The 72089-nt window shown below is 31.6% G+C and overlaps 2 protein-coding genes and 1 long non-coding RNA gene across 8 annotated transcripts; 2 read left to right on the top strand and 1 right to left on the bottom strand.

The window, feature by feature from the left end:
- Positions 1-12503: 12503 nt before the first annotated feature.
- On the bottom strand, positions 12504-13834 carry LOC132622206 (uncharacterized). 2 transcript variants are annotated; one of them, XR_009575841.1, is made up of 3 exons: positions 13583-13834; positions 13251-13309; positions 12504-12852 (listed from the first exon to the last, which is right to left on the bottom strand). XR_009575841.1 is itself a non-coding variant. In XM_060336773.1 (3 exons), exons 1-3 carry the CDS (start codon positions 13812-13814, stop codon positions 12801-12803), a joined length of 324 nt encoding a protein of 107 aa, XP_060192756.1. In that variant the 5' UTR covers positions 13815-13834; the 3' UTR covers positions 12504-12800. The 2 variants fall into 2 exon arrangements, 1 of the variants encoding a protein (XP_060192756.1); XM_060336773.1 differs by having other exon boundaries at positions 13251-13290.
- A 10436-nt stretch (positions 13835-24270) lies between these two features.
- Positions 24271-38784, top strand: LOC132627189 (beta-glucosidase 12-like). The gene is made up of 13 exons (XM_060342383.1): positions 24271-24461; positions 24816-24885; positions 32949-33007; positions 33121-33196; positions 33396-33473; positions 33575-33662; positions 34607-34862; positions 35110-35225; positions 35318-35538; positions 35790-35821; positions 36125-36227; positions 37355-37457; positions 38342-38784. The coding sequence occupies exons 1-13, from the start codon at positions 24285-24287 to the stop codon at positions 38508-38510; spliced, it is 1548 nt and encodes a 515-aa protein (XP_060198366.1). The 5' UTR covers positions 24271-24284; the 3' UTR covers positions 38511-38784.
- Positions 38785-45768: 6984 nt separating this feature from the next.
- LOC132627188 (uncharacterized) lies at positions 45769-56917 on the top strand. 5 transcript variants are annotated; one of them, XR_009577800.1, is made up of 6 exons: positions 45774-46574; positions 51283-51892; positions 54687-54816; positions 55497-55736; positions 56411-56645; positions 56725-56917. It is a non-coding gene; the product is annotated as an uncharacterized LOC132627188 (long non-coding RNA). The 5 variants fall into 5 exon arrangements; XR_009577801.1 differs by having other exon boundaries at positions 45775-46574; positions 56416-56645; XR_009577798.1 differs by having other exon boundaries at positions 45769-46574; positions 55497-56645.
- Positions 56918-72089: the final 15172 nt, after the last annotated feature.

The following is a 72089-nucleotide window of genomic DNA, read 5'->3' as shown; positions in this document are numbered from 1 at the left end:
AACCTAGGCATGCTAATAATCCTTATCAGACTTTAAACAGATCAGATTCAGACTAATTAATCATAGAAAAAGAGCTAAAGCACACAAACACGATTAATAGGTTACCTTATTTGAACTAACATATGATTAACCCAGTGACATACAAGCAAACAAAGGCCCACTTAAAGCACAAGATTAATCTAAACTTGCATATGAATCCAAAACAGTACGAAAACTAAACAAAACGGGATTAAACCTGCTTAACGCAACTAGAATAACTACAACAGGACTGAAATACAACTAAGCAAACGAAGTCACGTAGACAGTTTCAAGCGTTCAAACAAATACCAAAAATAACTTAAAGGAAGGAAATTACCTTCTTCGGGTGCAGCGAAGTGGGGTTTGAGCCTCTTGATCTAACTCGAAACACCACCGAATCCGAATTTGTATACACTCGATTTCGAACAAATGTCAGGGATAAGCAAACAGAAAATTTAGTATTTCACTTGAAACTAGAAATATGTGACTGGAAAAAAACACTAATTTTAAAAGGGATTTTATGCGGCTAAAAACGAACTCTAATTTTTAGGGAACTTCCGGCGGCTAAAAAAAAACCTATGTTTTGTTTAGAGGGGATTTGCAACTGAAAGACTTGCTTAAATTTTTAGGGGAATTTCTGCGACTAAAAAAGGGCTTCTTAATTTTTTAGGGGAATTTTCCAATCCGAAAAACTTTAATTTTTAGGGGGGGGGGGGGGGGGGTTCTGCCACCAAAAAATCTCCCAAAAAAAATCTAGAAACAAATATTTATAGGGAAAAATCTAGGGTTTGAAAATCTGGGCGGGATTTGAAACTTTTAGGCGGGGTTTGTTTGGTCAACAACATACAAATCGAATGTTGAAAGACCTATTCTGTCATCGATCAGAAACAGACGAAATAAAGAGACAAAAATCCATTAAATCTGTACTGCGAAAAGTGAAAAACAACTGGTACAGAAGCGATTCGAAATCAACAAACAGCCAAAACTCATTAAGGATTTCAGATTGAAGCAGAGGGGAAAGAAGAAGAAAACAAAATCCTAACCCTTTTCAACGGTTGAATCCGGATGGGGGGAAGGACGAACCATTAATGTCCTTCCCCAAAATAGCCATGAAAGACCTGATGGAAGTGAAAGATCTCTGCGGACTTGCTATTTCCGTCGACGAATAAAGAGGGGTGAGGAGAGAGAGGAGCGGAGGAAGAGAGAGAGAGAGAGAAGAGCGATGGAGTGGGGCGGCTGAAGAAAGAGAAGAAGGAAACCCTAGTGATTTCCTTATTTCTGAAACGGGCGGGTAGGGTCCGGGTCAAAAGGTTTAATGGACTGGGCCATTTAAATAATTGATGGGTTGATCTGAAAATATTAAGTTGTTGGTTGTAAATGGACTGAATTAATATGGTCTGGCTTGAGAACAATTGTTTGGGCTCGCATTTAGACTAATAATTCGGTTGATGAAAGAAACAATTTGGGCTTCTAAATTTGCATAAAGATCTATTTTAGTTAAATATTATCTATTATATAAAAATATGTAATTATTAGTTCTCAGATAAAAATCATATAACGTCATAATAGCCGTGCAATAATATTTTTTTAAGGTTCAATAGTAAATAATCGCTATTATTAAATTGCACAAAATAAATGCGATGCGTGTGCATAAGTTGTCAAAAAAATGCTGGAATGATGAAAATGCGAATTATAATAATACAGGTAACAAAATAATAATAATAATAATAATAATAATAATAATAATAATAATAATAATAATAATAATAAGGATAATAATGATAATAGTGGTAACAAAAATAATAACAACTAGTGAATGAAAACGTCAGTACTAATAAGAGTTAATAATTATAGTAAAGTACAAATAATTATTTTTTAAATCGCCAAAAATATTAGAAGCGTAAATTGATATTTCGAAGGAAAGGTGGGACAAAATTGGGTGTCAACACTACTTAAAGACGTTGTCGAAACCCCAAGGTAACCTATTCGGCCTAGTTCATTATAATTATTACATCAATTAAATTATCATTGCTAAATGTTGTGTGCAGTATCCCCATCAAAGATTGCATTAGAAACGTTGAGACAGTATATCACAAAACGATAAGTAAGAGAAAGGGATATCTTGGGCGTAGGCGTGCGTTTGAAATGATTTATGGAAATTGGGAGGGCTCTTTCCAGACGTTGCCGAGGTATATTGCAGCTCTACAAAAATTCAATGCTAGTACTGTTGTAGAGTGGAGGCTTCTGCCCGGTAATAGTTTCAACTAAATGTTTTGGACATTCAAACCATGTATTGATGATTTTGCTCACTGTCGGCCAGTCATATCCATAAATGGCATGCTTGTATATGGTGTATACGACATCAAACTATTGATTGTAGTAGGAATAGATGCCAATGGGTTGATATTCCCTCTTGCTTTAGCAATTGCCTCTAACGAGAGCAACGAGACATAGGGGATGTTTTTGACACATTTGAGGCGGTATATTATTAAGGATCATATGGGCATATACGTGCTATCTGATCGACATCAAAGCATATTGCACAGTATGTCTACTTTGGAGGGTTGGCAGCTTCCTTTGCTTACCGTCGCTATTGTTTAAGGCACATTAAGGCAAATTTTCAAACGAAGTTTGGAAACAGCACACTCAACAAATTGATATGGGCGGCTGCGATGAAGCATCAACAAAAAAAATGGCTTGTAAGGATGGACACGATAAAGGCAGTGAGTCCAGAAGCATATACTTGGTTGAAGAAAATCGAAGTTGAAAAATGGACATTACATGCTGATGAAGGCAGGAGATGGGGGATGCTTACAACAAACAATTCCGAGTCATTCAATAGTTTGCTAAAATCTTCTCGGGGACTACCCGTTACTGCAATGGTGAGAATGACTTTTATGCAAGTTGTGGAGTGGTTTGTGACAAGAACAAAGCATGCCAAAAAAACCATATTAGCAGAGGGTGGGAGATGGATGCCAAAACCGAAAAAAATGATGGAGCATCACGGGAAAAAATGTGAGCTGCATACGATGACCGAGTATAACCTGGATGAACGTGTATATGAAGTCAGGACACGTTATTACGAAGGTAGGGGAGGAAACTTACATACCGTTTATGAGGGAACGAGAACGTGTAGTTGTGGTAAGTGGCAAACATACCATATGTCATTTTCCCATGCCATCAAGTGTTTCGAGTCAATGGGAAAAACGGTATCAAGTTGTGTGGTATCGGAACACAACGTCCAAAGTTACCTTAAGCGTATGCCGGCCACTTCTACCCACTTGGTGATCAAGCTTATTGGCCAAACGAACCATTTTCAATGGTTGCTAACAAGAAGTATATCCGTAAAATTCGTGTTAACGCACAGACTCGGATTCACAATCAAATGGATGTCAATGATAGGACATACTCTCGCAGGTGCTCTACGTGTAAGGAGTTTGGCCATGATAAGCGTTTGTGTAGCCTATGAGGCCGTGGTGGTGCAAGTACCTCTCGTAGTGGAAGAGTGTCTCATACTTGATGTATTGTTTTAAATATTTAGTTATTTCAAATACTGATGTATGATTTGGTTATTGCAATGAATTGTTTTGAACCTCTCGCATTGGATAAATTATTTTTTAATATAATATTTATTTTTGTACACAAAATAAAGTAATGTCTTCCCTAAATAATAAAACACTTAAATCAACACCTTATAAAATAAAACACTTAAACCTAAAGATAACAAGATTCAAACAAACAAAACTTACTTGGGGGCACTTTACAATCCCTAAAACGACGATCCAAATATTTAGGTATACTTAATGTAATGAGCCAACATTATTGTCCGTAAAAAAAGATATCAAGTTCTATATAAAATATTGATATTTCGGAGTTTTGAAACATGACTAATCTTTGGTCAAAGTATGAAAAAAAAAACGTGAATTTGAGAACTTTAAGATTGTTCCAAAAAAAGAATAGTCTCTATTGCGCACTAATTTAGTGCGCAATAGGAGTAAACTGTAAAAATGCAATTTAGCCTTATTGCACACTTATTTAGTGCGCAAATGGTAGTTTGGTTACTCTTTTTTTACTGGGTTATTTTGGTACCTGAACCCACTTTTTGGGTCATTTAAGTTGCGGACTCCACTTATTATGGGATAATTTTTTTTAGCTAAGGTGACACTTATTATGGGATGGAGGGAGTAGTACAAAAGTATTATAAAAATAGTTTTAGATAAGGGTATAAAGGTCCTTTGATTTTTAATGGACGTTTTCATAATTTAACTTTAGGCTTAGAACCTTCCCACTTTTAGTAAGATATGATGTGCATTTTGTAATCCAACTTTAGACTTAGAATCTTCCTATTTTTAGTAATATATGATTGTCTGGTGACATGAATATAAGTGGTTGTGTATCGGGTTAAGTTAATAAAAAAAAGTGTGGGTGTCGGTTTTATGAATTCTTGGGATGTACAAATACATGTTTAGTAACATATTGACTCAATTCGTTGTAATTTTTGCATACATGACATCTTTACCAAGCCCGGATATATTATTTGAAGGGTCAAAATTTTGAGATAGCATGACAGATGCATTTTCTTTATATCTAAAATTGTTTTGACAACTTTCAAGTGTAGATATGGTTCTTCTAAGTAAAATATTTCATCTCGTCAGATAACTTGAAAGCTACAAAATCTGTGTGATCTTTAAGCAGCAACTATTTGCCAATTTATGGCTCTTTTTATTTTGATGAAAAAATAAATTATAATAAGCATATAAAAAGATATTATTTCTAAATTTAGTATGCTTTTCAAGATCATCACATAGGAGACATTTACCCTAACGTAATTCAGATTACCCCAAATCACAAAGGTAAAGATAAACAGGCATAAATTAAACAGAGAGAACAATATAAAACCCATTTTTGTTGCATTCTTCTTAATTTTCACTCTAAGTTTGACAGTGGTTTCCCCGTGCAAGAGCATGCTTCTCCAAAATTAATTGTTGCTTCACTCCTTGACAAGGATTGTGACGTTTAATTATGAGAGCTGCTAAATGACCAAACTTATTTGGCCCAAATGTGACCACACTTGTGAAAAGACTACCATAACCTTCTTTAGACTTTGTAATGTTTTCCTCCAAAACACACTAATAAATACAATGAATTATTCCTATTTCCAAAGCATTTGACCAGCTAAAATTGATCCATATTTCCATACAAATGAAGATGAATAGTCTCTACATACTTTTTGTAGTTGATGTATATAGCAAACTATACGGTTTATTTAATTTAAAAAATTATACACTTTACTTATTAAAAAAAAAATTACGATCTACTTAAAAAATACTGCTTTACAACTTGTTTACTAATCTATATTGAGTGTAATTAGTGTCAATGTAGATAAATACAACACGTAGGTTTTTTCAATTTGATATAATCAAATATTATATTTAATTAATATTTATTTAAATTACATGTGAAATTATAAGTAATACTTTGTTTAATATGAATTACTTATACTAGCTAGTTTTGTTACACACGTATATATCAATCATATTAAATCTTTAACATTATAATTTTAATAACATTAAAAAGTGTTATAAAATATCAAATAAAAGTCACAGGAGATACAAGACCCTTTTTCTATATTAATCATATGAATTTTATTCGTAAATACAGTGTACAATTCGATTTATGATAGTGAACAAGTTATTAAGATAATAAAGGAATATTATAATGTAAGACTCGGATCTTGCCTTTTTCCACAAGATATTGCTCTCCTCCCCTTCGATCAATCCAACATTTTTTTCTCACGATAGCGATATTCCTTTGCTACTTCTTGGAAAAAAATGTAGTTATTTTGAAATTTATGTAATGCTTTTCACACATTAATTAGATATATTTTCATTATTTTTTAAAGTTGGAATTTACGACTAGTACTTATTTAATAAGAATTGGACTTACATACCAACCATATTAACATCTTCCTCACCAAAAAAAAAAAAAAAAAAAGAAGAAGAAGAAGATACCAACCATATTAGATTTTAAATTTTTAGTTTAATTTAATAAAATAAAATTATGTAAAACTAATATGACTAATAATGTAAGCAATAGGAATTTTTTGTCTAAAACTTTCTGCGACAAATATTAGCAACAAATTTCATTTTTAATCACAAATTCTTCATTATTTTAATATATTTACAAAAAATTCTTCATTATTTTAAAATTCTTCATTATTTTAATATATTTACAAAAATCCATCATTATGCCATTATTATGTTGTTACGAAATGTCATTAAACTTATTATTATTATTATTAATTTATCAAAACTAAAATCACTAACACCACTGCGATGTTTATCAATATATGAGAACTTATTTAAAATTGAATTCTTAGATATATGAAATTACTTTTGATTACTTATTAAAAATAGTTAAGATACATAATATATGTCCACAAACTTTAAAGTCTTCAATATGAATATCTTCTTTGAAAATGAGTGCTTAATAGAAATTATCTGAAAATAATAAAATACCAAAAATACATAAATATCTTTACAATCATCAATAAATAATTGATTTTACATACAAAAATGTTATATTATTTTTGTTACATACAAAAGTGATAAGTTGCAATAAAATAAATATGAGCTTCATAAGCCTTGAGGTTACAACTTACAAGTACATATACAAATGATGTATTGTTAAAGATTACCTTTTTCATTTATTTCTTTTATTTGAATGTTAATTGATTCTTATGAAAACGTCCAAAAATACCTCTATGCTATTCGAAATAGGTCAAATTTACCCTCAGTTATATTTTTTGGCTAAAAAATGCTCTTACCATTACGTTTTTTGCTCAAAATGCCCGCCAGTTATCCAAATAGCTCAAAGATACCCTTCCTACTAATGGTTGTTCCAAAACAAGAGAAAGCGAACCAATTCCCCCTCCCCCCCCCTCTTTTTTTTTCCCAGAGAGGAGGAAAGTGAGGTTGAATTTGTGAGAAATTTAATAATAACATATGAAATAAGTAGTATAAATACTTCTAGGTTTAACAAATACGTAGTCTAAACCATACTCCTCCGGTCCAAAAAGAGTGTCCACTTAGCCTTTATTTTTTGGTTCAAAAAGAGTATCCACTTATCAAATCAAGAAAGAATTAACCTTATTTTTTCAGATTTGCCCTTATTAAGTGTTAAGTGACCAAATCTCAATACCTATTCAATTAGGGATACTTTAGTCAAATTACCTATTTTTACCTAGAAATTAGTATTTTCTTAAAGGGTGTGTAAATGGCTAAGTAGAGACACTTTTGAACTGGAGGGAGTATTATTCATAATTCACCCATGTCCACCTATTGGGAGGAAAAAATTGTCACTATTCCTCTTCAACTAAAATTACACCTTAGAACTAATAACTGTCTCAAAAGACTGTTGTGGTCGTAAAATATCTAATAATATTATAAAAACTAAAAATATTGACGTACTAATTTATGTTTCATTAGCAAGCAAGGGTGCATCCAATTCACATTTTATTGTCCATATTTCCTCCTAAAAATATATTATTATTTCTTTAGAAAATGCAAGGACATTTAAAAATAAAGAACCACAAATGTTAAGACAAGAAGCTAAGGGTGCGCATACTCTCATAAATATCGAAATCGGAATTTTTGAAACTTTAATTTCAATGTTACGGTATTTGATAGACATTTAAAAAAAATGGTATTCGGTTCTTATAGAAAAATACTAAAATATCAAATATCGTACGGAAATACTCAATTACATAAACAATTTATATATTATATTATTATATAGAAAAAAATTTAAATAATCTAAATATAGCAAATAAAAAACTACATTATTATATTTCTCACATATTCACCTCCACCAACAACACCCCCCCCCCCCCCCCCCCCCCCAAAAAAAAATGAATATAGAAAATATATGAACAAGGGCAAAATTATCCCATTCGAATAGTTCAAGAGCAAAATTGGTTCATTTCTCCTATTTTGGAACAACCGTTAGTAGGAAGGCATTTTTAAGATATTAGATTAATTTAATTATTTTCTACTAATCATTATTCACAAAATTAAAAAAGAAAAGGTGAAAATAAAAGGTGAAAAGAATCACTACATATCTCTAGAATGAGTTCTTCTCTTGAAGAAAGGGCTCAACTAATTTCACGTAATTCTATATAAAAATATTAATAGATAATCTTAAAAAAGGAAAAGCAATTAATAGGTCAAAATGCATTAATGGTGTAAGATAACTTTGGGAGGAAAGGGTAGAAATGTCATTGACTTCGCATAGATGATCTAGATACCCATGTGGATCTACTATCCTAGCCCCATTTGGGCCATTGTGGCCAAAATCAATGTGGTAGATTTGATTTTTCCTTAAAAATGTTTTACTCAGTTCATTGAAATTCCCTGACTTCTTTATTTTTGTGTGGGCTAATTTTTAGAGAATCTTTGGCCTTTCACCATGCAACTTTTCGTTGAAAACTTTCATTAATCTTTCATTTGGGAGTCCGGAACCAAAATGACCCAATAAAAAAAGAATTGAACCAAAATATCCCAAAAAAAGTGACACAAAAGTACTTTAACGTAGTATTTTATCCCTTTAGTGCAGTAAAACACTACACTATAGAAGCTCCACATAAACCATCGGGTTCCACCACCATTGTTCCCCCACTTCCATTAAAAAAAATCCCAATCCGCCATTGAAGGTCAAAAACATAGGGGGGGGGGGGGGGGGGGGCACCTCAAAAAACGTCATTTTCTATTTAAATTTTGTTTGGAAAGTTTATATTCTAAGTATATTCAAGTCAAGGAACAAGATTCTAAGGTCGAATTTTGGAAAAAAGCGGCGAACAATTCAATTAAAACAACCCTACAACAAGTTTCCATCAAGGTATTCTACTATGAACTTTTTTATTATTTTGTTAAATACATTATATCCTAAGCATGTTTAAAGTTTAATAGTCGTAAATTTCGAAAAAATCTTTTTTTTTGTGGTTGATCGCTGGCAGTAGCTTTTTGCTACCGTTTTCTGTTTTTTTCAGTTAATTTATTATCTGTTAATTATTTATGAATTGTTAATTTGTTAATTGTTTATTAATTTTTAATTTGTTAATTGTTTATGAATTTTTTTAATATAGTAATCTACTGTTATTTGTAAAATATGCAATTATTAATTTATTAGTTGTTAATTGTTGATTATGAATTGATATTTTGTTAATTGATTATTAATTATCAATTTGCTAATTCATTATTAATTGTTTAATTAGAGGGAAAAAAAAACATCATCAATCCTAATATTTGTTAATTATGGCATGTTAGTTTATTTATTTGTGAAATCATTTATCCCATGCTAATTATTTGTTTATCCCACGTTAATCGTTAAATAAATTAGTTCATTATTTATTTAATTGTAGTTAGGAGAATAATTGTAATTAAATATAATTATTTACAAAATATAATACAACATAATTCACATATTACCTGTAAATGGTTAATGAGTTAATATAATTTCAAGAATAATGAATATTTTAGTTTCCACAGACACGACTCTTTCATGGATCTGAATGTTCACCGGGGGCCTGCTATTCACCGTGGCCCGATGATAGATCAGTACTTTATTTGCAAGACAATTATAGGTCTGAGTTATTATGGACCGGTGCTATAGGGATAGCGACTAGGCTTCGTCCCTGTAGGCTGTAGAGAGCGTGGGCTCTTTTATGTGAGCGCCGCCCCCCATACCCCCGGGTCTTAGAGATATTGTTTCAGGACGGTATCTATCGTTGCGTGTCCGTTGGTCGGTACAACATGATTGGACGCTCATTACGGCCATGGTTGAGCAGTGGAGGCCGGAGACACATACCTTCCATCTACGCACTGGTGAGGCCACGATTACATTTCAGGATGTGGAAGTCTTTTTTGGATTGCGAGTAGATGGAGAGCCATTATATAATCGGTACAAGCCTCCTCCTGGTAGGACATAGGTGTCAGAGTTGACTAGGCTCACCCACTTCGTGCCTGGTGCCATGGCCCAAGTCTTGGGATTGAGTCGAGTGCAGATTAGTGCACTCTGCACTTATTTGCTCGCAGAGCCTCCTATTGAGGACGACACTCCTCAGGACGTTGTTGATCGTCATTCCCGTTTGTATCTGCTTATTATATTCGGGGGCATCTTGTTCCTGAACACATCGGGTGCCTATGTTAGCTTACGATATTTGATCTTTTTGGAGCATCTGGACCTCTTGGGAGACTTCAGCTGGGGCTGTGCTGTTTTGGCGTACCTCTACCGATGCCTATGTCAAGTGTCTATTGGCCGTATCAGCGATGTGTGTGGATTTTTTACTTTTCTCCATGTAATATTTTTAGTGTGTGTTCCTTTAATACAAACAAACCTCTTGAAACGACGACTAAAAAGTCGTATTTTCTTGAGGTCGTTCCCATTCTGGGCAGATAAGGCTGATAACGTCCAAAATACACTCCTCAAAGAAAAAGTGTACACGGTCGTATGCAATATATTTACCCAACTATGAGTCGGGGTCGATCCCACAGGGAACAATATGCTAGGCGATTAAGAAAGTAAGGAACTTTCACCAACTACGCTAAAGCCAAACGATGGATAATATTTTGGGTTTTTGAGAAAATTATGACTAATGCGGAAATGTAAACTAACCTAGAAAGCAAGTAAAACGATCAATGAACACAAGTATGGCTAATAGGAGATTACACTCAAGTAACGATCCAACGTATTTTACGATTTCACAACTAAGAGCGGGTTTATGTTAATAGATAATGGTTTCTACAATCTCATTGAAAGTCTTCCAATCAAATCAATGAATTTCACTCTAAGCTTTTCCAAGCCTTAGAGTGTGATATCAAGCACAACCAATTTAACCTCAAGTAACTATCCTCTTCCGAGCTCAAGTTATTAGATGAGTTTAATGACCCAAATTCTTGTTAATTAATCTTTCCCAACCTAGATTTCCTCTTCCGAGCTCAATCTACGTAAATGGGTGAGTCCTAGGGTTAGCTAATCCCTTTGGAAACATTCAAGAACGAGATTAATTAAATCAACAAAGACCCACTTCAATAGCAATAAGAATCATTCAATACATAAGCATAACAAGAGTTTCAAACCAAACTTTAATCAAGAATACTTTCATAAACGAGATTCAAGTTATGGAAATAAATACTACACACTTAGATATACAATACAAAGCAAGGGATTGAAGAAATGAATTAAAGGTTTAAGAAATACTCAACCAAATCTTCAAATCTTTAACCCCAAAGTGTGGTATAAAAACTAGTCTCCAAACTTGATGAAAAACTGCCAAAGATAATCTATTACAAACCCTAAAAGAGTATTTATATTATTCCAAAAAAACGGGAACAAAATCTGGACCAAAATACCCTCTTGCACAACATGCTGCACCACATGCTATTCGCATGTTCAACATGCTAATCGCATGTGGTGCCAAAACCGTAGCATGTGGTGACATTTTATCTGTCACCACATGCTGCACCACATGCTGCGCCATATGCTGCACTCTGCGAGTAGCATATGGTGCCATTTTCACTGGCAGCAGATGCTGCTAGCATGTTCAACATGCTGCACCACATGCTATTAGCATGTGGTGCCAGAAACGTTGATTTGTTCTATTTTTGCTCTATTTTGGTCTGTTTTGCTCCGTTATGCTCTCCGGGCATCTTTTCCTACAAAACAACATAAAAACACAAAAAGTAACAACAAAAGTGCTTAAGGAGTCACAAAAGCTTAAAGAATTAGCGTCGAATATCGCGTAATTTCACGACTCATCAAAGGCCACTCCCATTCCAGAGGCCATTCCCATTCTAGTCCATCTGCAGCCGTTTTAGGCCAGTGGCAGCTTAGCTTGGCAGTCACCTACGTTTACGCCGGCGCGCCTACTTCACTACAACAAAATGCATATACAGCTACGAAATACATTATAGCTAAATATGAAAATTTCCGTGGCTAAACACTTTAGCGTCAATATTTCTCCGTAGCATCCGTAGCAATATGTAGTATAGCTAAAAGTTAGCTACAGACTTTACATGATCCGTGGCTAGGGACTAATACTTATTGCTACGAATTCTTTTGTGTTGTAGCTGTGACGGTAAAATGTTCTTGCCATGAAAAATATATTTATAGCAAATAATTTTATTCATTTGCCACGACAAATAAAACTTGTAGCAATCTTTATATTGTAGCTACAACGTTTTCTTTGGTAGCAAAAAGTTTAATTTATTTTCCACAAAAATACAAATTTGGTGGCTATTTTTATAGTTCAATCTCGTGGCAACAAAATTACATTTAGCTACGAGTTTAAAAATCTATAGCCATGAATTAAATTATTTGCTACAAATATTTTTGTACATAACTAACAATGGATTCTTTTAGCCATAAAATATATAAAATTATAGCTAAAAGTTTTCTTCGTTTGCTACGAGAAGTGAAATGTGTAACCTTGTTTTTGGCAATTATATATACAATTAGCTATGAATTCTAAAATTTCATCGCTACATATTGAAGAGTATGCCACAAAGCATTGTTAATCAGAATAATTCTTCTATACGAAACAAAATTTTTGGAATCCAAAATAGGTCTCAAGTTACACGTTGTTACATATCTAAATTTCAAGCATTCACAATACACAATTCATCTATGCCACCGATTACAATAGCATTATCTTGCTTGAGACTCGAACCTGCACGATCTTCTGATTTCTTTCCTCCTACACAACTTCTAATTGCGTCTTAATTTGATCAATATCCGCTCCAGTTTGTCATTGCTGCTCTAGTAATTTCATAAATTTGCCTGTTAATTTTGATAAAGCAAAAACATCAGAAATATAACGAATGGCTATATAAATATATCTAACAGTTGATCATATATTATAAGAAATTTATCGATTAAATTCTCATGAAAAATCTTTACATATCTTCATAAAGAAACTCTAAGTAATCTTAAAAGGGATATCAAAACTCCAATATTTCATATACATTTCATTCTTTTACACTAAGAGTTTCTTCTAACAAAACCTCAATTAAGAAAGAAGCATATTTCTACATTATTGTTTCATGAATGATTTATAGATGGATAAAGTGAAACGTAAAAATATTAACATGAGCAACAACATCCCTAAGAAATAGCAAGAGAGTTCATTCAACTCAACAAACTACAAATATTAAATAGGAAAATCAATAACCACCAACCTTAAAAAAAGAGCAAGATTAATTCCATCAAAAGCATCTCCTGAATCACATATCAAAAGCTTCAATCAAAAATGAATAAAATATTATTAATATACCAAAGCTAACAAATGAACATAAAGATTCAAACTTTTTCTCTTTAACTAAGAAGAGGAATAAAAATGCTTCTACTGAGTCCAACATAAGTTACAAATGGAAGTTGAAGTGTACCTTAAAAACAACAAAGAGGAACGAAAAAAAGTAACCAAAAAATATAGTGACAAAGAGTGAAATCCGCAAGAAAAAGAATGAGATTCAAATACAAAAGAAAAAAGTGCTCGAAATTTATAACAGACCAGCTATGAAGATCTTGTTGATGTAGATGTAATACAAGAGGAACCATCCCTTAAAATATATACAACATTTTTGCCCTTCCATTGTGTAATTAAAAAAATCAATTAGCCATCTCCATTGCATGACACCAAAGAATCCCTTATAATCTTTTGATATGGAGTAATAAAGATTTGTGTTTGGTGGAATTGGCAAAAGGAGGAAGGAAATGTATAGGGCTGTGGCGGCTGGAGGCATTAGGACTAGGTTTTGGCATTTTTGACTAGTCAATTCCCGTTCATTACTATATAACTTCTACTTTTTTTTTTACTTCTTTATTATATGCAAACACTATAATGTAAATACATATAAGTAACAACAACGACAATTAAGTACTATTACCTATTAAAAAATAAAAAGAATCATAAATATATAACTTCATTAAATAGGACACCACAAATAAATTGTTTGTATGAAAAAAAAAATTGTCAAGTATCATGTCACCTAATGTACAAAATAGTATTAAGAAATTCTTAAGATAATCAACATTAAATATTAATCTGCTAAATTTATCAATAATATATTTTATTTAAGCTATAATTAAAACTCACATGTACACTCTTTTGTATTGAATTATGATATAAGTCATATGCTCCTATTTTAATTACATCAAATTATTAATTTTAATGTTCAATTAGATTTACGACAATTATTAAATTATTAATACTGTAATAAGATCATAAAGTCAATAATGTATATGCTTATTTAATTTAATATAGTTAGCGATCAATAAATAAATACAAGAACATAATTATTTAAATCTAATATAGTTAAACATCAAAATTAACAAAATATTAGTATTAGATATTTATTTGAATTGTATATGAAAATTACAAGTAATTCTTCGTTTAATACGCGTTATTATTAGCTAAGTTAGTATTGTTATGCACTCTTATATCAATCATATTTTTATTGAAATTTTAAAATATAAATCTTGACAATTTGGGAATTATAAAATGTTCAAATATAGACACGAAAGAGACAAGACCCCCGTTTTGTATACGAATCAAATTAAACTTTTAGTTTTTTGATTTAGTAGATAGTTCTCACATTTAACACTTTTTTTGTATTGAATTATGATATTGTTAGTTCTGTCATATATAACTCATATTATCTTATTTCAATTACATCTGATTATGAATTTTTAATGTTCAATTAGATTTATGATAACCATTAAGTTATTTATATTGCAATACGGTCATAAAATCAATAATGTATATGAAATTATTGAATTTAATACAATTGATCAATGTAGTGCGCAGCCGCACGCACACATATTTATTATATTGAAACTTACAAGTAATACTTTATTAAATATAAAAAAGTATTATATAATAGTTAGTATTGATGTACAACCATTTGTATATCAACCATATGCTTAATTTTATTTAATAATATCAGAATTACTGAAATGTTACAAAGATAATTCAATATTCGCAAGAGAGGTACGACCTGATCTTGTACAAATCATGTTAAGTTCTCAATTGTTAGTTTATGGAAAATGAATTTTATGATAATTAATAGACTATTAAATTAATAGTATACCATTTTTTTTATTTTCCAGATTAAATTAGTAAAGGACTTTTCATTTAATATAGTTGTTTAAATTCTATGTAATTAGTTACTTACATTATTAATTGGATATAAATCATTGTTATTTTCATTATTATTAAAACTAATAGATAATACTTATTTAATAAGGATTATTATATAATCACTTTTTGTTAATGGACTTAAATATCAACCATATTAAATTTTTAATTGTTAGTGTAAATAGATATAAGAAAAACATTATTCTTAAATGTTACATAATTAGAAAAATATAGCCTATAAATAATTATTAAAATAATATTATTAACAATGAGATTTCATTTTAAATATTAGTGCCAAATCAGCGATAGATTTCATAACTAAAGTATATTTTGCTTTAAAACTATTTTCGTCTTAAATAATCTTGTCAATTTGTTATATGTTCCTATGTCAATTATATTAATTGTTAGTGCTTAATTAGATTCCGTATAACTATCAAGTTATTAAAATAGCATTAAACCATTCAATTGATAACTTTTATTTATTTAAATTGGATATAATAGTGATCAATAAATAAATACAAGAACATAGTTATTTAAATTTGGTATATTTAAATATTAATAATTTGGTGAATATTAATTTGGTGATTAATACAAGAAATTTAGGTACCAAAAGAAAATTCATAATTTAATAAATTTTATTAGATATTAATTAAATCTATATATGAAAATTACAAGAAATCTTCGTTTAATACGAATTATGATATATAGTTAGAATTGTTATGCACTTCTATATCAATTATATATATTACTGAAATTTTAAAATACAATTCTTGATAATTTAGGTATTATAATGCCAGATGTAGTAAAAAAAAAGAGACAAGACCCCGAACTGTATACAAATCGTATTAAGTTTTTAGTTTTTGGACTCTGTATATAATTTAATTTATGATAACCAATAAATTATTTAAGACAATATAACACATTTTATTGTCTAAATTAAACAAATACAATATGCTATACAACGCAATTGATACAATATTATAGTTGTTTAAGTTCTATATATTTGGTTATTCACATATTAATTAGATAAGGCTTTTACTTATTATTTTCAACACTGATGTTACCTTAGCTGATGATATTTTTGAAGACATCAAATCAAAACCTCGAACTGATTATTCTAGGTATTAAGCAAGGCATTACTACGACGTTTTAGTACTTGAAGCAAAAATATTTATTAATCTAAAATATTTTATTTTAAATAATTTTTTTGTGACTAAAATGTTACTATTGCTACGATAAGTTTCAAGTTGTGGTAAAAATTAATAATTAGCTACGAATTTTTATTATAACAAAAAGCTTGTGGCTATATCATTTAACTATAGCCGTAACTTTTTATAACTTGAACAAAAAATAAGTATTTATTTAGCTACAACGTTTTGTCTCAAATAATTTATTGTTGCTAAAAGTTTACTATTACTACAGTAAGTTTTAACTCGTGGCAAAACATAATGATTAGCTATGAAATTTTATTATAGCGAAAATTCTGTGGCTATATCATTTAACTATTGCCACAATATTTTTATAACTTGAAGCAGATATATTTATCTAGCTACAATAGTTTGTTACAAATAATTTATTGTGGCTAAAATATTATTATTACTACAGTAAATTTCAACCCGTGACAAAAAATTATAATTAGCTACGACATTTTACTATAACAAAAAATTTGTGGCTGTATCATTTAATTATTGCCACAATGTTTTAGAATTTGTAGGAAAAATATTTATTTGGCTACAATATCTTGTTTCAAATAATTTATTGTGGCTAAATGGTTACTATTGCTACAGTAACTTTATTGTGTGGCAAAAACTTATGATCAGCTATAAAAGTTTGTCGTAGCAATAAAGTTGTAGCTATTTAGGTAATTATTGCCACGATAGTTACCAATTATAGCAAAAATGAGGAATTAACTTTGTCAATTTTATTTTCGTGGCTAAGAAATTTTACGAATTCTTAGATAGCTACGAAATTCAATTTTTTGTGGCTATTACTAGGTAATAGCTACGAATTTTAAATTCATAGCTTAGATTTCGTAGCTATAAATACACTGTGTTGTAGTGCTTGCGGAGATACCCGGGTCTTCATCTCAGCCGAGCCAAAATGCGTACATGGAGGAACGTGATGACATCAATTGGGCAACGTTTCGCGCATCATTAGATGATGAGCGGCCAGTGAGAAATTTAGACGGTCCCAGGATTCTTGACTTCGATGACTTTTTAATCCCGGTTAGTATTTAAAATACTTATTTGTTTATTTAAAGAACTTATTATATATATATATATATATATATATATATATATATATGTTACTTATTATTTCATAATTTTTTTATATTTTAGGATTCGAGGCCAGTGGGTCCACCAAAGCGATCCACTCAGGCATTTTCTTATGGGCCTGCCGAGCCAGAGGTGTCTTCTCATGAGACTGTCGAGCCACAGGTAAGAATTTTATTAAAAATTAATTTTATTCAATATAAGGTGAATATTTAAAATACTTATTTGATTATTTATTAAAGTACTTATTTTAAATATATATGTTACTTATTATTTCGTATTTTTTTATATTTTAGGATTCGACGCCAGTGGGTCCACCAGAACGACCCACTCAAGCATTTTCTCATGGGCCTGCCGAGCCAGAGGTGTCTTCTCATGAGACTATCGAGCCACAGGTAAGATTTTTAGTAAAAATTAATTTTATTCAATATAAGGTGAATATTTATTTAATTTTTTTAACCTTTATTTGGAACTCGAACCGCATTTCGTCTATGAGACAGACACCCGTCGATACTCAGGTTTGATTATTCAACAAACGTTAATGTATTCAATATAAATAAGAAATGGTATTAATTTTTATATATTTTTCAGGTTCATCCTTCGGCGCCTGCGGTAGCATCTCTCGACGAGGATGAGGTCTCGTCTCCAGACCCAGATCAGCCTGAGATTCCGAGCGTACCAACGGGACTAGATCACAAGAAAAAACACGTTATGCAGAAGTGCGCAAGGGCGAGGGATGATCATAGCTTAGAACGCCCTCTTATTGAGAGGAAAAAGGGGGATGGAGACGATGGCGACAGAGGTGGGGATGGTATGAGCCTTAGGCCTAAGGATAGTCTCAGGCATACCACATGTGGGACTCTTCCACAATAGTGTATATACAATTAAGTTGTACAGTTTAAGTACACATTATATATTTTTTGCGTATCTATTTATATTTATAAATATTATCTTAGTCTTTATTATCGTTTATAGTGTCACCTCTTATATTGATAATAAAAAGAATCATGACATATTCGAAATAAAGTGATGCATTAATTTTAAAATAACACGAAACCCTAAAACATAAATAACTTAAGGCTAATGACAACAAATCTTAAAAAAAAAAAGGACTTCGAACACTTTTCAACCTCTAAAATGACAATCCGAAGTTTTGCGTATCCTTGATGTATTGAGCCTACCTTTTTAATCGCACAAAAATAAGTAGGGTTGTATGTAAAATATTGAAGTTCTGGAGTCTCAAAGCATGATTAATATATGACTAAAGTACGTAAAAAAGTGTAAAAATGTAAAAGAAAGAGAGTGTAACCAGAACAAATATGTCATATAGCGCAGTATTTTAATGCGCTAAAGAGGTAGCGCAGTAAAATACTGCGTTAAAGGTACGATTGTGCCACTTTTTTTTTTTTTTTTTTATGAAGTCATCTTGGTTCCAGACTCTCCATTTGTTTCCCCTACTCCACTGTTGAAGACTCAAATTCTTCCAAAATAGTAGTCAAACCTGTGACTTTTGATCTTATTTCCATCTTTTATGTTAACCAATCAATCGTTGATGTTCTCATAATACTAATTTTTTGCGTCCCTAGTATCAAACAATCGATGCATCATTTCACAGTGACTCAATTCTGGGACTGGATAATCTTCTTGCCAAAGGTTTTTTTAGGATTGTTTGGACATGGGTTGCATTGAAAAGAAGCCCCCGCCTGATTATCCGTTTTGAACAGCTACTTCAAAACAATTTGTTTTTGAACAGCTACAATTCAAAAATTGGAAATTGGTCTCGTGCTGCCAAGAATCGGACAAGGCTTCAGGAACTGGATTACAAAGTTTACAGGGAAAGGCACAAATGGCCGCTGGGCCATAAATAATCTCATGCGCTAGCCATCTATTCCCAAACTCAAAAATTAGCCCATAAACTATTCCCATCTGGTAGCCAAATCTGTAGCAAGCCTAAAAGTCGCCACAAAAGATTAAAAAAGTCGCCACTAAAGGCTGGGTGGTCCAACAGCCCCATCGCTTTTTTTTTTTTAAAAAAAAAAAAAGCCAGACAACTTTTAGGGCTGCTACAGAAAAATCAGGCTTTTTAGTGGCAATTTAAAAAGTCGCCACTAAAGGTTAAATATCCCAAAACATAAATAATATGTGTATATTTAATAAGAAATATCTCAAAAAACTCTGAGGCGATTTTTGTATATAATATGTATCGTTTGTGTATAAAAATATGTATCAGTACCTATCTATAATGTATAGAAACGGTATAAAATATGAATCACTAAGGTATGTATCATTTTTGTATATAATATGTATCATTTGTGTATATAATGTATATTATAGAATAGAAAATTGTATCATTTTTTGTATATAATATGTATCGTTTTGGTATAGAAAGTGTATATAATTCTAGCATGTGTATATAAACTATATCAGTCTTGTATAGAAAGTGCATCATACGTATAAAAAATGTATCATAGAAATCGTATCATTGTGGTAGATAATATGTATCACTATTGTATATGTTAAAAATAAATATCATATCATTATTGTATAATATGTGTATAATAAATGTATAATTAACGTATAATTTATGTATAATAAATGTAAGATTAATTCCAGCATATGTATATTAAATGTATAATTCTTGTATATAAAGTGTATATATAATTTCAACATATGTATATATGCTGTAGCAGCCTTTAGTAAGTCGCCACAAAAAGTCCTTTTTTTTTAAAGCGTCTGGGCTATTGGGCCGGTTAGCCTTGGCATTATTTTGGGCCGACCGGTCATTTTTTGGCATTATTTTGGGCCGAACGGATACCTAGTGGAATTAAGCTCAAACAATTATTAAATATGAGATTAGTTTAGCTGAGTGGACACACAGTGTCCTTTTCTCAAGTTTATATATTACATGAGTATGAAATATCATTTTTAATGTCGGATGGTACATAGAATTGCAAAGTTTGAAACCCAAACAGAGAATAGGATCATTAGTTAATTTAACTGAAGGGTATTTAGGTTAATTAAGATAATAAAAAGAATATTTTAGTAATTTAACTTTTAAGTTTTGAAATTTATGCTTTTAATATAATATAGATATAGATAGATAGATAGATACAGATTTACAATTTTCAAAAGTGTGTGGGATAAACCTAAACATCAAAAACGTGTCAACTAAAATAATGGTCTTTTCCCTTTACAAGTAAAGATAAAGATATAGATTTACAATTTTCAAAAGTGTGTGGGATAAACCTAAACATACTAAAATAATGGTCTTTTCCCCTTACAAGTAATAGTAGTACAATTGTGCAAGCATTTATATGGAGCCACTCTTCTTCCAGACTGTCTGTCCATTAAACCATGTACTTGAATAGTATTCATCTCTTACAAGAAAGAAAATTAACTAACAAACAAGCAAAGGAAGATAGAGTAGTATTCACTCAATGTCATTTTATGTGATTTTGTCCTAATTAATCCCAGAAACGATCTTTTTTATGCTTAGGCCTTAGAGTAAGAAGTTTAACTTTAAATTTTTAACTTTACCCTTAATTAGATAATTTATAGTCATACAAATATCTACGGGTTCTTTTAGACTATGAATTTTGAAAATCTTCCTTGTTTTATTTAATCAGTGTTCAATCAAATACAATCAAATAAGATGAGATGGAGGGATATACATATATATATAAGAGGATCTATACATACAAGTACTCACTGGTACTCATCAGTGAGACCTGCTAGAGACAAAAATATTTAAAAAAAAATGAGTGAAGCAGGTGGAAGAGCAGATAATACAAGAGATTCTCAAGTGCAGGGGGGAAATTGGAAGAACGATTTTGGAAGACATAAAGACTTCCCTCTCTACTGTCAAGTCTTCTTCGGCTCAAGGATAAAATTCAACATCATTTTCCATTTTCATCTTGTTGGAGTAACTCCTCTATGTTTGTTGTTCTGCTTGTTTTAATCTTGTACGTAACAATAATAAGAATTGCCTCACAATTTCAAACTCTTGTCTACTTCAACTATGCTTCTTTTAACAATTATTGTAATTTGTGGAACTATGTCAATATTAATGTCTTTCTCGGTAGCTTAAAGTTTAGGCCTCATTTATTTTATTGTTATTGAAATATATGAATGCGCATCTTTATTCTAAGATGTGCATTATATTAAGCCATCTGAATTTAACCAGTATGAATATTAAGTATTGTATTAAGATCTAAATGATAAATAATTAAGATTATTTATTTTATAACATTTGAGCATATAGAATTTGTCTTCATTGAAAATTTAAATAAAATTCAAACAAAAAATGAATTAATTTAATATATACTATATCGCCAAATTTAAAAAAATAAATTTATATGGTGATTGATGGTAGTTGTGGGTGACGGTGATAGTTGGTGGTGGTTGTGCTACTGCTAGTAGTTGAGGATAGTAACATTAAAAATCTCGCATTTATGTGGATGATATTAGCTGACACTTTTTAGTAAAGGTTGCACAGGGATTGTTGGTGGTGGTGAAGTAAACATGTCAATATGTTACGTAGTAAACAAATGGAGTCTATTTATGCAACAAAGTATTTAAAAAATGGGACAATATTTAAAGACCAGCAGCCACAAAGATGGACACTTCGTGTAAAAAAACATGACGAAGTAAATCGAGTTAGACTTGGGAGAGCAATTTACAAGAATGACGTTTAAATTGGGTGGTCTCGAAGTTTTAGCATCGCTTACCTCGTAAGATAACTCAACTTTAACAAAATTTATCCCACATGGACAGAACTTTTGATTTTGAAAATTTATCCATAAAACTAGCGGAGATTAAAAGCTCAAAATCACAATCTTTTTAGATCATTAGTGTAATTTCCTGCTCCACCAGTCCCCTAAATGGGAAGGTATTGTCTAAGGCCGGTTAAAAATGTCAGGTCCTCCACAAACCAATTAATTACATGAAGTCTCAACACAAACTTAGCCCATTAAATTTAGAGGCGGGGTCAGGCCTTAACCGAGTTGGGTCGAGTTGAAGCTGACCTGGCATGAGCCGGCTTGGATGGAGTAATAAGGGATGCACAAGGATTAATGTTAGGCCTTCTATATTTTTATTAAGATTAAAATGCCTAAATCGGAATACATATTTCAATATTACGTTATTGTATGAAAATTAAAATACTAAATAATTAAGGCCCATATACATGTGCTTGTTAAACTTGGTATGTTTTGATGATATGATTCATTTTTTTTTTGTGCGGATTGCCCTTCAAACGCACTGGTCTTTAATTTTTACCCTTCGCTTAAAAAAGTGATTGAAAATATTTCGAGATTGTGAGTTTAAACCACCACTCAGTCAAAAGAAAAATTGTCTAGGGAAGGCTTTTGCGAAACCTCTGCTTTAAGGCCTACCACTTGCTCAAAATTAGGCTTATTCGGGCAAAAGTTAGGCTTTAAGGAAGAAGTTTGCCTTAATGCCTAATTTTGGGCAAAAGTTTGCCTTAAGGCCTAACTTAAGGCAAACTTTTTCCCGAATAGATCTAATTTTCCTACGAAATTCTGCCTTGCGATTTTTTTTTTTTTAACTGAGCTAGGATTCGAATCCAAAATCTCGGGTTATTAGGCGAATGACTAAAATTAAAGATCGACCAACAATTTGAGGGGCAAAAATTAAAGACCACCGCTGAATAAGGGCAATCGTGCAAATTGTCCGATATGATTTGAGCCAAATAAGTGGGTTGGATCAAATACATGAAACATGGAACAAGTAGACTATAACAAATGAAGGGAAAATATCGAAGAGTAAAAAAAGGACTACTCGATATAACCTATGTTATTTTATACATTTTACTGTTGTCATAATTTAAATTGGTATTTTGGGACATGACTAAGTTTTATATGAAATTTATGTCATTCTTTGGAGTGGGACTACATGTATGTATATATATACACCCACACACACAGAGATTGTTTTCTTCTTCTACTAATTAAGCGATGTAAGTCTTAAAAAATAAATCATCGTCATAAGCATGTGGGAAAATTAAAATTGCATTGAAAATATTAAAATAATAAGATTTCATGCTGCACAAATAAGAAATGCTTTATTTAAATCAGTAGTAGTTAGTGAGAATTCAAAGCTAAAAAAGAAGCTAATTGTTTAGCAACAATTGAATTTGCAACATAGTAGTCATCCAGATATTGATGGTTTGAACTTATTTTTCGAATTAAAAGTGTTAAGGGAAAGAGTATAAGTAGAAGATAACACTTTAATTGATATACTCAATCAAATAAAATGATTTTATTCATTTTCAATTGCTTATAGAATAAGTTTAATAGTTTCTATAACAATTGTCGATGTGGAAAAAAGTTGCTACATATTAAAATTGGGAAAATCTTACCTAAATTAACAATGCCTATAGAAAAATTAAATTGATTAATTATATTATCAATTGAAATATAAATATCAGAAGAAATCGATTATAAAGAATTATTAATAACTTTGCATATCAAAGGAAATAGGCTTCAAAAAATATTTGTTTACAATTCTTTTTAAAGATATTTTTAAGGCCTCTTATGCTTTACCCCACAAAAATTGTTGAGCCACCCTTAATGCAACTTGGGACACGTAAGTTGATGCTTGAAGGATTGACATAACTCATTTAATTTGTGCTGGGCTATAGTAGATAATCTACTACCCGTTGCAATATTGAAAAATTGAAAAATAAAGAAATATCTGTTATATTATTGACCTCCAAATTACTCTATATAAGGAGGTACAAAGAAGGGCAAAAAACACAGCCAAAGCTCAGATAGTAACTAATTATGGCTTTTCAAGGTCCATTTTTGGTAATTAGCCTCTTGATCTTCTTTGCCAATTTCCTGGCTAGGAAAGAGTTTTCTGTGGCAGCGAAAGTACCAAGCCATACTATTTCTGCTCCATTTAATCGTACCATATTTCCATCTGATTTTCTTTTTGGAGTTTCCACTTCTGCCTATCAGGTAATTACTAATAATGTTAATTTCCATTCTAAGTAGTATTCCCTCCTTCCTAATTCAAGTGTCTTAGTTTGACTAGAGAGATTTTTTAATCTTGCGGTTATATATTAAAGATGTATATAATTTACTAAAATGTTTTTTGAATCCTGTGGTTATAAATTTGCCATGTATGATGTTTGAATTGTCAATTTATTGAATATAGAAAGAGACACTTTTTTTGGCACAGACCAAAAAGAAAAGTAAGACACTTAAATTGGGATGGAGGGATAGAGTAATATATTTTCTCTTGGTATTTTTGCTTGCATTTGCATTTTCGAAAGAGTTGATTGTTTATTTAGTTTTTTGTTAATTTTGTAGTATGAAGGTGCATGGAATGAAGATGGCAAAGGGCCAAGTATTTGGGATACTTTCACCCACACTTATCCTGGTCTAAATCTCCTTTTCCATGCTTTCTATCTCTCTCTCAACACATAAATTTTAATGCATTTTCACTCCCATTTTTACTTAGTACTCCCTCTTCCCAAAAAGATTGTCCTCCTTTTCTTTTTAGTCTGTCCCAAAAAGATTGTTCTCTTTCTATATTTAAAAACAATTTAACTTTATGAGATGATTTACAGTCACACAAATATCTACAACTTATTTTGGACAATACATTTCAAAATACTTCATTTATTTCTTAAACTTTGTGTCAAGTCAAAAGAGAACAATCCTTTTGGGACGGAGGGAGTAATTAGTAATTCTTAGTCATTGAATTTTTATCTTGCATTTAGTTTTGTGCACTAACCACGGAGTTGACTTTAATCAACTTCCAAGCATGAAGCAACACCTAATTAAACCATATATAGATCTAGGAGGTCAAATCTGGAAAATGGCCTTGTGTTCTTGAAAAATCACTCAAATCCTTTCCATGCACTACTACTGTAGTGATTAGTTCTTTTAGAGGGACCATTTTTAGACAGTCAGGTAACCAATCATCTCATGGTCGATCTATATTCTATATTCGTTCGGCAGATAGTTAGTGTACATAGTTAACTTTTATAGGCTTGCAAAGTTGCAAATTAGTGTGCAGTTCAGGAATTAAAATTTGTGAGTTCATATATAAACTTCGAATTAATATATATAATAATAACTGGGTTTACAATGAAATATTTATAGATGTTTAGGGAATTTCTAAACATATATAGAAAAAAAAAATGACTGAGCTCATGTGAACTCGTAGCCGAACTGTCTCCGATATGTATATGTCATAAAAAAAGAGTAAATGGAAGAAGACATATACCTTTGCCTCCAAAACAAAATATGGAATGGTAGAAACCATTATGCAACAGTTTTGAATAAGAATATATTTTTGTTGGGATCGAAATAATCAGGGCGTCATGCGTAAGCTTATAATTGCAAACCTCAAACGACGATAAATCAGACGACAAGGAAAAAACTATAAAAAAGACTTTGTTATATGATATGAGTTTGGTCATTTGACCTACACATGATAACACTAATATAAAAAAATATTCCAAAACTATTGAAAGAATAAATATTCCCTTAAGCAAAACTCTCTAAAGGATTACATGGTGGATGTTTTTATGTATTGTGTTGTATGAGAGAGATTCTTCAATTTATAGAGGTCCAAAAAGTTTTTCCTCCAAGAAAGAGGTTAACCAAATATGCAATATTAAAATTTTCCTTTTGGGAAAAGTAAAATCAAATATGGTAAACTCTTTGCCTCCCTTCGAAAAAGGTAAATCCAAATATGATAAGAAAATCAGGGCAAAATCCTAACAAATCTCTCCTTTTGGCTTGGATTTTTTTTACAAAAGTTGATCCATCTTTTTCACATAATCTTCATCACTGCTGCTTGTTATGGTTAAAAGTAGGAATGGGTTAAAAATTTGAGCCTTGTGCGTCAAAAGTGAGCACATGTTAAAAGTGGAGCCCATGCATGCGTTAAAAGTGAACATGGGTTGAAATTGGCCCAAGCGTCTAAAGTAAGCAAGGGTTGAAAACTTGAGCTCATACGTTAAAAGTAGGCGTGAGTTGAAAATTGGAGCTCATGCGTTAAAGTAAGCATGAGTTAAAAATAATTTTTGTTTTAAAAATATGCAGAAGTAGGATTGTTGAAAATATGGTTGAAAATTCATCTCCAAATGTAGTACTCCAAATATCTTTTTTTTTTTTGGACAGAAATCTTCATTATCATCGAATTGGTTGCGACTTGAATTGATCCACCTTGAACCTGTATTTAACCTCGTTGAACCGTTGGCGCTGATACCACTTGTTAGGATCGAAATAATCAGGGCATCATGCGGAAGCTTATAATTGCAAACTTCAAATGACGATAAATCAGACGACATGGAAAACTATAAAAAGGACTTTGTTAGATGATATGAGTTTGGTCAATTGACCTAACACATGATAATACTAATATAAAAAAAAATATACTAAAACTATAGAGAGAATAAATCTCCCCTTAAGCAAAACTCTCTAAAGGATTACATTGTGGATGTTTTTATGTCTTGTGTTGTATGAGAGAGATTCTTCAATTTATAGAGGTTCAAAAACCTTTTCCTCCAAGAAAGAGGTTACCTAAATACGGAATATTAAAATTTTCCTTTTGGGAAAAATAAAACCAAATATGATAAACTCTTTGGCTCCCTTTAAAAGAAGGTAAATTCAAATATGATAAGAAAATCAGACAAAACCCTAACAATTTGTAACTTAGATTATACTTGCGCAAACTCCACAAATAATTTTACCTTTTGCGGAACAAATTAGCCTCAAAATTTTGGTGATGCATTGTAGCAATCTCATAAAAGATTATTGCGAACTCTTTTTGATAAGACGTCTCCCTAGTTTTCCTTATGATTGGTCAACACGTGTGAAAATATGTGACGATTTAATATAAAATTTTAAAATTGTTGGAAAGTTTTACGAATAAGAGCAATAGTTACATAGTTAATTAGTTACACAAGTGACATAACTACTCTCTCTGTCCCAAAATATTGTCCTCCTTTTTTTTTTAGTATGTTCTAAAAAAATTGTCTCCTTTCTATATTTAGAAACAATTTAATTTTATGAGATGATTTACAACCACACAAATATCTAAGGCTTATTTTGGACCACACATTTCAAAAGTCTTTCTTTATTTCTTAAACTTTGTGCCAAGTCAAAAGAGGACAATTTTTTTGGGACGGAAGGAGTATTATCTTTTCATAATAGCAAAATTTATATCATTTTTAACATATACATTTATTTATCTTGAAAAGCCCACTTAATAGGGATAGATTGCGAAGGGAGAGTGAAGATTTTGGAAGACCATATAGTTCAATAGCTCGAAGGTCATGGAAGCAAGGCCAGCCAAATTATTGGTATTTCAAAATAGCATATGGTTCCTCTTCCTCCAAATAGACCAAAGCATAATTTGTAGGGCACATAAATACTAGTAAATGAGTAAATTATTGCATAATCTACAACCAATTTCATTATTACATTTAGTACAACAAAATAAGTATACATGGTATACAAAAAAAGAGCCCATTCTCTCTCCCGAAATCAAGAAGTTCACATTATAATAAAATTCCTACATTTAAGCTAATCAATTAATTATATCTTTATTAGTTACTATGATAAGAACCATTCCTAAGTTAGAAAAGCACCCCACCATCAGATTTTTAAAACGTAGGCATTTATTAGGTGATATATGAAGATTCTTTTACCCAAAAATAGAATAAAGGTATTGTTTTCATATATGAATAATGTTTTTCATTAATTTTTTTGTTTTTTTGTTTTTTTTGGTGTTGACACAAAGTAGATATTATAATGACCACCAATAAAAATCTTCTGCAAAATCATATTTGATAGTCTTTTTAAGAATGATATATTAATGGTATAGTCTTGATATAATATATAATATATACAATTAATACATAATTTGCACTTAGAATAATATATCGTATATATATAGTTTATACATATAGCAGTATACTTAATATAAATATGAAATTAATTTTCACTTTTAAATTTACACTAATATATTAGATATGTTGTTTTATGTGTATATTATATTATATAATGTATACTTATACCGTATAGTATCCATATATGCTCGTATAATATATATTAATATACTAGTGTCAAGAAGCCCGTGCTGAGCCCGGGCCCAAGATCAAGGTAATAAAATAATTACTAAGTTTTAATTTATGTGTCACAGTTTAAATTTCGAGAGTCAAATAGTTTAATTTTGATAGTGAATTTGGGCATAAATTTTTTAAGTCTTTGAAATTTTATATATTTAAAAACTATGTAAAAAGTACTATAAACCTCAATACTTGGCTATTCAAAACATTTAAAAGATATATGAAAAAAATAATGATTTTTCTTAATTAAAAGTTTTCTTTTCCTTTCAAGAAATGCATGTGAGGAAACGATATTTCTTTTCTTTTTTTTCTTTATCTAATATATTTTCTAAATTTGTGTTATAATAATATTATAACTATGATATAGCCCCAAATACATTAGCATTGGATAAATTTAAATAATCAAATCATGTCTCGGTGCAACGACGTATATATCTAATAATTTTGTTCCTTCTCATTTTTATTTTCTCTAAGGATCGATTTTAAAATTTATTTTCTATTGTATAAATATTGTTACATCATTGAACATTTATATATTCAAAATATTTTTTTTAAAATAAAATTTAGATCAAGAGAAGTTTAATGGCATTTTAGAATTACTAAGAAAATATGGCTGACGCTCCGCCATGAGTTCTCCAAAATTATTATTATTACCATTTTAGAATATCTTTGTGCAAAGTTATTTCTATCAGATGATATGACCACCATGCACAATTTTTCAAGTATTTTTGAAGGGCTCAAATTATATGCACCATAGTGGATGTGGCAACCCAAGTAAAAAAGAAATAATGTAGGGGCAAAAATAAGACATAGAAAAAAAAAATCATGGTAATACCTCACCTCCAAAAAGTTAGTCTAAGGAGTGATGTATTACCAAAAAGAGTTTGAAAATATCTTGATTTGTTGAAAATATTTTGGTATATGAAGTAATAAATAACAAATATAAGGGCAAATATTTGAAAGAGCAAATCCTTTTTAATTGGCAATCTAACTAAATAGTTACAATGTAACTAAGTACTACAAAACTCTTTAGATTGTCTCTTATATATAATTGTAATATATATTCCCCATATAATTAGTAAAGAGAGTAATTGGTAAAATTTAAGCAAAAAACATATTTAAAACATACATATATAATTAATATCACTATTGCTTTATATACCAAATAGTATATGTGCATAGTATATTATATATATATATATTTTAGTATGAAGTATACTTATACCATATATCATCCACATATGCTCGTAATATATAATTTACACTTAGAATAATATATTATATATATTAGGTATATTGTAATATTATATACTATATATATATAGTTTATACATATAGCAGCATACTTAATATAAATATGTAATTAATTTTCACTTTTACATTTACACTAATATATTAGATATGTTGTTTTATGTGTATATTATATTATATAATGTATACTTATACCGTATAGTATCCATATATGCTCGTATAATATATATATTTCCCATATAATTAGTAAAGAGAGTAATTGGTAAAATTTAAGCAAAAAACATATTTAAAACATACATATATAATTAATATCACTATTGCTTTATATACCAAGTAGTATATGTGCATAGTATATTATATATACATTTTTTAGTATGAAGTATACTTATACCATATATCATCCACATATGCTCGTAATATATAATTTACACTTAGAATAATATTATATATATATTAGGTATATTGTAATATTATATACTATATACACAAAAGGTATTACTAGATGATATATTATATATTGAACAATATATATATATATATACACAAAAGGTATTACTATATGATATATTATATATTGTAATATTATATACTATATACACAGAAGGTATTACTATATTATATTCTATATAATATACAAACTTAAATATACTAATTTCAATATTATATCTACAAAAATTTCGTTATCATATTTTCAATTTTAATTTACAAATTGGAATATACCATGTTCTTTTCTAGGTATATTTTCTTGTACTTTTCTTTATACCATATCCATGTGCCATATACCACTTTCAAGTACTTTTCTTAATATTAATAGTTAAGTAATTTCTTTAGTCATAACAAAATAATTGCATCAGTCATCAAGTGAAAATAAAAAAAGAAGAATAAAGAGGAGGAAACGAAAATTCTTTTTTAAACAGTAGATGGGATTTGAAGTTAATTTATTTGTTTATTTGAATAATTGCATTCTCTCTTATGCCCTTTTCATAATTTTTTTTGATTGGGTTGTGTATGTGTGTGTGTGTGGGGGGGGGGGGGGGGGGGGGGTAATAATTTGAAGAGAAAGTAAAAAAGTGAATATGCATTAATTGAAGCAACTCCTAAAATTAAGTATTATTGATATTTGTGGAATGTAAAAAGTTGTATTTTTGTAATTGAAAAGTTAAAATTTTGAATAAATAGTATTTATGTAATTTTTTAAAAGTAGTTATAATCTTTTTAATTACTATTTTAAAAAGTTGTATTTATGTGACTTTTCCTAATGTGGGCCACTAAAGTAGTGACCCACATTCTACTAGATTTCTTTTAGCAAATTAAGCCTATATTATCTTTTGGATTTTTTTTCTTGGGGATTGGCACACTGTGCTAAGTGTTAGGCTTAATTGACATATATTAGCCAATCTTTAATAAGTTGGCACAAAAAGGCTAATATGCATGTTTTGGGTCAACTAGTTTAGCACACAATGACCCATAATTTGTTGAGAAAAAATAGTTCCACCTTCTCATTCTCTCTCCACATTTATTTTCTTTATATGATAATTTATGTCATTTCTTTTTTTCAGTTTCTCATTCTCTCTCCATTTCAACTCTCATCACTTTCTTCTCCTAAAATCAATCAATTAGAACTCCCACTACAAGAATCTCTCACAATAAACTCTCATAACAATAGTAAATTTTCAAAAAAATTACTGGGTTTAGCAGAGTTCAAAATAGGGATACACCTTCGGATCAATTTTGGAGTCTTTTGTTGATTTATACTACAAATATACGGGGAAGAAAAGTTCTTCAAAGAACTTTAGCAAGAATTGGGCTTCTGTTTCTAATTTTGAACATTCCAATTTCAAAAATTCTGATATGGATAATTCTGAATCTGGAGATTCTGATTTCGAAGATTTTGATATGGATAATTCTAATTCTGAATCTGTTTGATCGAATTCGTGCATTGGATGATGAATGCAGTTTTGAGTTGTATACACCTAATGTATACATATGTTTGAGTTCTTGTTTTTTTATCGATGTTGTATTTTGTATACATATATTGTATACACCTTCTGGGTTTTTTTTCCAGGTTGTTATAGTCACCTAATGTATACATGTGTTTGGTTATTGTTTTTTATTGAATCTGTACAAAACATATATTGTATACACCATTTCGCATATAAACGAAATGTATACACATGCTGGGTTTTATTGCATATGTTTTGTATACATCTATTGTATACACGTGCTTGTTTGTTGAATACATTTGGTTTATTGTATGATTTTAGTTGGGTTTGCATGGACATATTGTATAAACCTTCTGATTTGGATACATATAGCTGTGCACATAACAATTGAACTCGTTTTTCTAAATAATAAAAAACTACATCAATTAAATGTATACATTAAGTATTCTCTTCCGACGACTACATGTATACATAAACTATTCTTGAAAAAGGAATTTTTTTTTTTTTTTTTTATACATCAAATGTATACATAAACTATTCTCTGTAATCAAATACATGTTACTTCACAGTATACATTAATATGTATACATGGTACTTCATAATATACATATCAGAATGTATACGTGGTACTTCATAATATATACATATCAGAATGTATACATGCTACTCTATTACTGCACTTCATAAGATATCATGATGCATTTTCGATTTTGATAGGAAAAATTTAAGATGGAAGAAAAGAGAGTGAAAAAATGAATGAGATATACACAGTAATAATGGAGAGATGGAAGAAATAAGAGAGAGAAACATTGAAGAGATTTCTTTACTGGAATTTTCTATTTGTTGGGTTCCCGGATCCCTAATTTTAGGGATATCACGTAACAAAATAAAGGGAAAAAAATTGTATCCCTAATTTTAAGGATACAATTAGGAGAAAGAAAGATATGCTCCCTTATTTTTGCTCAGGCAAACTGCAAATTCGACTACATAGTACCAATTATTTTAGGCCTAATTTTTGCTATAGACTTTTGGGTTAAAAAAATGTCAATCTTATCTAGAACTTGTATTTATATGTCAATTTCCCTTTTTTCTTTTTTCTAGCAATAATAGAGAAAAATAATAATTTAAGCATTAGATTATAAACTATTGCGAACTCTTTGCAGAAAAAATATCGGACCGTAGTAATGGAGACGTAGCTCTGGACTTTTATCATCGTTACAAGGTACTATTAATTATTGATTTGGTTAAAAGGAAATAAGATGAAGAAATAATTTATCTTAATAAAACAATAAAAACAAAAACTAGTGCACAAATATTACTGCCCGTCGTATGCAGGAGGATGTCAAACTAGCAAAATTCGAAGGACTGGACTCTTTCAGATTTTCTATTGCATGGACAAGAATTTTACCACGTAAGATGATTCTGTATTATCTACCCTTTTGCTAATTAAGTTGACCTGTCTAAGATGTAAAATCAGTACCCTGATTAACCTTAATTGGTTGATTATTTTCCATCCAGCAAAAAAGGAAAAAACTCTTATTTAAGTGATATATATATCCAGAATGTTTTCCTGATGTTATATATGCATCTTGAACGTTGTGTATTTCCAGAGGGGAAGTTAAGTAAAGGAGTAAATCAAGCTGGTATTGACTACTACAACAATCTCATCAATGAGATAATAACACTTGGTACTAATTAATTCTCTCTCTGTCTCACCCATATGCAGAAACACACACACATTGCACAAGTAAGTACTTTGATCAAAACTAACTTTAAAATTGAAATTTAGGGATGAAACCTCTAGTTACACTTTTTCATTGGGATCTCCCTCAAGCCCTTGAAGATGAATACCTTGGCTTTCTAAGCCCTAAGATCTTGTAAGTGTACTACTCCAAAATCTAATTTCTGTACCTATATATGTCTCAAGATGAAGTCCCATTTTGTATGACTATATACTTTGAGAAATTAAATTGTTTCCTCACTTGCATGACATAGCTAAATTATTTGAAAATGTTTTCCTCTTAAAAACATTCCACAGCATGGACGAAGATATATACATATTACCAGTATGATAAAGTATATGTGTCCTCTGTATTTAAAAAATAAATACCAGGCACTATGCGGAGGAGTACTTCACTATTGTTCCATATTACTTGTATGAGTGGCTAGCCAGATTTCTATAGAGGCTGTTAAAAAAAATAAAGAAGTAAACATAGGAAGAAGTTAAGGGGATTCAGCATCTATTATATATACATACAAAAATTAATTTTAACTTTTTATATACATTGTAATTTTTTGCCGAATGGGGTTCAGATGAACCACCTTGGTCCAACCTAGCTCCGCCGCCGCTTGTATCGACATGTTAGACACGTTAGTCTTAGTTAGTACTCATGAATATCATCACTAAACACCATCAATGCACCACTTCCCATCTTTCACTGCCATCATATCTCTACCAAATTTGTAGCAAAATGACAAAAAAGAATTAAGACGTGCTCCTTTACAAAACATATTTATCATCACAAGAACTTTAATTTATGTCATACAAGAAAACGCCTAAGAGAAAAAATTAGCCTTTTTCTTATTGTTTGTTTCCAAAACATGATTAGCTTGCCGAACCTAATATTTTCAACACGGATATATATATATATATATATATAGACACACACACAAAAATTACTAAAATTTTGACAAATTATAATATGCTCTGATCCCATATAATTTCGAAAGTATGTACTATTAAGAATTCTAACGACTTAATCTATTAAATTCAAATTTTGAATTAGCCTCTGATTACTAGTCGTGCATCTGATTTTGACAGGGATGATTACCTAGATTTTGCGGAGATTTGTTTCAAACATTTTGGAGACAGAGTCAAGCTCTGGACAACCATAAACGAACCATTTATATTTGCATCAATAGGTTATGATGCCGGTTCTATTGCGCCTGGCCGGTGTTCTGCCTGGAGGAACAACAACTGCTCCACTGGAAACTCTGCAACTGAGCCTTATATAGTCGGACACAATATGCTTCTTGCTCATGGAGCTGCTGCCAAACTATACACACAAAAATACAAGGTTCAGTTAAATTTTAGTAGTAATAATAAGTTACTAGTGATAATTGTAAAGAAATAGATCTTGGGTCTAACTTAACTTTAAAAATTAGCTCATGAGGGGAGGTTGCCCGAGTCCATATAAGGAGACCACCAAATCGCTTAAAGGGCCGATGTAGGACTCTTAACAATAATGCATTTTGACTTTGTGAAAATAAAAAGCGAATTAACTTTGTTTTTGTTGAATTTGGTGGTTACATTCCCAAGTGCAGCCAATTCAAAAGGGTGAAATAGGAATTGTATTGGAGTCACCTTGGTTCGAACCTTTCTCCAACAAATCAGAGGATAAAAGAGCATCTAAAAGAGCTCTTGATTTTATGCTAGGATGGTAAGAACAGAACTAGCTAGTAATGATATTTTTATTTAAAGTACTTTACATTTTTATAATTTATAAAAATGTGAAATATAATACGGTGACAGGTTTTTGCACCCATTGACTTATGGAGATTATCCAAGAACTATGAGGAATCTCGTCGGCAAGCGACTACCAAAGTTTACCCCAAATGAATCTAAATTGGTGAAAGAGTCCTTTGATTTCATAGGAATGAATTATTACACCTCATATTTTGCAGCTCATCTCTCTACCCCACCAAATACTATAAATATCAGTTCCACAACTGATAATCAAGTCAATCAAACGGGTAAGCGTTTGGAACTATGCACTCAATACCCAAAATCATACGCTCTCCTTTTCTTTTCTTTTTCTCTGAAGAGGGGACAGTGAGAACTGAATTCATACTTATCGTGTGGGAGACTCTCACCGGCATCACGAAAGTATAAACCATTTTGATCGTACTCATACTTGCATCATTTGGTGTAATGCAGAGTTGATCTCATTATCTTTTCTGAATTATTTTTAATTTAATTTTTAAATTATTTTATGTTTTTGTAGCTTCGCGAAACGGAAAGTTGATTGGCGATCCAGTACGTATATCTCTCTCAATTGACATTTCAGCTTAATTATACCATCTCATTATCTTTTCTTTGTTTTCTTTTTTATTTGACCTCTTTAATCTCAACTAATGGTGCATTTTCAAATTTTGTTAGAAATAATACTTGACATGTTGGAAATTAGAAATTTTAATTTTGGGCTCATCTTAGCAAATTATGACATTAATTTGAACTACAAAGTAATTAAGAAAAAATAAAAAGGTTGACTTTGTTTAAGAAAATGAAATTCTTTAGAGTTTTCTCTTTTACTATTTTGATAAATTTTAATATTTGCAGACTAGTGTCAGTAATACCTATGTTACTCCATGGGGACTTTATAAGCTTCTTGTTTACACAAAGAAATATTACAAGAATCCAACTGTTTACGTCATAGAGTGCGGTAAGCAAATTATTCATTGAGCTTAAAATGATATATATTTAGATTAATTACTTTTCAAGTAGTATTTGTTGAATATACTAATTAATGCCTCTGAATTAAACCTTACTTCCAAAGAAGCCGGTTGGACATGATTTGAAATTATTATATGAAATCATGATGATTTGAAGTTGATGTATTATTTGAACATGAAATTTGGATTTCTTAAGTTATATTTTTTTATAGACATAAAAACCTCACAAGTTGTGAAAACCACCAAAACTTTCCCAATTCTCATACAATCTTACCCGATGAGTAATTCATAGTTCATAACAAAATTAATTCGCTACTAGAAAACCTTTCTGAAGAAATATAACATCAATTGAATAACCTTTAGTTCAATAAAAAGGAAAATTGAACATGAGTTGCAGTGTAACTACTCTTTAATATAATCCTCTCATATGGTTTGAAAAATCCACATTGAGCATGCATTTCCGTGAATATCATTAGCAACCGTATCGTCATGTTCGTATTCCGTGAATATTTCATCACTCCTTTGGTATTCCTGCAAAAAAATTTGTAACATTACACATTTTGAAAAATAATTAATCTTTTGCATCTGACGCTTACAATTGCTCAAACTGGAGAACAAAAATGTCATCTAATTCACCGAGCATTCCACCAATAATTGACACTTTTAGGAAACGGAAAGTGCAAGCCTAGTTTATTGCCATGTTTATATGATTATGGTTCCCAAAGCAAAAAGTCTAGTATGAGTTTATAAACAAGAAAGTCACCTATCATAGCACCAAAACATACCTAAAACAGAGGAGTGCTCCAAAAGAAACATGTTTTCTTCAGAATATATGGTAGCTGTATGGCAAAATTATTTTCTAAATATATCTACCAACTTATGAATCATTTTTTTTATACAAAATAACGTATGAGTCAAGTTTTACATTTTTTTTTTTGAAATCATGATTTGGAATCACAAATCACACCTTCTTTAAGAATTTGGAATTTGAAATCATGATATGAAGTCGAAATTGAATTTTTTTGCAAATTGCATAAATAAATGCTGATTTGAAATCAAAATATGAAATCATGGCAAAATGACTACTAAATTGAAATTCGTTTGGGATTGTTATCAGGACTGGGTGAGTCCAATATTGATGATGTCGCAAAAGGTATCAATGATGCTCAAAGGGTTGATTTCTACAAAAGCCATATTAAGGCTCTTTATAGGTCTTTTAGGTGAGTACTCCTTTATTTTGTTTATAGCTAGCCAGATATATTTCCTAATATATATATATATATATATATATATATATATATAGACACACACATACTCTTCCTCTATCTTAATTTATGTGATACTTTTTGCTTTTCGAGATTCAAACTGCATGAATTTGACCAACATTTTAAGATGTATTTTTTCACCAAATGGATATGAAAAAAATTTACAACTTATAGTACTTTTCATGTAGTTTTCAAAATTTAATTTTAATTTTAAAATAGTGATTTAATTTAATCCAATTTAGCTTCAAAATTTAGTTAAACTGACTCTCGAAAAACAAAAGTATCACATAAATTAGAATAAAGAGAGTGTGTGTGTAGATTAGCAATGTACCAAATTTTTGTTTTTCTTATCCAGTTACAGTGCCCCTTCTTCCTCATCATTTGGAAACTCTCTAATGTTTCCTTTTCTTTTTCCATTTCCTGAGTATTCATATTGAAAACTCTACTGGAAATCATAATTTTTGTAGAGGGAAAGAGCAAATAGAGATGAATGGGTTTGAATTATATTTATCTGCAAAGAGATACACAAGTGAAAAATAGATGTGGGTGGAGAAATGAATTAGAAATGATTAGTACTTAATAATAAGGGAGAATAGGTATAAAATGGTAAATTATCTACTGGTTTTTCAAATTAGATACATAAAAGTGGACATCTATTTTTAGTATAGTGAACAAGTAAAAGTGGACGGAGGAAATATGATATATTCGAATTAGTTGAGGCAACAGGCTTCGGATACGCTCGCTGAAAGAAAGAAAAAATGAATCTAAACCAATCAGTTTTTTGTTGTTTCAGATTTGAAAAAAGGGTATAAATAAGTATTTGTTTTTTTTTTCCTCAGGGACGGAGTAAATGTTAAGGGCTTTTTTGCATGGTCATTTTTCGACGACTTTGAATGGGCATCAGGATTCACGCACAGATTCGGCATCAATTTCATAGATTACAAGAATAATTTAAAAAGATATACCAAACGTTCGGCTCGTTGGATAAAGAGATTCCTTCTCAAATAAAGTTATCATGCATTATCGTATTTTTTTTTTTTAGTATAAAATCTTGAAGAACTTAAGTACTGCTATTGGCCATATATTCATTATCTGTTTTGTTATTTATGAAAAGGGTGTTCTAATAAAAGGAGAAGAAATTAAGTTGTAACAATATGATGCCTATTGGCTATCGCTGTTAACTTATGGGAAGGAAAGAGAATTTATAGCTTCCGCTCTTTGAAGGGGTTGTCATAAAACTTTCAAAGTTTAAATTAAATGAAGGAACACAATATTTGTTTTTGGTCCGGTGTGGTATGGTATTAATTTTTTTATTTTCAGTTTTAACATATGATACTATTACTATACTAAATTAATTTGGTATCATTTAGTATTTTTGAGTTCGGTTTCAATAAAATACGGTACATAAGTCGGTTATAATATATAGTTTGTTCATCATGGACTTACATATAATGTAGAATTATGACTTAAACTTTTCAAGAAATGACTCAATTATATCATATAAACGCTTTACATATACAAAAATATTAAATTAAAGGAAAGTAAGAGAAATTCCGTTCGTTAATCAATTATCACATAAATGACATGTCAATCAAAACATGCAATTACATACTATAAATATATATTATATTAAAAGTATGGTTAATCAAGTTTGATATTAAGCCAAACAGTATATTAAGAACAAGCCACTTGATATTTTTAAGATAAAATCTAAAAATAGGATATATTTATTATAATAAGGATCTACCATATTATTACATGTGGAGAATACTTAAAGTTAGAAACCTAACAATGGTTTTGAATTAGAAACAGCAACAACTTCTCGATAACTTTTTTCTTCCCACAGATTTTGAATTTTTAATAAATTTTAATTCAATAAAAATTAATTATATCTGCCAATTTTTTTGTAACTGATACCAGGGGCGAACCCACCTTGTTGCAAGAGGGTTCAGCTGAATCCACTTGTCCGGGAAAAAAAAAATACTATTTGGCTGATAAAACAAAACATCCCAAATATCTAAAATAAATGAACCCACCATAACTAGTGCGCAACGAGTTCAAACTCCTTCTGAGGCACTGGTTGCGTGTTCGATTCCTTGGAGAAGCTTGCTTTTTTATATAAGTTTTTTGCATGGAGTTTTTTTTTTTTTTTTTAAATTAATCGACTCAATCTCTGTTTGCGACATTACTTTTTTGATATACTTGTTTTCCATTACTTTACTTATGGTTTGTTATTATAATAATAAGATTAGTAACTCATATTTTATTTGTGAATCTAATAAGCTGAGAATCTTTTATTTATTTATTGTGTTTCGTTAGCCTCATAGGCTTGCTTTTTTACATAAGTTTTTTAGATGGAGTTTTTTTTTTTTTTTTAATTAATCGACTCAATCTCTGTTTGCGACATTACTTTTTTGATATACTTGTTTTCCATTACTTTACTTATGGTTTGTTATTATAATAATAAGATTAGTAACTCATATTTTATTTGTGAATCTAATAAGTTGAGAATCTTTTATTTATTTATTTATTTATTGTATTTCGTTAGCCTCATAGGCTGTTTTTTTTTTTTTTTTTAAAAAGGTTAGGTTACTTCTTGTTTCAAAACTGATTATTCGTTATCATAATTTTAATTTTGTGCTTTAAGTTATTAAATTTTATGACTAATTAAATATAATATTAAATTATAAATCTCATAATTGAATGCTTAAAGTAAAATATAAAATTGAAGATGCACAATGATTGAAACTTAAATGTATTTTTAAACATGTTAGAATTTAATGAGAAGTTTCCTAAAGGGTATTATATACATGGTTTATTAAATTATTATGTATTTAGAGAATATATGCATTGTAAAACTATTTAAACTAATAATTCGGTTTAAAAAGTTTATAACATGTAACATGCATTTTTCTTTTTTTGAAAAATGGTGTCATATTTTTGTCGCTTTGTTGTCCGTTAATAATATAGGCATAACCTCAAAGCTATATTAGTGTTAGACCACATTGTAAACGAGTATGATGACCAGAATGAAAATTAGAAGTACAATTAGTGTCTTAACGATGCTTATTTATCGTGTCTAAGATCGCTGTTAGTATCCACTATTGCTACAGTTTTTTCGCTGATTGAACCCCCTTGTTCAAATTTCTAGGTCCGCCACTATTGATACATATGTAGTAACTTATCCCCCCCCCCCCCCCCCCCCCCAAAAAAAAAAAAGGCTATCTTTTTAATGAATTATTAATATAATTAACTATCAAAATTAATTATATCTCTTCAAATTTGGATAATTGATACATATGCGGTAACGTATATTTTCCGTAGACTTTGGCTATCTTTTAATGGAGTTTTAATATAATAAAAATTAAATTAATTGTATCTCCAAGAAAAAAGAGACTTTGGTAATAATTTTTTTGTAATGCGCACGTCATAATTTATTATTCTTTGTCAAATTATTATGCTGGTTTTTGGATCTTTAGAAGCAATCGATATACATCGGACTACAGTAAGATAGAAAGCATTAGATTCTTTTTGTCTAATAATTATGCTTCGGTTAGAATTGAAAGTTCCACAACAAGTGGCCGGTGCAGATTTCTTATATTTAATGAGGTAATTTGTTTGTATATGAACGAAGAGCTTTTATCTATATATCTTTGGTGTTATAGATAAAGATAACACCAAAGATATATAAGAATTGATGTTATAGATCTCTTGAGAAAATTTTATAAAATTATTAAGTAACTAGTTGATATGCCCAAGCTTCGGGCGGTCATAAAAGACATCTTTAATTTATGAAATATATAATTTTAGTTAACATAATCGAGATAGAATTGATAAAGTTTTTAAGCACAAAGACAGAAAAAAAAAAAGAAGAGAAATTTTGACATTAAGAATTAAGTTACTATGATACCATGAATCAATTGACGAACTACACGCTAAAGCATCATGTCTAGCCATAAAAGAAATTTCAGTACTTCAGATGGTAATGCATTGGGGTGTTCATGGTTCGGTTTGGGTCGATTTTTGGTCAAAATCAAAATAAAAATAATTTAGTCAGTTTTTTAATTATTAAAACCAAATCAAACCAAATATAGTATACAACCATCAGTTTGGTTGTTGTCGGTTTTGGTTCGGTTTGTCGATTTTTAAGAAACCTAATGGTATTTTTTTTTCCATGATTAGGAAAGATTTTTCCATCCTTTTTCAACTTATAACTGGTTATTACCCTTTTATTGTGGGAGATAGCTTTTCTTTGTTTATGCAGAAAATGTCCTAAGGTCTATAAGCTTTTAATCAAGTGAACAAAGTTTATAAGAAATACAACTTTTTTTTAGGTAAATCTCATAGTTTTATCTTTGAATAAATGAGTTTGGATTCATGAATTTCTTTTAAGAAATACGCTCAAGGTGTAAAATTCATTAGTCTAATAGAGATAAAGAAAATTTTAATTAAAAAGTAAACAAAGTATTCAAAATTATTTTAAAAAATTAATATAAAGTATATATATAATTGTAAAATTGTGTATATTATTTTATTGGTTCGGTTTTTCTTCGGTTTATTTTTAATAAAATCAAACCAAACCAAACATTATCGATTTTGTAAAATTTAAAACCAAACCCAACCCAAATGACTATCGGTTTGGTTCGGTTTGCGGTTGCAACAGAAACAATTGTCAAATGCAAGCTGACCCGATGAGAGAAATCATAAAAATTGGAATGGAATATTGCATTCTGTTGTTGGTATCCGTCTGTAAACAGAACTTTTTCAGTTTGAATGCCGACTCCATACAACGAATAGATCTCCATGTTAGGAGCATTTGGTAACCTACAGAACATATCAAATCAAAACAAAATGCAATTAAGAACAAAGCCTACTCATGGACTTTCAAATTTGATTTTTTTTTCTATAAGAATGTAGGTCTACCAATAAGCTCACAAAAGAGGAAAAGGGGCGAATTCTCAAAATAAAAATAAAAATCCCTTGCCTATATAGTTAAGGAACATCAAAATGGTAAAACCTTAAAATTTTGTCGATCCAAAGTGACTTTATTTTTTTGGCGCTTCCTACGGAAGGAGGGAAGTTGTGATCTATCCATATTAACCTCTCCTTTAGCTTTACTTGGCATCTGTTGAAAAATTATTGAACCATTATGGAATTACATTTCAGTCCATGGTTAGCTAGCACATCCATTGCCCTATTGCATTCTCTGAAGCAATGTTTCACTGTGAAGTCCTCAAAACAGTTCAGTTGAATTTTAATATCTCTCACAATGTCTTAGAGTTTCCAAGGCATGTGGCATCGATTTGTAATCCATTTCACCAGCATCATTGAATCACTTTCCACTTCCAATCTTTTTATGTTATTGTAACACCATTTCAGTCCAATCTTCATAGCACATGCCTCAGGATAATTATTTGTCTCATCACCAAAGTAAGTAGCATAAGCATTAATCGGCTTTCCTTTGTCATCTCGAATAATGCCTCCTCCTCCACATGGTCCAGGGTTGCCTTCAGAGCATCCGTCAGAGTTCAGCTTGGACCAATCTTTCTTTGGAAAAAGCCACAGGACAGCAGTGACCTTAACTTCTTATTATGCCTTCTGTATAATCTTTTTGAGATGCATCCATTTCATAAGAAGGAACACAAGGAAATTGTTTGTGGATGATAACATTTAGCTGTTGTGTGATATTGAGGATGATTCTATGATGTGACATTCTAATGTCTTCAAATCTGCTCTTGCATCTCTCCTTCCAAATTTGCCAAGCAATGATGATAGGTAGTATTTGTAAAGAAAGATCTTGTATAACATTTTTTCCCTTCTTCATCCACCATGTAATGATTCTTTGTCCAATATTATGTTGGTCCATGCTAATACCAAAGCTTTGACTGAAAAATAGCCAAACTTTCTTGCTTATTTGGCTGGCCATAAATAGGTGTTCCTCATTTTCTTGGACGAGGTCAACAGTACAACAAGAACATTTAGATGCTTAGTGAATGTTAAACCTACCAATGTTAGTATCAACAGAAATTTTATGTCTAAGAACTCTCCAAAAGAAGAAACATACCTTAAAAGGACATTTTGGATGCCACAACATTCTATTGATACGAGAAGTATTGAGCTTCCTTTTGATAATCCTCCAAGCCGAGTTACAAGTAAATTTGCCATCTGTTGTAGCAATCCAAAGAGGCTGATCCTTGAGATTGGTGAAGTTAAACTTAACTCTTTGGATTTTGTTGATGATCTCGTTAGTCATCTGTAGTTGCTTCAGTTTATGAAGATTCCAACGACCATTGTCAATAAATCTTGAAACCTGAATCTTAACAGATGTAGATGAATTTCCAAACTGAGATAACTTCCAAGGCCTGACCAATTGTCCCACCAAAAGCTAGCATCCCCACCATTGATTTTCCATTGTATCAAGTGATCAACTTTATCTCTTATTTTCATTAATCTTTTCCAAGTATGTGATTGAGTGTAATTCCACTTCCTGGCCATAGGATGAATTCTTTGAGAGTATTTTGCCTTCATGAATCTTGTCCAGAGAGTACTTTTTATTCTGAATTGCCACCATAATTTGATAGAGAAAGAATCAGAGATTTCCTGTAGAGGTCTCATACCTATTCCACCCTCCTCAGTAGTTAAACATAGGCTCTCCCATTTTGCCCAGTGATATTTGTTTTTTTCTTCCAGATTTCCCCAAAAGAAATTTGCAAAAACTTTTTCAATTTGTTCAAATATGTTCTGTGGGGGTTGGGAAACAAACATCAGCTGTAATGGCATAGCCGTCAATACATGTTTAATAAAGGTCTTCTTTCCACCAGGTGATAGTAGATTGTTGTACCATGAGCCAACCCTTTGAATAATCTTGGTAGCCATGTCCGTAAAGAACTCTATCTTCTTCATTTCATAGAAAAGAGGGCAACCCAAGTATTTGATAGGGAATTCACATTCTTGAAAGCCCAGTTTCCTAGCAACAATATATCTTCTTTTGGTAGATATCTTCTTGTCCATTAAAAAACAACTTTTCTCCTTGTTTATCAACTAGCCAGTGTTCTGTCCATACTTTCTGAGACTGTCCATGATAAGTTGCAAAGTATCTGACTTACCCGCACAAAAGATAATAATATCATCAGCATATGATAAATGGTTGATCCTAGGTCCATTGGGTTGCATTGAGAACCCTTTAAACCTAGGATTATTATATGAGTTATTGAGCATTAAACTAAGTACTTCAGCAGCAATAATAAAGAGAGAGAAGGATAAAGGATGTCCCTGTTTTACTCCTCTGTGAGATTTGAAGAATCCATGTCTTTTGCCATTTACAACCCCTGTATACCACATATTTAATAGCAAATTCCAAATAATATGGATCCATTGGTCTGCAAATCCCATCTTCTTCATTACTTTGCTTAGGAAAGCCCAAGCCAATCTTTCATATGCTTTAAATTTATTCATATCAAGTTTAATCAGGACATTTGTTGTCTTTTCTCATATCATGTATAATCTCTTGTGCAAGTAGAATATTCTCCCCAGTAGCCCTTCCTTTAATGAAACCACTCTGGTTCAGAGATATAATATTAGGGAGAAGATTTGAGAGTCTATCATTCATGACCTTAGACACAATCTTTTGAGAGACGTTGCTAAGGCTGACTAGCCTAAATGCTGAGAAAGATTGAGGTAGATCCACTTTTGGTAAGAGTATCAGGCAAGTATTAGTATAGAATTTTGTCATTTGATTTCCTTGGAAGACAACTTTCACCAACTGGACCATATCATTCCCAACAATGTCCCACGTTTTTTGAAAGAATAGACTACTGAATCCATCAGCACTTGCACTACTGTTGGGGTTAATATCAAAAACAACATTCTTCACTTCTTCATGAGTTGGTTCTGCTATGAGCATATCATTATCTTCTGGATTAATTAGCTTAGGAACGTAGTTCAGCATGGTCATGTCAATATTTTCAATTCCACCGCTAAACAAGTTCTGATAGAAATCAGCAATAGTATTTCCAGTGTTATCATCTCCTTCAATCCATTGATTTTCAACCTTGATCTTGTTGATATGGAGTACCTTCCTTCCGTTTCTTGTAGACACGTGATTTTTGACCCTCCCTGGAGTGTTTCACCTTCTAGTATCTAAATTTTTCTTTAAATATGGCCTGGACATTTTATTTTGTTTAGTAGGTTTTATTTGAATATTCAAAAATCACAAAAATAGAGTCACAATTTAGGATATATGTTTAATTTCGTTTTATTTTTATTAGTACAAAAAGAAAAAATGTCCGAAAATGTGTTATCTATTTTTAGTTTAATTTCCAAGTTAAAAGTTTTAATAAATAAATATAGAGTAAGTACATATTTTAATCTTGCTATTTTAATTTAGTAGTAGTATATTTTATATTCTCACTTATTAATTATATATCATTTCACCACTCAATTTTAATACTGCATCTACACACGCATATCACATGCACCATTTTATGTATTTTTTTCTTTAAACAACAACAAAACAATAAAAAAAAAATGCCTTTTTACATTAATAAAAATAAAAAAGAAAAAAAGAAAACCAATCTGCATCCACTTTTTAACACTCATTACCCAAAGCCTTTTTCATGTACCTATGCATAATATATATAAATCCTATGCCCTAAACTTAACGACACCCTACACCATAACGCTAGCCGCAATAGACCTAATAATCCATACACCAATGCAACACTATGTGAAACCATAACAACTTCGTCACCTCCATTGAAGCTCACCATCTCCAACCAAAGAAAACAGAGCACCTGAGACCATGTAAATCGTCCACCTACTCTCTGTTATTCCTCCACAAAAATTGAGTCCACAGTTTCACCATTATTTTTACTGTCAAGTGTTTTGAAAGTCGTGGTGGGTATATCTCGAGTGTTCTGGTAGGCGTTTTCCGTTTTGGTTTGAGGCCCGTTCAAAGTTTGCGGCTATTTTCTGTTTTGCTTGGCTTTCTGAACAGTTGCCAACTTCTCAGTATTCATCTGCTGGTCAAGAGGTTCTTGACAATCAAAGTTCTAAGAAATTTTCTTCGTAAAGGTCCAATCTTTCCACTTCAATAGTGTTACTTCATCAAATATTTGCTTGTTTCCTCTTCCTGTTAGTATTTTTGTTTTGTTTGATTTATGTCGTCACATGTTTAGTTTGTTGTGAACATTTATGATTTGTTTAAATATTAAGGTTTCAGCTTAGAAGTTAACTGACCTTGTTTCAATTAATTTTGGGCAAATATAGTGGTTTGATCATTCCTATTTACTACATTTGGCTTCATGTCTATTTTGACGTTTGCAGTGAAATGTTTTTGATATAATTTTTACATTTTTAATGTACAAGGTAGTTTCTTTTCATGACCAAAAGGTCCAAAAAGAAAAAAAATTCATCTTGCAGTTAGTAGTCTTTAGCTTAAAATGGTAGAAATTTTAGAATAGTAATATTTTTTATCTTGTTTTAAGTTCAATGTATTTTATTACTTTGATATTATGCTTAGAGGTTGTCATTGATTTGTCTGTATTTCCTTTTGCAATATTGAATGTCGTACGCAGAGAGGTTATGAATGGGGTTTTCATGTAATTAGGCCTTTCAACTAGTCCGTAATAAAAGTTAAAGGCCCAATTAACAGCATAATTAATTAATCAATGAATTATCTAATGTGAGTTGAGCGAGATGGGGTGCAGATTTATCTCAAACCCCGCTGTCAAGTATAAAAGAAAAGAGCGGAAAAATCAATTGTGAGGGAGCGAGATGGGTTGCAAATTTATTCAAAACCCGTTGTCAAAAGAGTGAAAAAAACCAAATAATAATAAGTCTCGGATTTTAGAGACAAATAAATGCTTTCAGCGCTAGACGAGCTTTAGGCATGATTTAAAATGTTTGTCTCGATTAAGAATGCAGTTATGCATTTTATTTTGGGACGCTTTAAACAACTCAAGGATGCGGTTACGCACCTTAGCCAATCTCATTTTAATAATTAATTTTGTTTCGATTGAGAATGCGGTTACACATCTTATTTTGAGACAGTTAAAAGGTCCGGAATGCGGTTACGCATCTGGGTTAAGATTAATAAAAGTTCAACAATAAAAGTACGAGCAAATCAAGGCTCGGAGCGCATAATATATCCAAAATTATTTAAGCTAAGTATAAGTCGATAAAGCGACCGTGCTAGAACCACGGGACTCAGGGAATGCCTAACACCTTCTCCCCGATCAACAAAATTCCTTACCCGGTCTTTTGTTTTCGCGGACCAATAATAAAAGAGTCATTTCCTTTTGATTAGGGATTCATAAGGTGACTTGGAACACCAAAACTCAATTCCAAGTGGCGACTCTGTAAAATAATTATTCCCTATTCAAAACCGTCACTTCAATTGGAAAAACCCTTAACAACAAAACCTTGTGCGTTCATTCGCATGGGCCCAAAAAAAGGGGGTGTGACACTTCTCACCTTGATATGGAAGAATTTAGTATTCTCATCTCGTTCAAGTTGCCATTTAAGATTGACTTTTTGTCTCCAATAAGTGTCAACCATTTCATAATGGATCATAAGTTCAACTTTAGCCTTGTTGAGAATTATCTTGTCATCCTGACTCAAAGAGTTCATATAGTTAGATACACACAATTTTACCTTGTCTTCCAGAGCCCATGTATGAATAAAGATGTCTCCAATGCTATTCCTGGACCATGACTTGATGCCCTGCTGGTCTTTTTTAGTTTCTGATGTACAGTCCAAAATATGTTACCCTCTATTTCACAATTCCACTAGCTTTCAACTATGCTTTTGAAGTCCTTCTGTACAACCCAAAATTTAAGAAATTCGAAATATCGTATAAAGTTTCCTTCATCCTTATCGCTAGTGATAAGAATAGGGCAGTGGTCTGAGCCAGATCTTGTGAGGTGTTGCACAAAGGTCTTAGGAAAAACTCTGTTCCAGTCATCATTAGCAATCATTCTATCAAGTCTCTTCCATATGAATTCTTCCCCTCTTCTTTCATTACACTAAGTAAAAAGTTGTCCTGAATATCCCATATCCATCAATCCACTGTCATTTATGCATTCTATGAAAGGAAGACTTTTAGATAGTCTATGAGGCGTCCCTCCCAATTTCTCACCTGCATTCATAATACTATTAAAATCTCCTACTAATATCAAAGGGATGGATACAGTAATGGAGAAGTCTTTCATATGTTGCCAAAGTTCCTCTCTACTCGCTGATCTTGACTTAGCATAGACAAGAAGGATAAAAGCTTCTTGATCAGTAATGATAGGATGGACCTTGCAAGTTAGCATCTGCTGGTGGTTGTAAAAAATATTGCAATTTAAAGTATCCCTCCAGAAGAGCCATAATTTATTGCTACAGTTAGAAAAACAATTCTGCATTTCCAACATATTTTTGTAAAAGTGTTGTAGTTTCCTGCATGAAAGGTTCATGTAAAGCCACTATAGAAATCATATGAAATTTAATCATGAATTTAAGTTTTTCACTAGCTGCTTGGGATTTCATACCCCTTATGTTCCAATTAAGCAACTTAAACATGATCAATAGTAGTGGAAGTTGTTTGTAGACTTTTCTTTTGGCTCCTCGTAATAGGAGATTCTCTGATTCTTGCAGTCTTCTTGGTAGTGTTTTTTTATATCTGATGTTATATCTTTCTTCCTGTCAACTTCATCAGCAAGGTTCAAAATTGTTTCCTTATCAGTGTCCTTCCCTTAAAAGTCTTGGTACTTTCTGTCATTTTCTTCGTCTGTAGTCTCTTCTTCAGATGTGTTTTGAGAAGATTCATCATCATCTTCTTCTTCTTCTTTTGTGCTTTCAACATCAACCCATTCATCAGGTGGTTCTTTACTGTTTTGATTATCATCTACATTGTTTACCCCCTTATCAGTATTTTTCACATTTCCTTCTCTGTCCTCTATATGATCTTTCCCTCCAAGGACTTCAAAGTTGTTTTGAATGATAGCATTTTGTTTAGTGTTGCTGCTTTGAGTTTGTATCATCCTTTGAGAAGTAGACCTTTTCAACTTTTGTGTTACCATTGTCTTTACTTTTCTTTTTGCTTTTCTTCATCTGAGAATAGGATAATTTGGAGCGCTTTAGGATCTTCTATAGTAATCACTTCTCTTTTTTTCTTGCTAACCACTTGATTGGCCTGCTCCTTTTGTATCATATTTTTGGTACTGGTAGATCCAAGTTCGGCGTGTTTCTTCTTCTCCCTTGCAACTCCTTGTTAAGTATTTCGAACCTCAGAATTTTGTTTCCTTTTTAGTGCTTGGTCTAGCTTCAGGGTGTGGTCTATCAATACCAAAAATTGCGCTAGTGGGCTAGTACATTTGCTTAGGTGGGGCACTTCTACCCCTTGCAACTGTTCTTATGAGGGTTATTCTTTTGTAATTCTCTGCCTCTCTCTCTCTCTGTTCTTGTATTGCTTGAGTAGCCTTATTTTCCTGATTCTGCCTATTTTGTGCCTAACTGTACTTTGATTAGGGATTAGTTTGAGCTTGTTTTTCGATATGGAGAAAAACATTTTTTGAAAAAGAGTTCAGTGAATTTACCATCTTCCTCACTACAACAAATGTGTCATTTAGCTGGCGCAACATGCCCAATGCCTACACAAACTAAACTAGGTCCATCTTCTTAACCAAGAAATTGACTTATGTACTATGCAAACTTTATTAGTCTCACTTCACTAAACTAGACCCTATAACTTTACTACTAGATCCTCTTTATAGAAAGAATATCTCTAGCTATTCCAAGTTTCCTTCTTAAATTGCTAACCCCATTTGTAGATAACTTTTTTTTTTTTTTACTTCTGGAGACAGGTCAGATTCCTAGTACTTTCGCTGGTGAATGCATGAGCTGTGTTGTGATTCATATGTTCAATACAATAAATAGGCGAAACAGACGATATCCAATGTCCTTAAAGTGTCAGAAACTATAATATTAAATTGATCATAACCTTACAGAAAAGATATATAGATATATACACAGACAAACAGAGTAACCGTAGTAGAGGTCCTCATCTAAGTCTCCCATCCTTTCCTGGACCACCTTATAACAAGGATGTTTACATGTGAACATTTTATTAAACTTGAAGAAAAGAAGGCCACATAACTTCGTGCTAAGACTTAGTTTCCACATAAATTAAATCCATTATTATAAAAGCATATCCCTGTGTATTACTATCTCTGCATTTGTTTAGTATCTTGCTATTTTGCTGTATGCTTTTATTTTAAGTCGAAGGTCTATCAGAAACAACCTCTCTGCCTGGTTTACTTACATCTTACCCTCTCCAGACCCCACTTATAGAATTACATTGGGTATGTTGTTGTTGTTGTATAAAAGCATATGTCCATAACTTGCATGATATCAAACTTTCACCATAAAATTACTATAATACATGAAAAGGTAGAAGGTACCTACAGAGGGTTGGATCATTAGAAATAGTATTGGATCTTTGAGAGATAGACAAAGGGTTGGTATGAAGAAGCAAATATTCAACTTCTCCATAATCTCCATTGATCCCTATGTTCTTGCAGCCATAGCCATGGGGATTTGCCGGTCCAGCACGTTGTTTTTCTGAAGCCGGTTTAGAGAAAAAACTATAGCTTTCATCTTCCATTGCTTTGATTACTTGTTGAGAGACACCATGGTTGATGATTTTGAAGAAACCAAAGTTTTCAGAGGCTTTAACAATGAGCTTTATAACAACTTTGTAGCTTTTAGCACCTAACTTTGTCTCATTTTCTTGATGCAGTGTAACAGCCCAGGCCACCGCTGGTAGAATTGTTCGCTTTAGAGCCTTCGCCCCTCACGGTTTTAAAACACGTCTACAAGGAAAAGGTATCCAAGCACTTATAAAACACTCTTCGTTCTCCTCCCCAACTGATGTGGGATTCGCCTAAGGCAAGCCTTACACTCACCCCCCCTTGGGACTCAGCCTCCTCGCTGAGGTTTGCCCCACCACTGGGTTTGCCCTACCACCGGCCCGACACCGGCTCTGATACTAACTGTAACAGCCCAGGCCACCGCTTGTAGAAATTGTCTGCTTTGGAGCCTTCACCCCTCACGGTTTTAAAACGCGTCTACAAGGGAGAGGTATCCAAGCATTTATAAAGCACTCTTCGTTCTCCTCCCCAACCGATGTGAGATTCGCCTAAACCGATGTGGGATTCGCCTAAGGCAAGCCTTACACTACTTTAACAGCCCAGGCCACCGCTTGTAGAAATTGTCCGCTTTGGAGCCTTCGCCCCTGACGCGTTTTAAAACCGTGAGGGGCGAAGGCTCCAAAGCAGACAATTTCTACAAGCGGTGGCCTAGGCTGTTACATGCAGTGATCAGTGAATCCTATCAAGTTATCCATTAAGGTACATTTAATAACTTCATATATTTTTTCAAAATTTTATGTTTCAAAATTCTATTGTTTATTTAACCAATTATACCTGCGACTGGCCATAAATCATCGTAAATAGAATCGAAGTCCTACAAGAGATTTCAACTGTCTTTTGTTGTTTACTCTGTTTTCATGTTAGCTTATGCCTGAACTAGTACTTTTCTGTTCGCTCCGTTTTATCTCTTCTTAATTTGTAAAAGATATTACATTTGTATCTACTTTCAATTACCAATTACCGAAACCGAACTTTGAAAATATTGAACTGAATAAGAATGGACACCCCTAAATTTAGCTTATACTTTTTACAAGAGTTTTAGTTTGTATTTTAGTTTGTTCATCTCATGATATCAAAGTGTATATATGAATTCAAATCTTAGATTTTTCTTTCTTCTTTTACACAGGTTATGGAAGGTAGAAATCAACAATAGTTCCTAGAGAAGTGTTTCTACAATGGTATTTTGAGAAGTAACCTCCATTTTTTTTCTTTGTTTTGTTGATGTTTAGTATGTTTTACAATTAGACTTTCAAATGGGATAACATTGCTTAATATTAGTTTTTAGGAGTATCAGTTTTTCTTTTAGGAGTATGTCATGAGATATCATCTCAATGTCATTTTGGTTGTTCTTAATTACTAGGTGACAGTGTTTAATTTTCTTATTATTTATCTTGCTTCTTTTAGTATGTTGTTATTTTTAGTTAGTATAAAGCTCATTATAGAATAAACTACTCCAGGCTATATATGAAGTTTAAGATATTTATATACTATTTAATAATTGTAATATTTTTTTATAAATTTTCAAATTAATGGAAACCTAGCGAAATACAAATTCTAAATAGTATCATTACAACTAAAATGTCATCATTCTTGTGATTAGTGAAAAATATTTTATCCTTAAAAGCTTAACCTTTAGCGACGACTGCATTGTACTTTTTAAGACGATCACATTTTCGTCATAAAAGTATGACATTTAATGAGGAGAATAATGTTTGTCCCCAAAATTGCCTACTTATTACCTACAAATTAACTTTGTATTTTATGACAATTGTGATCGTCATTAATTATGTCATTTTGTAGTGACAATTTTGTTTTGTCGGTAAAAGAAATAATTTTAGTGACGACATGATCGTTTTCAACTACGAAATTGTAAAAAAGCAAAGTTGTCACTAATATATACATTTAGGGACAAAAAAATAAAAAGACGAACACATTTTCGTCATTAAAGTATGACATTTAGAGACGAGAATAATCTCTGTCCACAAAATCGGCTACTTATTACCTACAAATTAACTTGTATTTTATGACAATTGTGATCGTCGCTATAATGCCATTTTGTAGTGACAATTTTGTTTTGTCGGTAAAAGAAACAATTTTAGTGACGACATGATCGTTTTCAAGTATGAAATTGTGAAAAAGCAAAGTTGTCACTAATTTATACATTCAAAGACAACAAAATAGAATTCGTATGTAAAATGTAGTTTTTAGTGACGAAATAATATTTATTTAGCTACAAAGTACATATAATTTTCGAGACAAATTACGTCGTCACTAATTAAACTAAATAGTTAGTGACGTATCAGTTTCGTCGGCATTACTAACCTCTTTAGTGATGAAAACATTCTATTACCTACAAAATTTATAATTTTCATGACGAACTTGTTCGTCATAAATACTATGCATTTGGGGACGAAAAATATATCTGTGGTTAATACAACTCTATTTAGTGACGAAACACTAAGTTGTCGTTGTATACATTTAGTGATATATGCTTTAGGGACGAATGGTTGACGATTTGTTTTTCGTCACGAAAGGTTTTTTGTGATGAAATTTGAGCTGACAAAGCAATTTGTTGTAGTGCATTTTGAGAGAATTTACTAGTTCAAAGCTACTTCACATCTACCGTGAAGTGAAAAGTTCAAATGGAGAGCCAGTAGATAATGTTCTATTATTTTTTTAATCCACTCCCAGTTCATTTTTTTTAATATACTGTACAAGACTTAAATGGAACAAAATAGGACAATTCCATTATTTAACACATAATTAGTGTTTTAATAATATTATCTTATCGAAGCCAAAAAAAGGTTGAAATCAACCGGAAAATTTTCAAGATCTGGGGGGTCTGTTTGAAATGGCCGTGTCGATCCATGACTAAAACATTTGTACATTCCTAATATATGGCAGAGCCATAAAGCTCCTCAAGGTCGTCATGCCTGCTTGATGATGCAGGGACATTTAGGTCTTGTCACTAATTCTGTGTTTTTGAAATATTAGGTGGAGTTTTTTACAGCCTTAGTTACACGTGCCCTAGAATTTGCTGACTACGTTGGTTGAGATAAAGCCGCACTTGAAGCGGTGGACTTAGACGAGACTTGAACTTCTCATCGTTTTCGTTAAATTTCATATATGTTCTCAATCTCTCCATCGTCTCTTCCATTCTGGACTTTTCAATTTCTCCCCGTAGTTGCTTGATTATAATTACTTTTACAACATACTGTCCATCTTACTATCTTAGTCCCGCTATTACTATGATATTTTGCTCTATGGATTTTTAGTTTTTTTTTTTGTTATAGAATTTGTTACCCATTTCTCTTTCCTTTTCATGTTTTGGGGGTATGGAATTTGAACAACTTCTTTTCATGGACAATTTATTTTAACAGCTTTTCTTTATCTAATTAGATGCTAATCGCTGGTTAACATTCTTTTAACAAAGATATTCGTGCTTCCTACTGATTTATTTTAGCCATATTAGTCATTATTCTTCTGTTTGCAGGTCATTTAATTCTGACAAACTTATTGTTGGAACAGATAAAGTAGACAATAATTGTGGATGTTTCGCTGGACGATCTTCGATTTGCATATTGCGAAGCAATTCAAGCCGACAAAACTAATCACCATGAAAGGTAATCTAAATAGAATTTTGGTGTTGAAGTTTCCGAATGCTTTCCTAATTCTAATCTAAACATGAGTTTGCTCAAACTAATTGGTCGATAACTTCTGTAGCTATCCGGGAAGACTTCTGTAGCTATCCAGGAAGTGCCACAACTACTGACTAATGGCTGCATGCGCGTGTATAATACATTAATATCGATTTACGATGTTATCATACCAAAATGAATACTTGCAATTTATTATAGTTTCTTATTTGACCATTTCTCTTGTTAATTCTGGTGTCCTAGATTCTCTAACAACACCTTGAATTTGATTCATCATATGTTTAGATACATTATTGTCAACGGACACCGACAAAGTTATGGATGTTATACTGTCGTATTTGAGCTTTAATATGAATTATATTAGAATATCTCAAATTTCAGATCACATCATTTGAGTAACTGATCACTTATCTTATTTGGTTTTCCATAATGCTAATAGTTGCTCATCACTACTTTTGATTCTTGGACTAATTAAAAATGACAAGCTTTTCGTGCTCAAAATGGACAATCCAACGCTATCTTTTTCACTTCGTTACATATTCATGAATGCATTTACATAGTCAAAATAGTTTTCACTCATGATTTTGTTTTTTTTTTAACGATCTATGTTGTTTTATTACGTTATCTTTTGCTCTTCGGTCCTACAGCCAACCAAAGGTGGTCAACATACGGCACGTGAATAAGCTCTGTTAAAGGTGTTTTCCAGAGAATAAATCTTACATACTGCTTTTAATTCCGGCTTTGTCTTGGTGATCTTGTATAATTATGATATGTGTCCCTTCCTCGAGAGAAATGCATATATATCTTCGCGTGGACATATGGGTATCATCTTGTATCCTATTGCCAAAAAAAGAACTCCCTGGTCCAACTCAGTAGCAATATAGCAGGTGAGGTCCACCTCTTCCCTATCTTCATATATGTGTGTATTTTATCACTTAACTGTGCTAAATAACATATGTTTTAGTCTAACGTTTAATAGAAATACTTATTCATATTTTCTCTTTCATCACAATGGTACATTGTAAAGTTCCAACACTACCAAAAGTGATGACAATGCATCTGAAAAAAAGGGTGATCACTTGCATCAAGTAGTCCGGCATTTGCTTTTTTAGGACGACTCATATTGATAAATAATTAATTAGCTTATAGTTATGGTTTTAACTGCACTGCAACATAAATCATCACCTCAGTGGCTTCTTGGAAAGATTAGGGAACCTTGCCCAAAGATCGAGCTAATTAAAGTAAGACAACATATTACAGTTTTACTAGGAGGATGATATTAGTTGTCATGATTATTGGTAAGTACTATTTGGCTACAAATCTTTCGCAAAACTTAAGCACCAAGGAGTCCATGCCATTCAAAAAAGGAAGATGCAACGGAAATAACTGCAAATTGACTTCATACTGGAACAATCACAGTCAGACTTTTTCATCATATAGTAGTTGTTGATAGCTTTACCTCTTTTTTTGTATAAGGTAGTTGCTACCTATTTAAATCTTCTTTCTCTTTGCCACATTCTTTCTCCATACTTCCCTAATTATTTTTGCTCTTTAATTGTAGAATAGATACTAGAGCTACCATTTTAAAGCTACTGGTATAGAAAAGAAGAGTTGTTTAATTTGAAAGGACCTGGAACTAGAAAGCTCGAGGAAATGGGAAAGGTTGTATGACTATGCTTATTACCATGATCTTGGAGATACAAAGCTTCACTTTATGTCCGACCAGTTCTTGGAGAATCTGCAAAATATTCTTATTCGCGAAAGGGAAAGAACTAAAAGACCACATTCATACAAAGGTTAGTTTTTCAATAATCGTTAGCATTATTTCATTTTGTGTTACCCTAATTTATTTTGTTTTACAATTTGCTTTTACAGCTCCTAATGGTGAAAGCTGACCGCCAGAAATAGTTTGCAATTTAAGTCCAGAGGATGATAATATTTTGGCCTTAAAAGTTCTCTTATGTCATTAGTAACACGCAAAAAGACATTGCACAACTCTTTGGCGCTTAGCTTGCCTAAGGAAACCTCACTCTATTAATTTCACAAATGTACTGAAGTCTGAAATTAAGTTTACCAAAAAGGAGCTTCAGGTTTTCTGAAGTATCCAACGCCACACGTTATTAGAAGCGATTTGACTCTAACTAGACCCCTTACTATAATTATCAATGGTGTTGCGTTTTTGTACATTGTTGAAACAGAGGATAAGTAAGCGTGCATGTCAGATGAAGAATTTGGAAGAAAAATGTGGGTTAAGCTCCCATTTGGCCATAGATTTTTAGAGCATATTTTGAAAATTTGTTTTTTAAATCTTTGTTTGGCCATAAATTTTTAACGGATTTTGAAAATAAATCTTCAAATTCCCAAATTCTGGCTCAAACCTGTTAGTTTTGGCCTTTACAAAACTTTCAACAAACTACCCAAAACTTTTGTATTTTACAAAAAGAAAATCTATCTATTTATGACCCAACTAATTCTATTTACCATATTCCTTCATTAAAGTGGTATTTACCATGTTTCCACTGTTAAAGTAGTCTATTCTATAAAGTAAAAATTGTTGTACAATGTGGGAAGATTATATTAAAGAATAGTCAGTTACTATCGTAGTTTTTTTTTCTTGAGCGGATGGATCTTTGTATGGTAATTTGAATTGTAGTAGCTAGTAAGTGTGTTATTGGTATTGTTGTTAAAATATCATGTTCTGCATAATTTGGGATTAACATGTATGTATTTTTTGTATGGTTGGGTATCTTGATAGTTTTTAAAACTTATGAGTATAAGTAATGTTTCATATTTTTCAAAACAAAAAGTAAAATATGTTTTGAAAAATTATGGCGAAACATATTTTTACAACTTGAAAAACTTCACCCAAATAAAATTTTTCAAAAAAAATTGGGAATTTATGACCAAACGCTAGCTAAGTGTGTGCTTCCTGGCTCATTTTTGTGACATATCACCATTTAACTAAAGGGAATTAGTTTAGGACAATTTGCAGGATTGCACTTTTCGGGGTGGTCTTTAATTTTTGTCCCTCAAATTGGTGGTCTTTTGCCTTCGCTAAAAATTTCTTGATTTCGAGTTTAACCTCCCGCTTAGTTAAAAATTTTAAAAAAAATTCGCAAGGTAGAGTTTGGATTCGCAAGGCAAAATTTGCATGCGATTTTTTTTTTGACTGAGCTAAGGTTCGAACCCATAACCTCGGGGTATTAGGCGAAGGGCAAAACTTAAAGACCACCAATTTGAAGGGCAAAAATTAAAGACCACCTCAAATGAAGGCCAATCCGCGCAAGAAAAAGGATTAGTTTAGTTTTTCTTTTGGCAAATTATCGTCATTGGGCCGGTGCTCTCACCGGCTAAACACATCTAGTTAAATCTAGAAGAGCCTTGACTGTGGGGGGAAGTGGTGATTACCTTTCTTCATAATTATTAGACTAAAACCGAAAGTTAAATATAATGCATAAATTAACTCTTGTTCTCTTTTTATTTATTTACAATTTCAAAAGTATGTGGTGTAAACCTAAACATTTAAAACATGTCAACTAAAATAATTAAAACAGAAGACCACAAGATCCACTTGGCCTTTTCCCTTTTCAAGTTTAATAGTTGTACAATCGCGCATGCATTATATGGGGTCACTCTTCTTCCAGTCTGTCTGTCCTTCAAACCATGTGCTTGACTAGTGTATTAATTTCGTGCTAAGTCTATAAAGTCTTACCAGATATAAAATGGGGACAATAACAAATTTAATCCCTGTAAATTTTGATTTTAATTCTTGTAATATATCGATCAACACATTTAACTTTTAATTAAAATTAAATTGTATACTTTTGGTCTCTTTATGCTGTAAACATGTCATGTTGGGATTATTTTTAGAAGTATATTATCCTAAAATACAAGATAGCAAAACAAATTTAACATAACAAGTAGATAATTAAATGACGAAACGGTTAATAATTATGAAATTTGAGAATATGCTAAAGAAAGGCGATCAAAGGTGCATATTTGTGATTATTATCAAGAAAAGGGATTAAATATATGTGTGCAGTTAGATAACATAACTCATAAGGATTAAAATTAGAATTTCTCAATTATGAGGGACCAAAAGTGTTATTACTAACAAACAAGCAAAGGAAGATAATGCGGTACTCACTCAATGTGATTTTTATGTGATATTCATTTTTCTAATTAATCCAAAAGGTTTTTTATGCTTAGTTTAATTTTATTTTTATTGAGATGATTTCTATTCACAAATATCTACAAATTCTTTTAGACTATAAATTTTAAAAATCTCTCTTTGTTTTTTTTTTTTTTTTTTTAAATCAGTGTTAAGTGAAACACAATCAAATAAATGAGATGGGGGCCGGGGGGGGGGGGGGGGGGGGTTGGGGGATGTACATATATAATCATACAAAGGAGGATCTATATATACAAGTACTCACTACTCACCAGTCACCAGTCACCAGTGAGACCTGACAGAGACAAATATTTTAAAAGAAATGAGTGAAGCAGGTGGAAGAGCAGATAATACAAGAGATTCTCAAGTGCAAGGGGGGAAATTGGAAGACTTAAAGACTTCCCTCTCTACTGTGAAGTCTTCCTCTGCTCAAGGTTAATATCCAACATCATTTTCCATTTTCATCTTGTTGGAGTAATTCCTCTGTGCTTGTTGTTCTGCTTGTTTTTATCTTGTACTTACGATAATAAGAATTGTCTGACAATTCAAACTCTTGTCTACTTCAACTATGCTTCTGTTAACTATATATCATATTATTGTAATTTGTGAATATATGCAATATTAATGTCTTAACCTCAGTAGAGGCTTATTCAGGCAAAAGTTAGGCCTTAAGGCAGAATTTTGTAAAATTTCAGTTGAGTAAAAAAAAAAAAATTGCCTTAATTCAAACCTTTACCACCTTGAGGTAGATTTTTGGTGCAAAAATCTGTCTTAAGTAGAGTTTGCAGTCAAACTCTGCCTGATAAGGTAGAATTTGCCATCAAACTCTATCTTGCGAATCCCAAACTTTGCCTTGCGATTTTTTTTTAAAATTTTTTTTGACTGAACGGTGGTTCGAACCTAGAATTTTATGCGAAGGGCAAAAATTAAATACCTGCAATTTGAGGGCAAAAATTAAAGACCACCCCGAATAAGGCCAATCGTGCAAATTGTCCTCTTTAAATTGGGTGCTCTTGAATTTTTGAAATCACTAGGCCATGGACAAACTTCAAGTTTAACAAGATTTGTTTCATCGACAAAGCTTTTGACTTTTGACCTTAAAGATTTGTCCATGTATGAGACAAGCTAAAATCAAAAGTTCATGATCATCGATTTTGATCAAGAGCATTAGGTGTAATTTCTGCACTTAATGGGAAGGTCTTGTCTCAGCCCAGTTAAAAAATCAGGCCCTCTTCAAATCAGTTAATTACCTGAAGTCTCAATACATCCTTAGCCCGTTAAATTTAGAGGGGGGGGGGGGGGGGGGGGTCAGGTCTTTACTGAGTTGGGTAGAGTTGAATCTGGCCTGGCCATGAGCCGGCTAGGATGGAGTAATAAGGGATTAACGTTAGATCTCATAAATTTTTATTAAGATTAAAATATTTGAATCTCAATACACATTTAAATATTAAGTTATTGTATGGAAATTTAAACACTTAATAAATAAGACCGTTTAATTTCTCAACATATGTATGTAAAAAGTTTTTCTTTATTACCAATTAATATATATATAAAAAATTCAAATAAACTACTAATTAATATAATTTTACATCAATAAAATCATAAAAAATTAATTTACACAGTGGTCAGTGGTGGTTGTGGATATTGACTGGTGGCTGGTGGTTATGGTAGAGGGTAGTAACATTGAAATTTTGACATTTACATGGAAGATGCTTGGCTAGTTGTGGTGGTACCTAACGATGATAATAATGGTTAACGGTGATGGTTGATAATTGTGGTGGATGATGGTGAAAAAAATATAATGGTGATAGCAACCAACAACGGTGGTATAAATGGTCGCTAGTGGTGATGAGGCTGATTGTGATGGTTGGCTGTGATAATTGTGGGGGTGGATGTGATAGGTGATTGTCTTGGGTAGTAGTGGTCGGCGACAACTATGTTAGGGTATATATAAAGTGACAGTAGAATGCTTGCTCTACAAAAATCCTTGAATTATAGTATCTGAATTTGGATTTTATTAAAAATCTTAAGCATTCAGATTCATTTGAGGTTGTAAAATAAAACAAACGCATTTAATAATTGAGATCTGAATGATTAAAATTTAACTTTCATTAAAAATAATCACACTTAATATCGGAAACCCGAATTATTAATATTAAAATCTTTATTAAATGCAAGCAAATGAGGCCTAAGTGCCCTTTGTTATTCTAATGAATTGTTTCCATAGTGTAATTCTCTACGTAATTATTATTTTAGAACCGTCAGCTTATTGACGCAAGCTAGGAAACTCTTAGTTAAATCATTGTAAGAAGGTACTGTGATTTTTTTTTTTTTTTACCGGAAATAGATTAATAAGTAGAACCTTAAAAGAAAAAAAAGAGTGATAGTAAACAATAAACATATACCACATAATATGACTAACAAACGTTATGTATCACATATATAACTTACACTTAACAACAAGAGCAGACTACAAATTGATCTTTGGGACTACAGAATTGAGCACAAGAGAACAAACAACAGAACCCTAAATAGAAACTCATAGTAGTATTTTGGTAAATATTCAAGAAATGAACGGTTATTGTGGGAGCCTATGTTGGTCGGCCTCTTAAAAAATAATGTTGTATCCGTGTCGAATTCTCTAAAAATGTATTTATCTTAGAGGAACCGATACACACACCCTTCAACATTTCTTAAGATTCTAGCCACAGGCGGGAGCAAAGTGATCAACTAGTCAAGTAGAATCATAACGAGGATTGATCTTATTCTTATCATTGTTAAAAGCAGAAGTAGCAACTTGCACAAATTTTTCACCTATCATCTTTGTCACCAGCTTCTTCTTTGCTGGAATTACACTCCCACTTTTTGTTTTAGAGCTCCCTGCACCATTCTCATTATTATTGTTGCCCATTCCTCCACGGCGGTTTGCTTCAGGCATTGTTCTTTATTTGCTTATCTATTCCCTTCTATACTCTTCAAGTTTTTTCGTTTTTTTTAATGCTTGTAAGCTTTCTGTGTTATCTTCAAGCCGAAATATAGAAGATCGTATATATAGAGAAAAAAATTATGTTTCAATTTTAATAGGAAATTATGTTGCTATTTCCCTTCTATTAATACGAAAATTTCATCCTTTCTTCTACATTTTCTTGTTTGAGAAGCTACCTTGGATTTGCTATTAGCGTATTACTCAGTTATTATTCTTCTTTGTTATTTCTCCTCTTCTCTGAATTAATTACGTAATTAATTACAACGTCTATTTTTTTTTTGTGTGTGTGTATGTGCGTGTATTTTACGTCTATGTGTGTGCCTGCATGCATGGCTAAATTAAACCACCATATACTTAATATATGTGCTGAAAATCGATGTGCAATTCTAAGGAAGCATTAAGGAAAAGGCTTGGTTATTTTCTTCATTTCAGAAACGTGTGATCATAAAAACATAAGAAATACCCAAATACTAATAGTTTATGAAATTTTCGTCATCTTATACATCTCTATGTATAGATAGAGACATTCACAATTATTCCAAAGCATTTCATCCGAGTGAAAAAAAGAAAAAGAAAAAATATTAGGATTTTGCTGTTCTATTCCTTTTGTGTGTGTGTGTGTTTGGGCTTGTGAGTGTGTGTTGATGGGCCAGGTTTGTGCTGAAGCTAATAATATTTTCCGGTAAAACCGTGTGATGAGTACATGTGTGAAAGAGGGAATCACATAGCTAATGTCTAATGGGCCCCTGAAACCTAGCAATATAGCATATGAAACTCTGATAATTTAAAAGATATCTGCACAATCGAATCCGTTAAGGTAATTGTCGCTTCGTAAACTTCTTACCGATATTAATCTAAACATCGATACTAAAAATTATGACACTCAATCCAAATATAAATTAAATGTCGTTAAATGAATTTGTAACATTTAAGAAGCATAATACAATGTTTATATAATGTTGTTGTATTTCTAGTTTCTTGTAGCGATAGATCTTTATAATGACAATTAATTGATAAAAATAATCACAAAATTGCTATCGCACATTAAACTGCACTAATAATGTAAAATATCCTTTATATTGTCAATGTGGTACATACCTTATATCCTTTTTATTTCATGCATAAATGATAATACCGCGAGAGGTCATAGGTGTTTCCCTACTTCTCTACTTTGGTAGTGAGAGAGGGAAGCCGTGGTCCAACATAAATATTTTTTACATTATCAGGTCACTTTTACTTATTGTGGCGTGTAACATGTTTTATCTTTAGGATCACAAACAATATTTTTTATGAATAATTACTCGTAAATATCTTTATGGTAACTTGGTAGTGTAAAATAGTTATACATTCAACTGACATTGTTCTGAACTTAAAGTTAATAGTAGGCATAACAAATTTCAGACAATATACATATATCACATTAGAGTTTCAAACTCGAAATGGTTTCAACCGAAATATCATAAAGCTAAATTTCTTAGTACTTGCCTAAATTACAGTAAAATCATCAACACTTCCTAGCAAGTGAATTTTTGGACCAAAAGTTGACGAGACTACTACAGTTTCACGGGGCTACAAGAAGATCCGCAAAAAGAAAATAGGTTGGAATTATTTTTAGATCAAAAGATGGATGAAGGGTATTTGTGAGCCATTTTTCATAGGGGTATTTTTGGCAAGTTTTTGTAAATTCAATAACTAATTTTGATATCAATCAGATGCTAATGAGAAATATCAAAACACCGTTGAAATAATTAAGATTAATATACCTTAATATTTACGTCTGATTACGTCAAAAGTGAAAGTATGAGATATCAACTTTAGGATAAAAGTATAAAAAAAAGTAAGATTAGCTACGGACTTCGTCACTAACCTGTTATTAAATGGCCCGTCTTTAACAGAAAATTTTATAATATATCGCTTAATAGAATTAGTGACGAACTTTATTGTTTACCTAGAACTTGTCAGTTGTTAAATAGCCTGTAGTGCCCCTTTTTTTTTTATAATCTTTCGTTTTATAGAATTTGTCCGTCGTGAATTTTTTTTATAATGCACAAATTATCTGACACAAGACCCATACCTCCTTCTCTTCATTTATGTTGCATCTCAGGTGTTTTTTACATTAAGAATTTCTTGTAGTTTCCTTAGTTGATTGTTAGTTTTAGAACAAATATATCTAATTACGCTTGTGCTGGTATATATTGGAGCTGGCAAAGTCTAAGCTACGATGTCGTGTTATCTCGCCATTTCGTAATCTTTTGTCTGTCTATCTCTCTGCGTTAATCGATATATACCCCCATATAACTACTGTTGTTATTTAGAATTTCAAAGTTTAAAATTATATACATCTGTTAGTATAAATAATTTTTTACATTATCACTACGATAGAGAAAAATGACTTGATGCCCGATGATGTATAAATTTGTTACTAATGGTTTGTTTTTACTTAAACTCTGTGATTTATAAGTGATTTGGCAAAATGCCGTATGAGATAAGTAAATTAATTACTAACTTTGTCTCGAAATATTTGCAAGTTGTACTAAATTACTTATCTACTTCAATTCGTTTTGGTCCATATCATTAATAGTGTTTGATACAATTACATCTCATAAGGACGGGTATATATATGTGTGCCGCATCTTTTTTTAAATATATATATTCCAATTAACGGTTATGAATATTATTGAATTCTTCACGAAGGATCAAATTGTTTGTATGCACCATAGATATCCGACGACAAGAACGAAGATGAAATTAATAAATGAAAACGAAGACTAGTGTTACAACATCCTTGAAGGATAATTAACTAGCAAATCACTCTCACAAGAAATACAAGATATTACACCATAGTTTATTACTGAATTTAACTTATATACATCAATAGAGTAAAGAATCAGGTATAGTGTAAGAATTCTTTACAATACTATTGATGTATATAAGTTAGAGTCCTACAGAATACATTTGAATCAAATAAATACGTTCATTAATTAACTAACCAGAAGGGTTAATCTTTTTCTTATCATTCTTGAAGGAGGAGGTGGTAGCTTTCACTATCTTTTCAACAGCCATTGCCTTCACTGACTTCTTGTCTTTCTTTGGAAATACACTTCCATTCTTTGATGTGCCTTCTCCAGTATATCCTTTTCCCTTTCCATTATTCTCCATCTCTTAGAGTTTATGTATATGAGGAGATGTAATTAATGTGTTGCTTTGTTGCTTCAACTGTGATGCTTTGAAGAGTTCATATGTTGAGATATTTATAGGAGTTTTGAGGCTTTTGTTTATTGTGTTGAAAGTTTTCATGTAACTGTGGTTGAAGTTCTGAGTAATTAGCTCGTCATGTAAGATTGAAAGGAGATATTTCTTGCATGAAATATGTGTGTGTGGGGGTTTTTGGTTTCGGATAGTTCATCTTAATGTGAAGTCATGTGTGTTATTAATTACTCCATAAACTTGTTTGTGTGGATGAGCCAGGAAACTAGGAATTTAATTTTCATGCTAAATAACTTAAAACTCATTTTTATATGCTCCCTCCGTCCCATATTAGTTGTCCACTTTCTCTTTTATATGCCTTTTAAAAACTTATAAATAAAAGTATATTTTTATTACAATATTACCCTTATCTCTCTTCAGTTAATTGCACTCTAATCAATATTAGTTACTTTAAAAAGCAATTAATGTTAAGGGCAAAGTAGAAAAAACTTAATTAAAAAACTTAGTTAATTTTATCTTGATTTGTAAATGGACAAGTATTTTGGAACAGATATTTATAATAATGTGGACAATTAATATGAGATGGAGAGTAGCTATTATTGCATGGCGTGTGTGCCCGCGTGTGTTCGTTGGAGGGGCAATGGATTTTGTGGATTTGTGTGGGTGTGTAGATTAATTAGGATGACTCCTACTTAATATTATTTTATTTTGTGTATTTGTTATTTTCAGTTTATTGACTACCTATGAAATTGTTATACGTTTCTTGGAAATGATCAAGTACAGTAATGGCGTAATACTTAATAATGATAATAGTTTATTTTCAAAACTATTTAAACAATCAAAGGAAAAATGATTTTACTTTTCCATATAATGTCACTATCTTCATTACCATCTTTGCCTCGTAAAATATATAAATCGTAGTTTTTTTTTGTAAAGGAAATGTTCCAATTAATTTACATGAAAATATCTTAGAGCTTAAATCTTTTGATCCTCACCAAATACACATTTACTGTAGACACTAAATGCAGGTCAAAACGATTTGATCCAAGCTCAAAGGAATGGGACATTGCAGTAATGTACCATGTACAATATGAATTTCCACACACAACATAACCAAAAAGTCGAAAATTAAGACATAGTTGAAGTTAGAAGCATTTTGCATAGCTAACTCAAGAAGGCTGCATTAACTTATCTTCCAATATATTTAATAAATTAAACCACATATTATCTAGCTTTATATTTATGCTTTTAACAAACACAGGTAATCCAAAAATTTACAATGAAATCCCGTTGCGCCTTACAAGCACAAAAAAGACAAACAAAATATCAAAACACGGCAAACGAGTTGAACACAACAAAATTACCTGGTTGGAGATAGCAAGTAATATTTGAAATAAAGGCGTGTACAAATTGCATGCGAGCACTATCATTAATTACTGGAAGAGCAAATTAAAACATGAACTCATTCCCTGTTCATTTTTTTCGAGCAGTTTATTTTTAATGTATAGACATGAAAAGTTGAATCTGAAGTCAGCAATTCGAAAACTTATCCCCAAATTACTGAAACATTAGATCTTTTATTCATGTACTCCATTATTTATTTGGTGCCATCGATACATATATAATTTAAAACACATTTAGCGGATTTTAGCTCGAGATATATTTTCATGTAAAATTATTGTAGGGATATGTTTCCTTTATGAAAACTACTATCCACATATTTTATGAGGCAAATTAATGAAGGTACATAGTAAACTTACATGGAAAAGTCGAATGATTTTCTCTTTGATAAATTTCTATGAAATTGAGAAGTCTGTGAGTTCATAAGCTTAAACAAAATGCAAATTTCATTTCCAAAAACAGCAGCTTAGTATTAGTTAAATATATATTTGAATATAAACTATCATCATAATTAAGTAATACTAGTTCATTTCCAAGAAATGTATGACCCTCTTCTATAGGTCGTCAACTGAAAATTAACAAATACTGAAACATTAAATCTTTTATTCATGTACTCCATTATTTGCAAAGTCTGTCACATAAGGCAGAACTTTTTGCAAAGCCTTGCCTTGCGAATTTTTTTTTATTTTTATGACTAAGCCGGCGTTTGAACCCAGAACCTCAAGGTATTTTAGGTGAAATGTAAACATTAAAGACCAGCAATTTGAGGATAATCGTGCAAATGCCCCCAAGTCTCAACACATCCTTAGCCCATTAAATTTTGAGGTGGGGTCAGGTCTTTACCGAGTTGGGTCGAGTAGAATATGGCCTGGCCATGAGCCGGCTAGGATGGAGTAATTCATATATTTTTATTAAGATAAAAATATTTGAATTTCAATACGCATTTAAATATTAAGTTATTATATGAAACTTTAAACACTAAGACCGTTTAATTTCTCAAACATATGTATGTAAAAAGTTTGTCTTTATTAGAAATTAATACATATAAAAAAATTAAATAAACTACTAATTAATCTTATTTTAGATCAATAAATAATAAAAACCAAATTTACGCGGTGGTCAGTGGTGGTTGTGGGTGTTGACTGGTGGCTGGTGGTTATGGTAACGGGTAGTAACATTGAAATTTTGACATTTACATGGAAGATGCTCGGCTAGTTTTGGTGGTACCTAACGATGATAATAATGGTTAACCGTGATGGTTGATAATTGTGGTGGATGACGGTGAAAAAAATATAATGGTGTTAGCAACCAACAGCGGTGGTATAAATGATCGCTAGTGCTGATGAGGCTGATTGTGATGGTTGGCGGTAATAATTGTGGGTGGTGGATGTGATAGGTGGTTGTCTTGTGTAGCAGTGGTCGGTGACAACAACTATGGTAGGGGGTATATAAAGTGACAGTAGAATGCTTTCTCTACAAAAATCCTTGAATTGAAAGTATTTTAATTAAGATTTTATTAAAAATCTTAAGCATTCAGATTCATTTGTGGTTGTAAAATAAAACAAACACACTTAATAATTGAGATCTGATGATTAAATTTAACCTTAATTAAAAATAATCACACTTAACATCTGAAACCTGAATTATTACTATTAGAATCTTTATTAAATGCAAGCAAATGAGGCCTAAGTGCCCTTTGTTATTCTAATGATTGGTTTTCACATTGTAATTTTCTACGTAATTATTATTGTAAAACCGTCAGCTTATTGACGCAAGCTAGGAAACTCTTAATTAAATCATTGTAAGAAGGTACTGTGATTTTTTATTTTTTTACCGTAAATAGATTAATAAGTAGAACCTTAAAAGAAAGAAAAAAAGAGTGATAGTAAACAATAAACATATACCACATAGTATGAATTAACAAACGTTATTTATCACATGTATAACTTACACTTAACAACAAGAGCAGACTACAAATTGATCTTTGGGACTACAGAATTCATGAGCACAAGAAACAACCAACAGAACCATAAATAGAAACTCATAATAGTATTTTGGTAAATATTCAAGAAATGAACGGTTATTGTGGGAGCCTACGTTGATCGGCCTCTTCAAAAATGATGTTGCATCCGTGTCGAATCCTCCAAAAACGCATTTATCTTAAAGGATCCGGCACGCACACCCTTCAACATTTCTTAAGAGTCTTGCAACAGGTAGGAGCAAAGTGATCAACTAGTCAAGTAGAATCATCACGAGGATTGATCTTCTTCTTATCATTGTTAAAAGCAGAAGTAGCAACTTGCACAAATTTTTCACCGATCATCTTTGTCACCAGCTTCTTCTTTGCTGGAATTACACTCCCACTTTTTGTTTTAGAACTCCCTGCACCATTCTCATTATTATTGTTGCCCATTCCTCCACGGCGGTTTGCTTCAGACATTGTTCTTTATTTGCTTATTTATTCCCTTCTATGCTCTTCAATTTTCTTCCTTTTTTTTAATGCTTGTAAGCTTTCTGTGTTATCTTCAAGCCGAAATAAGATTGTATATATATAGAAAAATTTGATGTTTCAATTTTAATAGGAAATTATGCTGCTATTTCCCTTCTATTGGTACGAAAATTTCATCCTTTCTTCTACATTTTCTTGTTTGAGAAGCTAACCTAGATTTTCTATTACTCGGTTATTCTGCTTCTTTGTTATTTCTCCTCTCCTCTGAATTCATTAATTACAACATCTATGCTGTGTGTGTGTTTGTCGTCTATGTGTGTGCATGCATGCATCGATGTGCAATTCTAAGAAAGCATTAAAGAAAAGGCTTTGTTATTCTCTTCATTTCGGAAACATGTGATCATAAAAACATAAGAAATACCCAAATACTAATAGTTTATGAAATTTTCGTCATCTTATACGCCTCTATGTATAGGTAGAGACATTCAGAATTATTCCAAAGCGTTTCATCCGAGTAAAAAAAAAAAAAATTAAGATTTTGCTGTTCTATTCTTCTTTTTGTGTGTTTGGGCTTGTGAGTGTGTGTTGATGGGCCAGGTTTGTTGTGAAGCTAATAATATTTTCCAGTAAAACCGTGTGATGAGTGCATTTTTCAATCTCATGTGTGAAATAGGAAATCACATAGCTAATGAGCCCCTAAAACCTAGCAATATAGCATATGAAACTCTGATAATTTAAAAGATATCTGCACAATCGAATCTGGTAAGGTAATTGTCGCTTTTAAGAATGTCGTAAACTTCTTACCGATATTAACCTAAATATCGATACTAAAAATTATGGCACTCAACCCAAATATAAATTAAATGTCGGTAAATGAATTTGCGATATTTAAGAAGCATAATACAATGTTTATATAATGTTGTTGTATTTCTAGTTTCTTGTAGCGATAGATCTTTGTAATGACAATTAATTGATATATTTTGATAAAAATAATTACAAAATTACCATCGCACATTAAACTGCACTACTAATGTAAAATATCCTTATATTGTCAATGTGGTACATATCTTATATCCTTTTTATTTCATATAGAATTGATAATACATCGAGAGGTTGTAGGTGTTTCCCTACTTCTCTACTTTGGTAGTGAGAGGGAAGCCGTGGTCCAACATAAATATTTTTTACATTATCAGGTCACTTTTACTTATTGTGCCATGTAGCATGTTTTATCTTTCTTTTTTTGGGTAGAACATATATATATATATATATATATATATATATACACAACTATTACATAGCAGATATGTAACATGTTTCATCTTTAAGATTACAAACAATATTTTTTATGAAGAATTGTCCGTAAATACCTTTATGGTAACTTGGTAGTGTAAAATAATTATACTTTCAGCGTACATTGTTCTAAACTTAAAGTAAATAGTAGGTATAACAAATTTCAGACAATATACAGATATCACATTGGTCCTCCTGGGAGAACATGAGTTTTCCAACCAAAGAAGGGGGATTGGGGTTCAAGAGCCTTTTGGATATCTGCTACACTTTTACTGCTAAAAGATGGTGGAGATTAAGGACAGAACCATCGCTGTGGGCCCAGTTCCTAAAAGCTAAGTATTGTCAAAGAAGTAATCTCAACTCTAAATTGATAGCTTCTAAAGACTCTGCTGCCTGGAAGGATCTGCTTCACATCAGGGATAAAATAGAGACCAATATCAACTGGCATATTAACTCAGGTAATATCCTATTTTGGTGGGATAACTGGACCTTTCAAGGGCCCATTTATCAGATGATTAACCCAACTCCCAAACCTGGTAATGCAAAAGTCAAGAATTTTTTACGGAACCAACAATGGGAGTTGGAAAATATGGAGCCTTTTATATCAAGGGATATTTTGAATCTCATCAGAACTATCCCTATTGGTAACGAAGGCAAAAAGGATGAGGCTATTTGGAATCTGAGTAGTGATGGTAATTTTAGTTGTTCAACTGCCTTTGAATTCCTTAGAAACAAACAGATGGCTGCCCCTATTTATAATTTCATTTGGATAAAAGAAATCCCTTTCAAGATTTCTTTTTTCATGTGGAAACTTTTAAAGAAAAATCTCCCCTTGGATGCTTCATTATTGAGATTTCACATTGATAAAGGTTCTAGTTGTTGTTGTTGTAGGATAGCATGCATCGAAACAGGAGATCATGTTTTTGTAGCAAATGAACTAGCCAAACAAACTTGGCAAATTATTACAAGACCTTTGGGAATGAACATGTTTGGAAACTCGGTCCAATCAATCATATGGCAATGGTGGAGACAACAACCAAGAAATATAGTGCACAAATTCCTTCTGCTAATCACACCAGTGATAGTATGTTGGGAGATTTGGAAAGCAAGATGTACAATAAAATTTGAAAAAAAAAAGATCACTGCCTCTAATATATGTTTTCAATCTCTGTTTCAGATCAAGGTGGCCATTGGAAAGAAGTTCAAATTCATTGATTACACATGGAACTGGAGCAAGGTCTGTCTTATGGCAGAAAATTTCAAGGCAGTCATTACAAGCAAGATGATCAGATGGGTCAAACCAACCGGCAACACTTGGAAACTCAACACTGATGGAAGCTATATGAAGAATCAAAACAAAGCTGGTGCAGGTGGAATTGTTAGGAACAGAATTGGGAACATGATAATGGCTTTCTCATATCCTTCTCAATTCTACACTAACAATTATAGTGAAGCCTATGCAGCTTTAATTGGAATATCCTGGTGTGTTAATCATCAATTCGAGGCTCTTGAAGTAGAATTGGATTCCATGCTAGTGGTTCAAATGTTAAATGGTACTCTCAAACCTCCATGGAGGATACAAAGTATCATTGATAAAATAAAGACAAAGATGAATCACAGAAACATCTCTATCAAGCATTGCTATAGGGAAGGAAACGAAGTGGCGGATGCTCTAGCCAAACATGCTACACAAATTCAGGTCCCAATGATTTTTTTGAACGAAGGAGGCCTACCCA

Source organism: Lycium barbarum, chromosome 2, assembly GCF_019175385.1.
Source record: "Lycium barbarum isolate Lr01 chromosome 2, ASM1917538v2, whole genome shotgun sequence".
NCBI classification, from domain to species: domain Eukaryota; kingdom Viridiplantae; phylum Streptophyta; class Magnoliopsida; order Solanales; family Solanaceae; genus Lycium; species Lycium barbarum.
Note: the sequence above shows the minus strand (reverse complement) of the source record. Positions and strands in the feature narration are given on the sequence as shown.

Coding starts and splice junctions, on each gene's coding strand:
- LOC132622206 (XM_060336773.1), bottom strand. CDS start 13,814: ATGCCTCCAGCCGCCACAGCCCTATACATTTCCTTCCTCCTTTTGCCA. Junction 13,291..13,582: donor CAACAAGATCTTCATAGCTG/GTCTGTTATAAA, acceptor TATGTGATTCAG/GAGATGCTTTTGATGGAATT. Junction 12,853..13,250: donor AATCTTGCTCTTTTTTTAAG/GTTGGTGGTTAT, acceptor CAAAATTAACAG/GCAAATTTATGAAATTACTA.
- LOC132627189 (XM_060342383.1), top strand. CDS start 24,285: ATGGCTTTTCAAGGTCCATTTTTGGTAATTAGCCTCTTGATCTTCTTT. Junction 24,886..32,948: donor TTTCACCCACACTTATCCTG/GTCTAAATCTCC, acceptor AACTCTTTGCAG/AAAAAATATCGGACCGTAGT. Junction 35,822..36,124: donor GAAAGTTGATTGGCGATCCA/GTACGTATATCT, acceptor TAATATTTGCAG/ACTAGTGTCAGTAATACCTA.